The 72,089-nt window shown below is 32.5% G+C and overlaps 1 protein-coding gene across 1 annotated transcript in view; it reads left to right on the plus strand.

The window, feature by feature from the left end:
- The first annotated feature begins 70,888 nt into the window (after window positions 1–70,888).
- LOC149554977 (vacuolar lysine transporter YPQ1-like) overlaps window positions 70,889–72,089 on the plus strand; it is a 3,747-nt gene continuing 2,546 nt past the window's right edge. Inside the window, exons 1-2 of the mRNA XM_089829119.1 lie at window positions 70,889–71,106; window positions 71,301–71,343. Coding sequence (XP_089685245.1) covers window positions 70,889–71,106; window positions 71,301–71,343 — 261 coding nt within the window. The remainder of the gene's footprint in view (window positions 71,107–71,300; window positions 71,344–72,089) is intronic.

Below are 72,089 nucleotides of genomic sequence, written 5' to 3' on the forward strand. Positions count from 1 at the left end.
GTAACAAATGTGTCTTCATATTTTCTTTCTAGATATCATAGTTTGTTCCATCAAACTTTAGACTATCTTTCCTAAACATGTTCACCATGGATCTCCCAAATCTATTAAACTTTTTCTTAAAGGACTTGATGATCTGATACCAATTGTTAGAAATAATAGTCCACCAATAAAACTTGAGATGGGGGGGGTGTGTTCAGTCAATCAATTATGCAAAAATTAAAATACTTATCTTCATTAAAAAAAACTTAACCATTAAACCAAACTAAACAAAAACCATAATAAAGTGCACATAGACAATTACACTAGATATGTTGACTAGGGAAACCCTTGATCAAAGGGAAAACCCTAGTGGGAATGATGCCCACAAGATGATGTAGTAATATAAATATTCCTTATTAAAGGATGGACCCTATTAGGAGGCTATTGAAAAATTTGGTACAATGAGTCCCTATTAGGAGACTTTGAATCCTTATTAGGAGATTTCAAACCTATTAAGAGTTGTCACATAATGTATGCAAGAAGAGCCCACTACCCAAACATGCAATTTTAATTACAAGAAGAGCTTACTACTCAAACAAGTAATCTAATAGTATCTTCTTCTTTCCTCTATACTTTCATGTGTCCTATGAACTAGAACAATCACTATTAGACCTTGTAGACCAAGTTTTGAATCTTCGATCCAAATAATAAACCTTGGATCAATCAGAAAAAGCTCAATAGTGAAGTTTCCTTCACTTACACACTGCTCTACTCAACTTCACATTTTGCACTCTCATATACTTTGCAAACATTCACAATTTGCATTTTTAATAACATGATAAAGGAAAATGTCATTCCTTTATATTGAATCCATAAAAACATTTCTTGAGTCAATTGTTAGTCCTTCTCAAATAATTATTATAGGAACACATTAAGAACACATTATACCTAGTGATAACCTTAATCTTCCACCTTGGAACTTGAATAAATTTTCATACATACAATATTATGATGAGCGATCTTAGCCACACCATCCTCAACATTTCTTCTTCATGTACTCAACCTTAATCCTCAAGATATCAACTCTTCTAAGAGATTTAACAAGTTTACTAGAACATACCTCTGTAAACTCTATCTCAGAATAAACATCACCAAAATTTACATAACTTCTACTAGACTTATCCTTTCTACTTCTGACATTAATTACATATACTAGATACTCCAAAGTATCTCATGTAACCTTAGATGGTTATCATGCTTAATTAGTTGTCCATACCAACTTGATCTTTTCATTTTTCTTCTGTCAGATACCATAGAAGACATCAAACGTGCTATGTTCACATCAATGAAAAACTTAGTCATGAATGTAACATATCATCATCAAATCAATCTTCCAACAATCTCTCCAATCTTCCAATAGTGGTAACTATTGAGAAAAGAGGAGAGAAGATATCTGAACCTAGAGAAAGGATAAGAGTTAAGATGTCAAATCCTACCTCTAACATGAATTTGACAAAAAATAATTCTCCTAAGAAGATAATTGGAAGAAAAGACATTGGTGTGATGACAAGAAATAGAGTAAATGATGAGATATGTTTAGTATCTCAAAATGAGCCTAAGAGCATAGATGAATCATGTAAAGATATGATTGGATTCAAGAAATGAAGGAATAATTAGATTAGATTGTGAATAATGATACATGGGACTTAGTTCTAATACCTAAAGACAAAAATGTGTTAGGAACCAAATCAATATTCAAAAACAAGATGAATGAGAAAGGATAAGTTGAAAGAAACAAGGCTAGACTTGTCTTCAAGGGATATTCATAGCAATAAAGAATAGAATATGAGGAACCATATGTACATGTAGCTAGAATGGAAGAAGTAAGGATGTTCCTAGCTTATGCAGATAATATGAAGTTCAAGGTTTATTAGATGGATGTTAAATCAGCCTTTCTGAATAGAAAATTTGAGCAAGAGGTATATATTGAGAAGTCTGAAGGTTTTCCCCTATCAAAAGACAAAGATATGATATGCAGATTAAAGAAGGATCTATACAGTTTGGAGAAAGCATCAAGAACCTGGTATGCAAGGTTAGACAACTATTTGGCAAAGCTTGGATTTTCTAAAGGTATGGTAGATAGTAACTTGTATTTGAAATAAAATGAGAATGATTTTCTGATAATTCTAATATTTTTTTATGACATCATTTTTTGAGGTAATGGTGAAGCAAGTGATAAGTTTGTTGAAGAGTTAAAGAATGAGTTTGAAATGAGCATGAAAGGAGAAAGGATTTTTTTCCTAGAATTATAGATTGTGTGGAATAGTAAGATATTTTTATTTCACAAGCTAAGCACTTGAATGATTTTTTGAGAAGATTTGGTTTGGAGAGTTGTAAAACTATTGGTGCACCTATGAAAACTTGTGATAAGTTATCTAGTAAAGATGAGATGCCTACAATAGAGTAGAAGAAGTACAAATCCATGATTGCAGATTTGTAGTATCTGATTGACACTAGACAAGATATAGAAAATGTAGTTGGGATTTTAGCTAGATTTCAATCTGATCCTAAGGAGTATCATTTAGTAGTAGTGAATAGAACATTCTTATGTTTTAAAAGGACATCTAACTATGGAATTTGATATGATAGATCAAGTGATCTGACTCTATGTGCATGTACTGATGTGGATTGGGCAGCAAGTATGAATGACAAAAGATCACTAGTGGTGGAGCATTATTTGCTGGAGGAAGAATTGTTATAGGCTAGATTTTTTGTTACACTAAAAGATCAACTTGTTACTACTTGATACAACCACTAGAATTAAACAAAAAAGGAGGTGGTTAAGCAATGTCATGAATCTTGAAGGGGAACATTTATGGTTAGTCCAAAGATCCCTCCCCCTTAGCATTACTCAAGGAGATTGGAATGTGTGACCATGCTTTGATACCACTTGTTAAAAGGTAGAGTTGTCATTCCACCCAAAGATCAAGCTATTAATGTCCAAGATAACCACTAGACTTATACAACATAGGATGTGGTTAAGCCATGTCATGAATATTGAAGGGGAACATTGGTAGTTAGTCCTAAAAGATTGATTTCATGGTTAAGAAAGAAACAAGATTGTATTTCATAGAGTACTACTAAGGTAGAGTATGTTGTAGCTAAAAATAACTGTAATAAAGTAATGTGGATGAAGCAGATGTAGAAGGATTTTAGAATTAATTTTTAAGAACCTATTATCATTTACTATGATAACAAAACTCTAGTGAGTATGTCTAAGAATCTTGTATTACATTGTAAGACTAAGCATATATCTATTGAGCATCATGTGCCAAGAGAGAAAGCAATAGAAAAGGATATCAAACTAGAGTATATGAGTACTAACAATCAGATTGTAGATATCTTTTCAAATCCTTTTCCTAAAGATACATTTGAATAATTGAGAGGTATGCTTGGGGTTATGCCCCTTCTTACTTCTAAGTTGATGATTTAGAGAGTGTAGTAGTCTAGTGGTATGGAGAACTATTGTTAGTCTTGGTGAAATGCTAATATTTCCCATATGGGGGAGTATCTCTAATGATCTTACTCAATAAGGACTCTTGATATTTGGTATTGAAAAATGTCATTGGACACTAGAGCTAGTTAAAGACTTGGTGTAGCATATTAGCAATTATTATTTAACAATTTGTATGTTGTAACATTGAGATTGAGAATTCTGACATTGATGTTAATGGGGAAGAGTATGCATGAAAAAAATCTTCTAGGTTATGGGGAGAAGAACTCCTAAGAAATGAGGGAGAGATATCTCTTTAGAGAGATTTAGAAAGATGCATGAAAAGAAGTAGCAACATGCACTTGATGTATTGTGAATTGTTTAGTGTGAAGTAAATAATTGATGTTTAAAAAGAAGAAGTATGCACTATTGTGCACCTATTGTCCTAAAAATCTAAAGGATTTTAGACTTGCTTGATGGAGAGGATTTGGAAAGACCAAAATATGTATAACAATAGAGCATTACTTGGCATTCTTTCAACTTAGATGTTTTTTGTCTATGTTGTCATCAATTCGAAAGGGGGAGATTATTAGCATGAATGTTGATGATACTACATTTGTGGAGTATCCTAAGCATTGCAGAGTATTCAAATTTTGTAGTCATGCCTATGTTTGTCATTGATGTCAACATAACATTGTTTCTATAAAGAATAGCCAAGTAGCATGCATAGATCTTGATGGTACAGACCATGGTTTGATTTTATAGCAGTGCTCAGTAAAGGACATGTTCTACACAATATCTTGATGGTGTAGTCAAGTGTATAGAGTCTAAGTTGAAGACGTATGGAAGTTGTACCTGATTTATAGAGAGTAGTTTAGAAACAAAGTATTGGGAAAGTAGTTCCTAATATTTTTTTTCTATCTTACATATGAGATGCAATTATAACATGCATAGTCAAGCAATGATAGAGGATAGATAGTTTCTGACATCAATGATTGTGTAAGCTCTAGTATCACATGTATGAAGTTTTATATAGACTGTGAGCTGATAGTACTATTGTAGTTGTAATTGATTAATTATCTTATTATAATTAATAGGGAAAAACTCAAAGCCAAATCAAGGAATTATTTTGAAGATATGGTATAAAGGAAAGATATTTGCCTTGATTTCAAAAGGTATTCATTGTTGTAAGAAGTGTGAAGTGCATAAATGAGCATAGTGCTTATTGAATGCATATAAGCAAGCAAAGAATTATTTGATGCGAGATTCATGATCTAGTTACAAGATCAAAAGGAGAAGAAGTCTAATTAAGAGGATAGAGAAAGAGGAAGGAACAATATAGTATAATTTTATTATTCTTGAAAGTGTAATCCATAGATCATTTGGGTAGTGGGTTCATTTGTCTTGCCGATGAAACTATTTGGGCAATGGGTCCACCTATCTTCCACAACTCCTAACATGATTGGAATCTCCTAACAAGGTCCATCCTATAAAAAGGAATATTTATATTAGTACATCATGTTGTGGGTAACATCCCCACCAACTTTTTCCCTTTGATCAAGGGTCTTCCTAGTTAACATATCTATTGTTATTGTGTATGAGTATCTTGTTGTGGTCTAAATTTATATTAATCATATGGTTAAGTTTGTTTAAAAATTATAATTTTAATAATAGTTGGCTAACTAATTCACCAATCCCCCCAATTATATTAGTGGAGTATGTATTCTAACAGATCTAGGCTACCAATCCATACAAATCTGTACAATCACAAGAAACATCAAAATTAATGGTAAAACTATATATTATTTTCTCTCCAATATCTCAAATCATCATATTCCTTCATATATGATCAGAGAGATGTCAATTATGGTTGTAGAGGCCTTCCCTAATGGTCATAGTAGACCAAGGCCAATTACAATCATATTTTGAAAAGTTCCATCAATATTACAACTTTTAAATTATGAAAAATTGACTATAACTTCTATATAAATTTTCAACCAATTACCTCTTAAGAATTTTTGGTCATGTAGGAAAAGTTTGAAATGACATTTTATGACACTAACACCTTTATTCTAAGGAAATAGACAATAATTTTAAGGAATCTTATGTTGACTCAAGAAAATCCATGAATTATAATGCATCATTGCATTCCTTAGCCTTACAATTTTGACTTCTGAAACCAAATAGCCTATTTATATAATAATTCCTAAAATCTTATGACCTTATAGAGGATTTTCTCATGTTTTTTATTGGATACTCTACACCATACTACCCTGATCACAAGAAAATCAAGTCTGTTGAGTTAGGATGCTTATAACCTAATATCCTAGTTTTAAAATATCCTTCTCAGTCATCCATGTTGTATCTGTTCTTGATTGATCCTTCCACTTGACCAAGTAGTCATAATAAGTGGCTCTCCTAGTCTTCTTATTTACCCTCTTGGTGAGGATGCATTAAATATTTTTGTACTAATTTTTCATTAGTCTGACCTACAAATTTATTCACTTTTTCCATATCACCTTTGTAAGGAAAGATGTTAGCTACATTGAGGATTGGTGATAGACCAATGTCGAAAGGCATGTCTATCTTGTTAGTATTATTCCCACACTTGTGTATTATTCTAAAAGGTCCAATCTTCTTCAACATGAGTTTACTATATTTTCCTTTTGGAAGTCTTTCCTTCTTGAGGTGAACCATAACCGTATCTCCAACTTGGAATTGGATTTATCTCTTCTTCTTATCTTCTTTTTCTTTATATCTTTTTGAGGTATGCTTTAGCCTATATTGTACCTACTAATGGATATCCCTCATTACCTCAAAGAGGTTATCTTCTTGTGCATTTATTCTCTCCATGTCCTTCACATCTTTAAGTTGAAGAAAACCTCATGGGTGTCTCTAATGAACTATTTGAAATGGGGTCATCCATGTACTCCTGTTAATGGAATCATTATAAGAGAATGCTTTTTGTGCCAATACATTATCCCAACTTGTGTCATGCTATTTTTTTGCACATCCTAGGAGGTTTCTAAGAGACCTATTTATTACCTCAATTTTCCTACCAAACTAAGGATGGTAGGCTATTATCAAGCACAAATTTGTGCCAAGTTGCCTCCACAATGTCCTCTAGAATTATCTAAGAAGTTTTGGATCCCTTTCTAATATGATGGACAGTGGCAACCCATGCAACCTAAAAACTTCTTTAAAGAATAACCCTACATTGTATGATGCATCATATATTGTCTTACAAGGAATAAAGTGATCCATTTTTGAAAATCTATCTACAACCATATAAATGCTATCAGAACTAGATTTGGTCCTAGCTAGAAAGCCTAATACAAAATCCATGCTTATTGAATCCCAAGGTTTATTAGGAATAGGAAGTGGAGTATACAACCTTGCATTTGAAGTATGGCCTTTTTATTTTTGACAAATCAAATACACTTCCAAATACTTCCTTACATCTGTCTACAACCAAGGCCAAAAGAAATTTCTTCTTATTTTCTCCAATGTATTGTCTACTCAAAAATGTTCTACCATGCTCCAAAAATTCTTCTCTTTTATGATGTTTTCCCTTACTAATCCCTTGGGAATGCACAATATACTCGCTTTGAAGAGTAATCCTTCCTAAAATAAATATTCATCCAATTCACTATGATATATGTGTGATTTCTCAACATACACCTTATAAGCTTCTCCAAAGTTTCATCCTCTTGATACATATTATTGATGGAATAAGCACCATCATTCTTTAAAATTATCTCTTGTATGGCATCAAAAACCTTCTTTGAAGTCCCCTTCTTGTGCTTGATGATGAAGGTATATGATTGGAGAAATTAAACCCACTTGATGTGTCTTATGTTCAAATTCTCCTACTTGTTCAAGAAACTCAAAGCATGATTATCAATAAAAATAATAAATTCTTTAGGCAATAGGTAATGCATCCACTTTATTAGGGATTGTACCATGGAATATATCTCAAGATCATAAGTAGAGTAATTTTTATTAACTTCATTAAGATTTTCACTGAAAAAGGCAATAAGTCTTCCTTCCTAACTTAGGACTTTACTAATATCCCTCTTTCTTGCACCACATTCAACTGTGAAAACCTTGTAAAAATTAGGCAACACCAATATTGGTTTTTGTGAAACCCTAGTCTTGAGGTATTCAAATGCTCTATCTACTTCATTAGTCCACATAAGATTACATTTTATCCCCCCTTTTATAGTTTCAATAATAGGGACACAAACATCAATAATTGATTTAGTAAATTGCATATAGAAACTACACATACCATCAAAAATATTTACCTCCGAGATAGTACTAGGTGTGGTCCAATTGAGTATCACAAAACCCAAAAACACCAATTCACTCTACAAAAAAATACATTTCTCCAAATTTATCTTGAAGTTCTCGTCATGCAACTTCTTCAAACCTTGATCCTAAAGAAACAAGTGCTCTTTCTTGCTCCTACTAAAAATTAGTGTATCATCTAAATATTTTTTTAAATAAATTGGTAATGAAAGGCTTCAAGACCTTATTAGTCAATCTCATGAATATGCTAGGGGCATTGGAAAGCCCAAAGGGATCACTAGCCATTGATAAAGTCCCTCAGTGGTTTTAAATGTTGCTTTCCACTCATCCCCCTCTCTTATCCTTATTTGGTGATATCCACTCTTTAAGTCCACCTTTGAGTAGTATTTGGCTCCTCCCAAATAATCTATCAAGTCTTCTATTATAGGGATGGGGAATCTATACCTAAGAGTAATTCTATTGATGGACCTAGAGTCAGGGAAAATCCTCCATGTGCCTTCCTTCTTGGGTGCCAACACTATAGGAACTACACAAGGACTAATACTTTTCCTTATGAAGCATTTCCTCAAAAACTTCTATATTTTCCTTGCTATCTCCTCATTCTTCTTTGGAGTTATCTTGTATGTTGCTTTATTGGGTATTATGGCTCCTGGTATAAGGTATATGTTGTGGTTGATCTCCCTATGTGGTGGAAAAGTCTATAGCCTATTACCTACAACCAATCCCTCATATTGATCCAAAATCTCTTTTACTTCCTTAGGTCCAACATTCCTCCCTTTTTCATTGTCTATGCTCTTAGTTACTCTCTCCTTCCTTGGTCTAGTCCTTCCCTTTAATGATCTCCATAAACTCCTTCACTCCTACAAACATGACAATACCCTTGACTATCTTATCACCTATTTCTTCAAGTAGAGGGTTCATGGTGTACTCAAATCCTCCCTTGATTATGTGATACACATTGGTCTCCCCCTCATGCCAGTATTTCCCATGATATTCCCAAGGTCTTCCTAGTAAGATATGACATGCACACATTTCTCAAAATATCATAGAGCACCTTGTATTTGTACTCTCCTATATTGAATTCCATCCAAACATATTAATTCACCAAGATTTTTCTATCCCTTGTCAACCATGAGGCTCTATAGGGGGTAAGGATGAGGTATCCTATCTAGCTTCAACATAGAAACCATTTCTATGGAAGCAATATTTTTAGTTGAACTAGAATCAAGTATAAGTATACATACATTTCCATTTAATTTACATTTCATTTTAAACATTTTCTTCCTATAGGGTGTCTCCTTTGTTGTAGTTGTCTTCAACAAGGTCCTTTGCATCATTAAATGCTCCACATTCACTAGATCTTATTTTGTGGTCATTGTAGTATGCTAAGAAGTCTCACTACAATACAAATCTACTTGAGTCAATTGGTCCCTCATTTCTCATCCTTTTTTGTTTGAACCAAGCATTTTAGGACACCTAAAAGACTAATCACCAATCCAATATCTTCAAAAAAACTTACTAGTGAATACACTTAGTCATCTTCCTCCAAATCTTCCTCAATTTCTTGAATGTCTCCCTCTGAAGGCTCCTCTCTGACTATATATTCCCATTTGCTCTAATTAATTATTCTCATATGTTTCCTTGTAGGAATTTCCTTTTCCATTGAAACTCCCTCTCCCTTTGAAGTTATTTCCTCTACCTCTTGATTTTTGTTTTCCTCTCCTTTGTTTTTATTCTACCCTAAGTGTCTTTTAATAGTACTTATGTATAGTATCTCTTCCAAAAAAACTAATCTCACAGTGAAAGGAAGGATGAAATAATAGGGCCAAGGACACACCCAACTATCCAAACACACTTGTAGAGTAATACAATGGAAGAGAACACAAAAAGAGAACAAAAATAAGGAGAGAGAGAACACAATTCTTTTATAGATTCATCAAATCGTCAACATACATGCCTAGCTATAAAGCCTTATGAGTTATGACCAACAATAGAATTCAATCTTGATCTTTGATGATGGACTTAACAATATAATTGTTCTAGACTATTCCTAACTCCCATTCTCCTCTAAAAATTGATTTGATACCTCCTTAAATACTTGTGCAGCCATAGGTTAGCTTATCATGGAAATTGAAAACTACTTTAAATGAATGCATGACCACAAGTTGGCTCACATCAAATATTTACTACTAATACAAAAATTAAATATGTTCAAGGTCACTAATATGAGAAAATAGGTTTCTTCAATATTCAAAATTGAAGAAACCCAAAATTAGTGACTCTTTAGTTCATCTCTTCCCCAACAAAAAGAAAATAGGTTTCTTCAATATTCCATACCCACTTCTCCAAAAGATGATTTTGACTTCCCTCTTTTATGGATGGTTTCTAGGGTCTCCCAAGTGTCCTCATAAACAACTCCAATCTACCTCAAGGTTTCCTAAAAACTTGGATAAGACTTGAGGTTTGATGTAAGTTTTGACTTTAGGACCCAAGTCCCTCAAATTGTTGATTTGGTAGAAATTCACCCTAAGCCTCTCACTGACCCTTTCTACTACTTGGAGTGGTGCCCTTGGAACTCAAATAGGGTTTTTAGTTAGTTGTTTTAATACCTAACTCCACATAAGACCTCAAACCCAATTTGGTCTAGTAGGGCAATTAGGTCACCCTAATTGGGTTTTCCTAGTAAATTTCCACAATCTCCAAAAATACTAGCCCAAAAAATCACCTTTTAAGATACCCTTTTCAACCTTACTTCTTGTTCCAAGAGATCATGATCTGAGTCTGCTTGAGCATTGCTTAACCCTTACCTTGTACATAAACCTAATAAGGCTTGGTTTCATAGAACCAAAATAACCCCTTCAATATGTTCTCTCGTACTACTTCACACCATCCTCTAGCTTTCAGGTCATACTGAGATTGAATTCTCATTAAAATGCTTGGTGTTACATTTCCTAGTGTCAGATACATTGAGCTATTTGACATAGGGCTAAATAGAAAAACTAGAAAACCATAAAACCTAATCACCCACATTTTGAATCTACTAGTACACAATCCAAAATTTCTTTCCCAAAATGACCATTGGATTCCATTGGGAGAAATGCAAGTTAGGCCCCCATCTTTGTTACACACTCTAGAAATGAGGGTTTCTACAAAAACATAAACAAAACTGATATAACTTTTGTTAGGAGTATCAAATTAACTTGAAATCAATATCAATGGTTAACTACTTCATCTCTCTATCCAACCATGTAAGTTGATCTAGACTTCGAATCCATATGGATCCAAACAATCACAAGAAGCAACGAACTTGATGGTAAAACTCTATTTTATTTTCTCTCCAATGTCTCAAATCATCACAATCCTTCATCTCTAATCTAAGAGATAGAAAATATGCTTATATGGGCTTCTCAAAAAGGTTACAATAGACCAGGGTCATTTACAACCATATTTTTAAAAGTTGCATAAAATTTACAACTTTTCAATTATGCAAAATTGACAACCTTTACAAATTTTCAACTAATTGCCTCTTAAGATATTTTGATCAGTTAGGACGAGTTTGAAATGAATTTTTATGACCCTAACACTTTATTCTAACCAAATATACAATAAATGTTTGAAATATTATGATGATTTAGGGAAATCCATGATTTATAATGCATCATTGGATCCACTAGCCTTACAATTTTGAATTTTCAAACCAAATAGCCTATTTACCTAATACTTCCTATTCTCCTATGACTTTATGTGAAAGTTTATCATATTTTTTCTTGGGTTCTCTCCACCAATAATCATGAGCACAATTTTAACACAATTATTTATTTTTGAGACCCCATAAAGGGGAAAACCACTTGGGAACTAGGAACACAAAATATTTCACTCTCTTGCAGTGAGCTCTGCTAGGAACTAGCCTTTTTAAAGGTTACATATACATTGTTAATGTGACCTTGTTAGATGATTACTTACAATAGAGATTATCTAAAACTTCTTCATTCCTTGAAAATTCTAACGAATGAATTTCTCTAAAGGGCATAAAAAATATTGAACACAATGTCGCCATATAGTATTTAAAAAGACTAGTAGGTCCATTAACTTGAGAGATATCTACTACAATTATAAGAGGGTAATAGTGAAATGATTTTTTAGGTTATAGTACAACATAAATCTTTTTTAAATATTTTTTTTCTTCAATCTCTTTCATCTTTCAACTTTTGATCACTTTTGGCTAATTCACACATTCCACACATCAACTTGGCCCTTCACTTTCTTGATCTTCATAATGTAGTTCTCCTTGGTTATCCTTTACTTCTTCAACTTCTTTAGCAAAAATAACTTCATGATAAATATTGAATAAAGATATTCATCCCTTAAATAGAAAACTTTTTCCACTCCTCAATAATCTCTTAAGTTTTTCCTCTTAACCACAATAGTCTGATCTTCACCACTTGATTAAATGAATTGAATCTAGATTCTTGAGAAATATACTTCCAGCTTGGATTTTTTTTAAAAAAAATTCCACTACCAAATATCCTTCTTGTGATTTTTTTTAATTCCTCAAGCCATGGATCTCATATAAAACTTCATCCTTTTCTTGGAAACTTCTTGAACAATCTTTATTTTTGTTAAATGTCCTCCTTGGATTAAATATTTTCTAAACATGCTCTTCATATTCATGCTCTGATAGAATTACATCTTTCTTGGTCAACACCAAACTCATTCAATACTCAAATTGCTTGATTGACACTACACTATCTTTATTTTGTCATCAAGTTCTTTGTAGAAATTGTAATAGGTCAATTAATACTATGTCTCTTCATTCACAAATGAAACTATCTTTCTTAAACATGATTTGAACACTATGAAATCATGTAAAATAATCAAACCTATTGTATATTATTAGAATATTTATCAAACCAAGTTCCCATTGAATACCATACACTTATCAACATTCACATCATCATACTTTCTCCAAATCCTCTTCATCAATAAAATTATATGTAACTCTACTTAATAAGCATAATGTGTAACCAACTAAGGATTGGCATCAATGGCCACATTACAAATTATATAACTTTTTGCATACATTAATAACATGATCAGTTGCAGCTAACAATATCTCCCTTTGGCATTGATAGAAATATAGAAACGCATAATATATTATATTATATAGCATTATATTATGAAAACATCAAATGCCAATACATCTTTAGTTTTTCTTACTTCATTCAACTTCTGTGCTACAAGATCAACATTGGATTCTTTAGCTCTTGTTCAACAACATCATTAATATCTTTGATCAAATATGTAAAATCTCCTCCTTTGACTATACACAACTTCATTTTTTTATGTACTTTACCTGTTGAAGGATGCTTCCCTTAATACCATAACCACATAATAGAAAAAAAGAAATAATAGAAAATGCAAGAAAAAAAATGGACTTCCTATTTGCACCACAAATGTGGAATTAAAAAATTCACAAGTACAATATGCTAACCCACATCAGCACCTTCATTATAGTAATCTACAAGACAAGCTGAGAACTATCACCTAGAGTTTTCTTAGACAATGTTTGGGCCTGTCTTAAATAGGCAATTTTATGCCACCTGAGAAGGTTTTAGATAATGAAACTTAATACCTAGGGCTGATAAACCCTAACAATACATATAGAGTCAAGAAAATACATTTTTGAAAATTATTTTAGATATTTTGGGTAGCCCAACTTTGAAAGGCCATAACTCACAAACCATTTCTTTGATTGGCTATTATAACCACTTTTTGGAAATGCTAGCTCTTGATCTACAGGATTGGAATGGCACTATTGCCCTTCCCTTAAGTTTTCAAATCTTGTCTAGGCACTCTAAGTCTTCCAATGGTGAGTCTAATGACTTTTTTGGAAAATTTTCCACCAAAAATCCATAATAACTTCTCTAATACTTAAGCTAGAGCAATAAGATTTTAATGGTAGGCTTTAGAAAATGAGAACATTCCAAGATTGTATGGAAAACTTACTAAAAATAGCAAGTTCCCATAAATAGTAACCACCCTATCTACTAGTTCTTATTAAAATAGAAAAGACTGAAATAAAAATTAGTTTTGGGTGATGCAAGATTGTTCTTACACTCAGGATGCTCTTGCATCATTACCAATCATACCAATAACTTATTTTATGTTTCTTATTATTTTATATATCTCTTTTTAGTATTATCCTACTTTCATGTTTCTCTCCCATTCTGATCCTTATGCCCATACATAATTTATTCCATTATGAGTGTCTCCACTTTGAAAATAATGCCAAAGGTAACTACCACTTTCAAAAAGAAAATTATAAAAGCTTATAGTTATACCTTGTACCTTGCATACAATGTATTGATTTCATCTCCTTCATTACAATAACTTTCAAAACTTCAGGAGATGGTCCCTAAAGAGTAAACTCTTGCATCAACTCAACAAAGATATTCTAATAATTAATAAATTTATGCAACATGCATATTCTCCTAGTGAATCTTGGCAAAGGCAAGGACCCCTAAATTACCTCTAAGATATGTAGAATCATCCTTAAGAAATGTCTTAGTGAATACATCTAAAATTTTCTTCTTAGACTTCACATATTATAACCTTATTTGTTTCTCTTAAACTTTCTCTTTCAAGTAATGATAATTGATAGATATGTGCTCTCCTTTTATATGCATCACTGCATTCTTGGATACTTTAATAGAACTTGTGTTGTCACAATAGATAGTAATGAATTTAATTACTTCTTCTTAAATATCTTCTAAACATTTCTTAATCCATACAATATTTGAACAATTAATAGAAGAAGAAGAAGCATACTCAGATTTAGCAATAGACTATGATATATAACTTTATTTCTTGCTCAACCATGTAATCAAACTTTCTCCTAAAAGGAATGCTCCACTACTATTGTTTTTTATATTATCAACATTTCTTGTCCAATTAGCATTATTATAAACTCTAAGCTCAAAATTACCATATTTCTTGTCCCATAGTCCATAGTCTTTTACACCTTTCAAATATCTTAATATCCTCTTAACTACAGTCAGATGTGTTTCCTTAGGATTCGATTAGAATCTTCTAACTATACCAAATGCATGTGCAATATCAATTATATCTAGTACAACACATTGAAAATTTCCAATCATTGATCTTTATTGTGTCTCATTCACTTCTGGAGTGTTATCCTAGATAATTTGCATCTAGACACCATAGGGGTTCCAACTCGCTTTGACTCACCTATAGTAGAACTCTTCAATATATCTTTTATGTACTTATATTGGGCATATTTATAGCACAATGTGTAAATAAATTAAAAATACAATCTCACAAAACATAGATATCTTAAAAAATTCTCATTTCATCAAAAAATACTTTCTGCAACAAATCATTACCACCAAGTTTGATATCATTTATTTTCATCTTCACTTCTCAATTACAAGTTATTGTTATCACTTTTTCTAATAAATCCAAACTTGATCAGGTAAGAATGCAACCTTCAAACCATGTTCTTCCTTATTTTATTAATCCATACAATGATTTGTTTAGTTTTCATACTAGGTGCTTCTAATTTGGCTCCATATATGCTATAGGTTGTTCAATGTAGACTTCATCTTTGATTACTTCATTTAGAAATGCAAACTAAACATCCATTTGATAGACTTTCAATCTCTTCTAAGTTGTATAAGGTAAAAGAGTTCTTACTCCTCTTAGTCTAGCTATAGGTGCAAAGATCTCTCCATAATTATTTCCTTCGTCTTGTGCATAACCTTTACAAGAAAGGTTGTCCTTTCTGCTCACAACTTCTCCTATCTCATTCAATTTATTTCTTAATATCCACTTGATTTGGATCATATTTTTATCTTTGGGTCTCTATACTAGTGTTCAAGTATTGTTTACTAATTTCACTTGTTTGCTAATTTATTTTTCAACTCTACCCTTATACCACTTGAATATTGAAAAAGAATCATATTTCAACTTTAGAAATGTGAATCTTATATTCTAGGATAATCATCAACAAATAGTATGAAAGATCTATCTCTATAATGGCTCTCAAATTTCATAGGACCATAGAGATTATTATCTACCATTTCCAAATAATAATTAGATGAATGTGTCTTACTAGAAAAATTGGATTTAGTCCTCTTAGTGAGTTGACATTTCTTACACATAACATTATTAGGTTTATGTCGATTTATTAAGCCTCATGTTTTCTTCTTTCTACTCACTTTAACCATATTCTCAAAATTTATACAACATAGTCTCTTATGCCACAACCATACATATATTGAGTTATAGAAAATAGTCATGTACTGATACTAGGATCTATGTTAAGTAGGTTAACTCTTGTTTTCTCTCTAGTACTAATCAAGGTTTCATTACCATCATAGATCTATACCTTCTTGTTTTGAAATTTGAGTTTGTGACCTATATTATTTAGCTAAGCATTACTAATTTTTTAAAACATCATTCCTTGAACACAATAAGCATCATCACATATAATTTTTTCATTTAGCATCAATGATCCTCTACCTTTCAAAGGACATGGAAAATTAGTTCCAAATTTAATAGTTCAACGATCACATTCTTCTAGTTTATCAAACTTATTAATATCACTAGCCATGTGATACAACAATCCATAGTCAACAATACATTTATCACTATTACTAACATAAAAAATAAGATCTTTTCCTTTGACATACCTTTCCTTTTCATGATATTCTTTAACAATAACATATGCCACTTCCTCACCTTGATTCCCATCATCAAAATCTAACTTGATCTAGTCCTCCTAAGAAATATACAGTACAGTTTCTTTTCTTTGTGTATTCCTTTTAATCCTTTTTCTTTATGTTAGGATTAAACCATGGACATAAATAAAAATTACATGCAAATATAACCAATATCAAAAAATAATAGATCACATAGAAAAGAGCACAAGACACCAAGATTTAACATGGTTCACCCAATCCCTGGGCTACATCCACCAAACAACAAGTCTGATATTATTATTATCTAGTGATTACAACCTAATTACAATTTATAATCCCTTATAGCTCAATACCACTACAAGAACCAATTTTTGCATCACCACTATGAAACAATCCCTAACCATAAGCTCTTTTATACAAGTATTTTTACCCCTTTAGGGTTAAAATTAATAATTACATGTCATCCAACCAAAGAATTTATGAAGTATATATAGTACTTTCTAGATCAGTCACCACAATCTAACAATCTCCCACTTAGGGACTAATTAGGCTCCACACTAAACAACAATCGCCTACTTGGAGACTAATATTATAGCTATATTGTTACTCCATAGGCTCCCAATGGATCAAACCATCCTGGACTCTGTTGTTCTTTTATTCATGCTTAGTCTAGAAGACCAACTGAAGCTAAAGAGGAGTTTAGCTTCTCCCTTGTTACTATCTTTGTAAACATATCTATTGGATTGACATCTATATGTATCTTGTCCAACTTTAATTGTCCATCCTCCAAAACTAACTAAATGAAAGGGTACCACAATTGAATTTGTTTTGTATTTGAATTCATAGATGAATTTTTTGCAAGATGAATGGTACTCTGACTATTTGTAAACAAATAATTATCCTTCTAAGGGTGTCCCAATTCTTCCAAGAAGAAATGAAGCCATATCATCTCCTTAGCTGCCTTTGTAGTAGCAACATAGTGGAAAAATCATTAACCTTCTGTAACTTAGAAACCCATCTCATGGCTACTCCATAAATAGTAAAGAAATAACCTATAGTACTCCACCCAGTATAAATATCCCCTACCAAATCTAAGTCAACATAGCCCTATAAATCAATAGTTGAGCCCCCAAAGTGTAAACACTTATTGGATGTTCTTCTCAAATATCTAAGAATGAATTTGACTGCATTCCAAAGCTCAATTCCTAGATGACTCATATACCTGCTAATGACTCCCACTGCATGTGCAATATCTAATCTTTTACATACCATAGCTTACATCAAGCTTCCTATAGCTAAAGCATAGGGTACTTAGACATCTTATCCTCCTCATCTTATGTCTTGGGACACATTACCTTAGTCAACTTCAAATGACCAAGTAAAGGTGTGCTGACAACTTTAGCATTCTCCATAGAGAAATATTGCAACACCTTCTCAACATAATTAGTCTGAGATAGTATCGATTTTCTATTCTCTCTACAAATCTTCATACTAAGGATTTGATTTTCTGCCCCCAAATCCTTCATACCAAATGTGTGTGTTAACTGTTGTTTTAGCACCTTAATGTGATCCATGTTAGACCCAAGTACAAGCATATCATCAACATATAAACATAAAATAATGTATCTATGATCATCTAACCTCTTAAAATAAACACAATGATCTAAATGAAATCTATTGTATCCATGCTAATGTATAAAACTATCAAATTTTAGACACCATTGCCGAGGTGCTTGCTTCAAGCCATATAAACTTTTCTTCAATTTGTACACTAAGTTCTCCTTATCTTTGACCTCAAATCCCCATGGCTAAGCCATATATATTTCTTCACCCAAATCACCACAAAGGAAGGTTGTTTTATCATCAAGATGCTCTAAATAAAAATCTTCAATAGCCACAATACTTAAAATAGTAACGATAAAAGTTATCTTAACAATAGGAGAAAATATCTCATCAAATAAATACCCTTTTTCTATGCAAATCATTTTACAACTAATCTGGTTTTAAATCTTTTCTTACCTCCATCCTCTACTTTTAACCTAAAACCCACTTATTCTATAGAACTCTTTTACTTGCAGGCAACTTACATAAATCCCATGTCTTATTTTTTAGCAAAGAGTCCATTTTGTCTTTCATTAAAAAAACCCATTGAATCTTAGTATCCACCTGCATAGCTTCATCATAACATTTAGGCTCACCAACATTAGTAAGTAAAATAGAATAAAAAGAGGGAAAAAATATTTTTTGAGGTCTAATTTTCCTTGTTAACTGTCTAACATTCGCTAGTGTTTGTGGTATTTGTTGTTGCAGTTGTTGCACATCATGAGGAATGGCCAGAACATCATCTTTTGGAGTACCATCCAATACTACATAATCATCTTCTTTCTTCTCATGTTGCTGCAATAGATCTTTTTACAACACTTTCTCATTGAATATAACATCCCTACTTCTTACAATTTTATGATTTTCAAAATCCTAAAGCCTATAACTCATTAATTCCATATCCAAAAAATATGCATTTCTTTGACTTAGCTTCTAGCTTGGTTCTATTTTAGAATCTATGTGAACAATGCTTCACAACTAAAAGTTTTGAGAAAAGAATAACTCACCTTCTTACCAATCCATGCTTCCTCTAGAAGACCACAACCCAAAGGTGTAGAGGGACCTCTATTAACCAAATGTATAGAAGCATTGATAACCTCAACACACATGTGTGAGGGTAACCCAGCATGCAACCTCATGCCCCTTGCACGCTCCATTATAGTCCTATTCGTGCATTCAACCAATCCATTTTCCTATGGAGTACTTGGAACAAATTTTTTTCTGTGAATACCATTAATGGAGAAAAAACTTCAAATTCATGACTACAATAATCACCACTATTATCAGATTTGACACATTTTAATTTCTTACTAGTTTCATTTTCAACCAAGCATTTCCATTTCTTAAAAGTTTGAAATACATCAGATTTCTATCTAAGGAAATAAATACATACTTTTGTAGTTGCATCATCAATAAATGCAACATAATAATGAGAGCCACCAAGGGAAGATACCTGAGCCAGTCCCCATACATATGTATGCACAAGCTCTAATTTCCACTCTTTTTTTCATCCCTGTGTTCAGAAAACTCACTCTCTTTTTTTTTTCATACACACAAATTTCATAGAAATCCATATTAACACATTTTAGACCTGAAAAAACATTCTTTGAATGAAGTACTTTCATACTTTTCTCACTCATGTGCCCAATTTTGTTGTGCCATAGTGTTGTATTAGAATTTACATCAGCTATTTGTTCTCCCTACTCAACTGCAAAAACTATTCCTAAACATTAATTTTTCTCTGAAACAATTAAAGTAGAAGGAACAATATGACCTATATAAAGATATAAGGTACCTACTTTCACACATTTTTCTACTACAAGGGAACCTTTTGAAACCGTCCAATTTTTATCATTAAAAGTAACTAAACAACCCTCATCACCAAGTTGCCTTCCTAAAAATAAATTCCTACTTAGCCTTGGAACATGTCTTACCTCATGTAGTAGCCAAAGGGTCCCATTCTACAACTTAATCTTAAATTTTCCATTTTTGACAATTTAACAAGGTTCATTATCCCCCAAATAAACAAGTCCAAAATCCCCTTGGACATAATTTATGAAATAACCTCTATAAGGTGTAGCATGAAATGAAGGACTAGAATCTAAAACCCATGAATCATCGACACTATTTAAAGATAGAAGCAAAGCATCCTCTTCAAATTTGTTACTTACCACATTTGCCTCCTTGTCTCCATCTAGTTTATCTCCTTTTTATGCTTTGGTTTCCCACAATACCAATACTCATTCAGTCCTCTCAATTGAGACCTCCCCCCCCCTTTGACTTTCCTCTTGATTTTCCACGATTTCTAGAATTACTTCCTCTCTGATTCATTTTGCCTCTACATTGTGCATTAAAAGAATTTATTAATGTAGATCCACCTAAGTATTTCCTATGATTTTCCTCACTCAAAACAACACTGATCACATCATAATATTTTAGGTTACTAGATCCAGGAATAGAATTACCCATAGCCATTCTAGCTTTTAGGCAAGGAACACAAAATCAAGAGAGCCCTAATTTCTTCATCAAAATTGATACTCGTGGAAGATAAATAACTAGTAATAGTATTAAACTCATTTGAATGATCTGAAACAAATCTACCTTCAGCCATTTTCATATTAAATAAATGCTTTGTGAGAAATACCTTGTTTGAAGTAGAGGGCTTTTCATATAGTTTTGCTAGGGTTTACATCAATTATTTTGTCATCTTCACTTTTGTAATATTAAATGCAATTGATGGTGCTAGGCATAATTGAATACTTCCAAATGCCTTTCTATCTCAAAGATCTCATTCATCATTTGACATAGATCCTTGATTCTTTGTTTTACCTTCCAGCAGCTTCCATAAATCTTTCTGATAAAGACAGTCTTCCATTTACATCTTCCATAACTGAAAGTTTAGCCCATTAAACCTATCAACCCTCAACTTACCCTTGTCTGCCATTACTCCCACTCAACTATGAGACTTTCCTATAGAGGATAATTGAAAAAAACCCTCACTTTGATACCACTAGTTAGGATTAAACCATAGACAGAAATAACAATTACATGCAAAGATAACCAATATAATAAAATAATAGATCACATAGAAAAGGACACAAGACACAAAAATTTAATGTGGTTCACCCAATCCCTAGGCTACATCCACCAAATAGCAAGTTTCATATTATTATGATCTAGTGACTACAACCTAATTACAATCTATAATCCCTTACATGTCAATACTACATAAAGAACCAATTTTTGCATCACTACTATGAAACAATCCCTAACCCTAAGAAATTTTAATCTATGACCCCATTCTATGCATTCAAGCCAACCAAATGTGACCCTAGGGGTCCTAAGGCCCTTAGGGACAAATTTTTAATGAAATGTGTTAAAACGGATCATAGGTTGACCTATGACCCCTTTCAATGCATTTGAACCAACCAAATGGGTTCTTCGGGTTTGTAGGGCCCCTAGGGACATATTTTGTCATGAAATACATTGAAAGCAGTCATAGGTTAACCTATCACCCTTTTCGATGCATTTGAACCAAAAAAATAGGTCCCTAGGGGACCTAGGGCCCCAAGAAACATATTTTGTCATGAAATGCATCAAAATGAACCTATGACCCCTTTTGATGTCCTTGGGGACCTAAGGACATATGTTGTCATGAAATGCTTTGAAAGGTGTCATAGGTTAACTAGTGATCCTTTTCAATGCATTCAAACCAACCAAATGGGTCCCTAGGGGTGCTAGGGCCCCTACGGACATATGTTGTCATTAAAAGCATCAAAAGGGGTCCTAGATTAACCTATGACCCTGTTTCAATGCATTTCATGACACATGTTGTCATGAAATGCATCTAGGGCCCATAAGGACCCATTTTAGTTGGTTTGAAAGTGTCAAAAGGGGTCATAGGTTAACTTATGACCCCTTTTGATGCCCCTATGGGTCCTAGGGACTCAGGAGGACCCCTGGGGACACATGTTGTCATGAAATGCATCAAAAGGAGTTATAGTTTAACCTATGACCCCTTTTGACACATTCGAACCAATAAAATATGTAAAAAGGGATCATAGGGTAACCTATGGTAGCTTTCAACATATTCAAACTAACCAAATGGGTCCCCAGGGATCGTAGGGCACCTAAAGACATGTTGTCATGAAATGCATTGAAAGTGGTAATAGGTTAACCAATGACCCCTTTCTATGTATTGTAACCACCCAAATGTGTCCTAGGGGTCCTAAGGCCCCTAGGGGCATATGTTGTCTTGAAATGCATTGAAATGGGTCATAGGTTAACCTATGACCCCTTTTGATGTATTCAAACCAACCAAATGGGTCCCTATAGGTCCTAGGGCCCTTAGGGACATATGTTGCCATGAAATGCATTGAAAGGGGTCATAGGTTAACCTATGACCCCTTTTGACACATTTGAACCAACCAAATGGGTCCCTAGGGAGATATGTTATCATGAAATGCATTGAATAGGGTCATAGGTTAACCTAGGACCCCTTTCGGTGCATTCAAACCAAATAAATGGGTCCCTAGGGGTACTAGGGTGCCTAGGGACATATGTTGTCATGAAATGGATCGAAGGTGGTCACAGGTTAACCTTTAGCCCCTTTTGATGCATTAAAATAAACCAAATGTGTCCCTAGGGGTTGTAGGGTCCCTAGGGACATATGTTGTCACAAAATGCATTAAAAGGGGTCACAAGTTAGCCTATGACCCATTTTGATGCATTCAAAGCAACTAAATGGGTCCCTAGGGGTCCTAGAGCTCCTAGCAAAATATGTTTCCATGAAATGGATTGAAAGGGGTCATAGGTTAACCTATGACCCCTTTCAATGCATTAGAACCAACCAAATGGGTCCCTAGGGGTCCTAGGGCCCCTTAACACATATGTTGTCATGAAATGGATCGAAAGGCATAATAGGTTAACCTATGACCCCTTTCAATGCATTTGAACCAACCAAATAGGTCCTTAGGGTTCGTAGACATATGTTGTTAAGAAATATGTCGAAAGATGTCATAGGTTAACCTATGGCCCTTTTTGACACATTGGAACCAACCAAATAGGTCCCTAGGGGTCCTAGGCCCCCTACGGGCATATGTTGTTGTGAAATGCATCAAAACGGGTCATATGTTAACTTATGACCCCTTCCAACACATTTGAACCAACTGAATGGGTCCCTAGGGATCGTAGGGCCCCTAAGGACATATGTTGTCATAAAATACATCAAACCTATGACCCTTTTTTACTCATTTGAACCAATCAAATGGGTCCCTTGGGGGACATATTTTGTCATAAAATGAGTTGGAAGGGGTCATAGGTTTCGACACATTCAAACCAAAATAATGGGTTCCTAGGGATCCCCTAGGGACATATGTTGTCATGAAATGGGTTGAAAGGGATCATACGTTAACCTATGTCACTTTTCAATGCATTTGAAGTAACCAAATAGGTCCCTAGGGGTCCTATGCCCCCTAGGGATACATGTTATCATGAAATGCATTGAAAGGGGTTTTTGGTTAACCTATGACCACTTTCAATGCATTCAAACCAACCAAATGGTTCCCTAGGGGTCCTAGGGCCCCTAGGGACATATGTTGTCATGAAAGGGTAAAAAAGGGTCATATGTTAACCTATAATCCCTTTTGAAACATTCAAATGAACCAAATAGTTCTCTAGGGGTCATAGGGCTCCTAGGAACATATGTTGTCATGAAATGTGTTGAAATGGGTCATAGGTTAACCTATGACCCCTTTGACACATTCAAAAAAACTGAATTGGTAACTAAGTGTCCTAGGGCCCCTAGGGACATATGTTGTCATGAAATGCATCGAAAGAGGTTAGAGGTTAACTTATGACATATTACAATGCATTAGAACCAACTAAATAGGTCCCTAGTGGTCTTAGGGCCCCTAGGGGCATATGTTGTCATAAAATGCATTGAAAAGGGTCAGAGGTTAACCTATGCCCCTTTCGATGCATTCTAACAAACTAAATGGGTCCCTAGGGGTCCTAGGGCTCCTAAGGACATATGATGACATGAAATGTGTCAAAATGGTTCATAGGCTGATGCATTGGAACCAACCAAATAAATCCCTAGGGGTCTTAGGGCCCTTAGGGACATATGTTGTCATGAAATGCATCAAAAGTGGTCATAGGTTAACCTATGACCCCTTTTGACGCATTCAAACCAACCAAATGGGTCCATACATACATACATACATACATACATACATATTATATTTATAGGTTATAAAAATAATAATATATCTTTCTATATTCTATTTAATAATAATAATAAAAATAAAAATAATATGATATAATAATCATATATAATCATCAAATTTGTTCACATTGCCCTCACTTTCCAAATTTTAACTTCTATCCAAAATTTGGGCATCCATTTTGGGTACCTGATTGTTGGAAATATACGAGTAATTGAGAGGGGAGGGGTGAATCAGTTACTACTAAAATAAATCCTAGATCACTTAGATGTTAGTACAAAATAGAAACATATAATTGAATACTGTTGAAGCTCGATAAATACATAGAGTCTTGTAACTCAGTAATAACTAGGTTAGCTTAGTAAATGATTAACATATAAACCTTTAGATGTTATATGTGATTACCATTACTTTAACTTAGTTCCAAGCATATAAAATAAAATAGCATGAACACATTTGACACCAAGATTTAACTCAGAAACCCAATTTGGGAAAAACCACCAATAGCAACTAGTTACTAATTTTCACTCTTCTAAAGTGAGATCTATTAGGAGCCAAATCTATTAAAAGTTATAAAATACACTGTTAGGTGTGATGGGTTGTTAAATGATTTAATCACCTTGGTAGGAGTGGCCTTGTTAAAGGCCTTGAGAACAATTCAATAAAATTTCCACCTTGTTAGAGGATTTGAAAATAGCTATTAAGCCAACTTTATTAGGAGATTTACATCACTACTACAATGGTTAGAGAGTATCAATGAGATGACTTGATTTGAATGCAACTAAATTTCTAATTTTAGATCTCTATTCTAGCTTGTACTTTATCATTCCTAATTGAATATGGCTTTGTTGCTCCACAAGGATATTCTACTTATCCTTCAAATTCACTTCCCTTGCTCATCATTAAATCTTCAATCACAACATCATAACTTGCACAATTTGAATTCACAACTTGACCTTATACTTATATCTTCCACTATGTCAAGTTAGCTCAAATAAAACATAGAATAATCAAAATTAATCATCTTAGTTAGTTGGAATCAATAGATAAATCAATTAAGTTTAATACAACAAAATAAGAAAATCCTTCGTTAGCTTACCCAACTTGGTAGAAACTAACTTTGAAACAATTTCCTTTGTTAACCAATAGAAGATCAATTAATACTACAAGATTATGAAAACCCTTTGGCAACTGAGTGAGATCAATTAGCATTGGTTCCATCCAACTTTCCTTCATTACCTAAGTGAGCTCGATTAACACTCGCTTTTTGCAACTTTTCCTTCGACGCCTAAGTGAACTCAGTAGACACTGCCTTCTGCACTAGGAAAACACATGAATGCTTGGTAGAAACTTAGAACTATCTTCACTGCTTGAGTGAGCTCAACATATATTGACTAATAATGATATGACATTTGTGTAACATCAAAGACAACACACAATTAACTAGTTGTATCCAATAATCTCCCTATTTGGCATTGCTGGCAACACAACATGTCATAGCATACTGAAATTTTGGATTTTAGACTAAGAACTCCCTCTGTCAGTATGAGATCTTCCTTTCATTAGATTCTATCTACAATAGTTGCTACCAAGTTCATTTAGAACATTCTCCCTCTTTCAACATACTTCTTCTTTGGAAGACTTCTCCCTTTTTGGCTTCTAACTTTATTTTGGTTCAAAAAATTTCACAGAGATATGATAGTAAACTTCTCCCTCTTTGAAAACACATGCCAAAGACAATAATTCTGTAAATACCAATGTACCTTAAGTATTGATCCATCTGCAATACATCCTTGCCAATTTTGTACCAACTTATTGATCTTCAATAGGTTTTGGTTGATGCATTCAATAAACTTCATTTAGTAAATTTCAGATAGGGGAATGATCCCTAGCTTACCTCTTAGATACATAAATGCATCCTTAGGTATTACCTTGGTGAATATGTCTGCAATTTGTTCCTTTGTATTCACATATTCAAATCTGACTTCTTTATCTTACACTAACTCTCTTAAGAAGTGATATTTTATACCAATATGCTTTGTTTTGGAGTGCATTACTAGATTCTTTGATATATTGATTGCACTGATGTAATCACAATATATAATAACTTGATCTTTGATCTCTACCTTCATTCCTTCCAAGAGTTGTTTGAACCAAACAATGTTAGAATAATTGACTACTTATGCTACATATTTTGCCTCTGCTATGGATTGAGATGTACAATTTTGCTTCTTGCTTGTCCAAGATACTAGTCTTTTACTAAGAAAGAATGTTCCACCACTAGTGCTTTTTCTGTCATCGAGACTTCCTACCCAATTAACATCAGTAAATACTTTCAAGTCCAAATTGCCTCCAAGTTTGTACCATACACCATAGTCTTTAGTACATTTTAGATATCTCATGATTCTCTTGATTTCCATCATGTGATTTTCCTTGGGGTTTGCTAAGAATCTTGCCACTATTCCAACTACTAGAGCAATATTAGGCCTTGTGTATACTAAAAACTACAATTTTCCAATCAATGATCTGTATGTGGGCTTATCTACTTCTTTTGAATCATCATTTTTGGAAAGCTTATGTCTAGTAGACATAGGTGTTCCAATAGGTTTTGAATCTTCCATTCCAAATTTCTTTAGTATCTCCTTGATATACTTAGATTGAGTGATGTAGATACCATTTTTGTTCTGCTATATTTGGAATCCAACAAAGAATTTTACTTCATCAAACATGGACTTCTCAAATTATTTACTCATTTCTTTTGAGAATTCTTTGCATAAATCATCATTTCCTATAAATAGAGTATCATCAACAAATATTTCTACCAACAAAATCTTCTTATCTAGTCCTTTCTTGATATACAAACTGTTGTTGTCGTTAGTCTTTTGAAAACGAATCTATACCAAGCAATTATGGAGTCTTTCATACCAAGCTCTGGGAGCTTTCTTGAGACCATATAATGTTTTGTGTCATTTAAAAACCATGTCTCCTTTGCTAGGATCTATGAAACCTTCTGGTTGTTCCATGTAGACTCCTCATCAAGAATTCCATTCAAGAATACCTATTCTATATCCATTTGATATACTTTGAATCTTCTACGTGCTGCATATGCTAGTAAAGTTATAACACATTCTAGTCTTACTATAGGAGAAAAGGTCTCACCATATACAATAACTTCTTCTTGAGAATAACCTTTGCACACTAGCCTTGCTTTTTTTCTTGATACTTTTCTATCTTCATTCAGTTTATATCTAAATATCCATTTTGTGCTAATTGCATTTTTATCCTTGGGTCTAGGAGCAAGAGTCCAAGTTTTGTTCTTTTCTATCTGTTCTATCTCTTCATTCATTGCTTCAATCCAACTTTCATTTTCTAGAGCAACTTTAACACTTCTAGGTTCAAATTCAAAAAGTAAACATGCACCTTTTAGTTCACTTCTTATCATTGTTCCATCTAATTTGTCTCCAATGATCTAATTAGATCCATGATGCCCTCTAATATATCTTGCTAACATAGGCTCCTTGCTCTTTAAATGAGTTCTACCATCTTTTTCTTGGATTTCATTTTCAAGCTTGGGTCCTTCTATTTGTGACTTGGGTCTATTAGGCTTGATTTGAACTAGCTTAGTAGCCTTTGATTATGACTTAAGTCCTTGTAGCTTAGGTTGTGCTTCTTGCAACTTGGTAACTATAAGAGTTTTTAGAGACTTGGGAGATGAAGCTTCTTTTTTTGTCAAATAGATTTGGTAACGTATCAGGTTCATAGTAAACAAATATTTTGTAGTCTTCAGGTTCCTTGTTACTTTCTTTTTCACTCTTTTCTACAAATTGATCAATTTAGACATGCACACTTTCTATGATTTTGTGAGTAGACAAATTCAAACATCTGTATGCTTTACTTCTATAGGAGTATCCTAGAAATATCCCTTCATCACCTTTTACATCAAATTTTCCATTTTTAGATTCTTTCAATATATAACATTTGCTACCAAATACTTTCAACTAACTTACATTAGGTTTGTAGCCATAGCATAGTTGATAAGGTGTCTTGTTTGAATCTTTTTTCAACTAAACTCTGTTCAAGGTATGAACTACAGTGATGATAGCTTCCTTCCAGTATTTTAGAGCAACATTCTTTTCAATCATTACTATTTTTGCACCATTCATGATAGATCCATTTATTCTTTCTACTATACCACTCTACTATGGTATACTAGGAGTTGATACTTGTCTTTTAATTCGTCTTTCAATGCAAAAATTAATGAATTCATGGGAGATGAATTCACCACTTTTGCCTAATCTTAAGCATTTCAACTTGTTTCTAGTTTCTTTTTCTACTCTTTCAAGATACCACTTGAATTTTTGAAAAGCTTCTAATTTTTCTTTTAGGTGCATTACTGTCATCATTCTAGAGTAGTCATCAACAAAAAGAACAAAAAATTCTCTCCACTATAACTCTCTATTCCAATTGGTCCACATAAATCTGTATGAACAATTTCCAAGATTTCTTCCAACTAATAGTATTTGCTTTTGAAGCTTGTCTTTCCCATTTTACCAATTTGGCAATTCTTGCATAAACCCATGTCAAGTTTCTTCAAACTAGGAATACCTCTTCTTCTTCTATATTTTCTTATCTTAACTAGATTATCAAAATTCACATGACATATCCTTTTGTGCCATAACCAACTTTCCTCTACTTGAGCAATAAAACATGAACAATCACTAAGATCAAGATAAAATAGATTACCTTTTGTTTGCTTGCCAGATCCAACTAAATTTCCTTTCCCATCCAGTAGTTTGGTCTATCCATTAATGAATTCTACCTTGAATCCAATGTTACTCAGATGTGCCACACTGAATAGATTATGCTTTAGTCCTTCAACCCAATAAGCATTGTCACATACAAGCTCTTTAGTCAACAAGATACATCCTTTTCCTTTTATGTTACAAGGGTCATTGTTTCCAAACCTTATACTACGTCCATCATAATATTCCATATGCTCAAATTTTCTTTTCTCACAAGTCATATGATGTGAGAAGCCACTGTCATTAATCCATATATCATTTGTTCTAACATGAGAGATAAGTGCCATCTTATCTCCTTCATCATCAAATTCATCTTTCACAGTAATATATACCATTTCATCTTCACTATTATTAGAATCTTTAGCAATAAAACAAGATTTCTTACCTTTTTCCTTGAAGCTCTTGTAGTTCTTGGAGTCCTTCTTGCCTTTATGCTTATTATTTTTCTTCTCATCCTTGATTTCCTTGTTTGGACACCTAGCCACAATGTGACCAATTTTTTCACAAGAAAAGCATATCAGAGGAACTTTACCTTTGTACTTTCCACTACCTTTGGAATACTTCCTTGCAAGTAGGGCATCAACAACTTCAAGATCACTATCTAAACTTTCTTCTGATAATCCATCTTCTCCACTTCCTCATTGAATAGATTTTGATATTTTACTCTTTTCTTTGAGTGAGAGTTTAGCTTTAAATGCACATTCAATATTCTTTGAAGTAGGAACATAGTTATCATAATTGTCTAATTCAAAAGTTATTAACCTTCCAACTAGAGCATCCAAGCCTATCTTATTATTTGGATCACATCTCATTTCTTGAATAGTAGATACTCTAATTGCACAAATAGGAATAAGATTTCTAAGCACTTTACTTACAAAAATTTCCTCCTTGATGTGTCATCCAGATGCTTTGATTTCACTTACACTGGCCTTGATCCTTTCCACATATTTTTCAATGTTGTCATCTTCTCTCATTCTCATTTCATCAAATTGTCCTCTAAGGCTTTCTACTTTAGCTCTTCTTACATCGTCATCTCCTCCATAGATATATTTTAGTTATTTCCACATTTCAAAAGTAATTTTACAATCTTTTACCTCATCAAATTCAACATTATTGAAAGTAGATGCAATATCTATCATCATGATATTATGATTCTTCTTTTTAGAAATATCTTCAATTAGTAATATTCTAATGGTATTCTTGTATTCTACTTCAAGATACGTGTAACTTGAATCACTAATGGTAGCCAAATGTAGCCTCATAAGTCCTTGCCATGCTGCAAAATTTCCTCTTTTTAGCTTGGGAATCTCTCTTTTGTAAGATCTCCTGATCTTTAGCTTAGATCCTTGAAACCTTCTCTGCAAGCACAAAAAGCTCTGATACCAATTGTTGGAAATATAAGAGGAGTAACTAAGAGGGGAGGGGTGAATTAGTTACTACCAAAATAAATCCCAGATCCCTTAGATGTTAGTAGAAAATGAAAACATATAATTGAATACTGTTGAAGCTCAGTAAACACACAGAATGTTGTAGCTCAGTAATAACTAGATTAGCTTGGTAAATGATTACCATATAAACCTTTAGATGTTATCTATGATTACCATTACTTTAACTTAGTTGCAAACATATAAAAGAAAATAGCATGAACACATTTTACTTAGCCTTATTTAACTTAGTTGCAAACACATAAAGTAAATAACATGAACACAATTGACACCAAGATTGAACGTGGAAACCCAATTTGAGAAAAACCACCAATAGCAACTATTTACTAATTTTCACTCTTCTGAAGTGAACCCTATTAGGAGCCAACCCTATTAAAGGTTACAAAAAACACTATTAGGTGTGATGGGTTGTTAAAGGATTTAATCACCCTATTAGGAGTGGCCTTGTTAGAGGTCTTGAGAACAATTCAATGGAATTGTCACATTGTTAGAGGATTTGGAAATAGCTATTAGGCCAACTCTATTAGGAGATTTAGATCACTACTACAATGGTTAGAGAGTAACAATGAGATGACTTGATTTTAATGCAACTAAATTATTGATTTTTGATCTCTGTTCTAACTTGTACTTGATCCTTTCTAATCAAATATGGCTTTGCTACTTCATAAGGATATTCTACTTATCCTTCAAATTATTTTCCTCTACTCATCATTAAATCTTCAATCACATCATCATAACTTTCACACTCACTTACACACTTTAAAATCACAACTTGACCTTATACTTATATCTTCCACTATGTCAAGTCAGCTCAAATACAACTTAGAATAATCAATATTCATCACCTTAGTTGATTGTAATCAATAGATAAATCAATTAAGCTTAATACAAAAAAAAAAAAAAATTCTTCGTTAGTTGACCCAGCTTGGTAGAAAATAACTTTAAAAAGATTTCGTTCATTAACTAATAGAAACGTGGTTAACATTGCAAGCTTACAAAAATCCTTTGGGAACTGAGTGATCTCAATTAGCACTAGTTCCATCCAACTTTCCTTCATTACCAAGGTGAGCTTGGTTAATAGTCACTTTTTGCAACTTTTTCTTCAATGCTTGAGTGAACTTAGTAGAGACTCCCTTCTATACTAGGCAAACATGGGAATGCTTAGTAGACACTGAGAACTATCTTCACTGCCTGAGTGATCTTGGAATATACTGACTAATAATGATATGACATTTGTGTAATATTAAAGACAACACACAATTAACCAATTGTATCCAACACCCAATATCATATAAAGTACCTAAAATACTAGCATGCTTTTTCCAACATATTCCCTATCACTATAGACCTGAGTATCACATTTTTTGCATGTCATTTTCATGGATTTGGAGAAAACTAATTTTTTGGGGCCCATACAATCAAAAAAGGTTCTATAATATATGATTAGATGTTCGATATTATTTTTGAATGGGGAGTAGTAGTCGTTGAAAGGCTAAATTCAAAAGCAAGGTATTGAATGAAGACATTGTAGCATATAGGGAAAGGGACAAGGTAAATCACCGAAGGAAGAGGAAAGGTATGTTAAATGTGAGTCAAGTTGACAATGTATTGATCAAAGGTGAAATCATAGAGTCAGATGATGAATATGTGTAGTTGGGGAATTAAAATTTACCGATTGATAATGATAATTCTAAGATTGAAAATTTAGATAATGAAAATTTGGAGAATGAAATGCTACTAGTTCATAATGTAAATTGCATGATTGACTATGTCAAAAATGACAATGCATAGGAATGTTACATATCTTCCAATTATAATTAACACGAAGATTCTAGAACACCAAAATAGATAATTGAAATTGATGAAACAATTATTACCAATTTGAAAGGGAAAAAAATAGAAAGAACCATTCAATTATGGGCTTCAAGACTATATAAGATTTTTTCAACAACAAGACAATGGTAGACCAATGTCAGCTTTTTATGCACTTATTAAAGATAGAAAAGATGACAGCTATGCTTTCCAAATTGAAGATTTGTATCAATAAAAAATTAGAAAGAAATGCCATTATTGTGAAGAATCTTTTTAGTGCTCTCAATAGGATTGAGGAAAATAGTAGGGAGAAGGATAAGATAACTTCTCGAAGGGTTGTTACAACCTCTTTGGTAAGTTGTCATTTGAGAAAGAGTAGATATATGAGACAAACTTGTATTTACTTGAACCTAAATTATACTAATTTGAGAAGAGCACTTAGTAGATGAGAAAGAATTGATGATGCTCTTCAAAATGATACATGGGATTTTGGTGGGAGACATCCATGTTTTGATAAGAAGCTATTCGATGATGTGAAGGAAGAAATCACACAATTTTGGCACTCTAGCTCAAGAGTATTACCCAATGCTAAAGACATGTTAAAGTTGAGAATTGGCATTAGAGACGGCATGCCACATCCTAAGCATTATTTTGATGCAAATCAAACTATGTTTTTCAAACAATTTAGAGAGATTCATCCAAGATTACATATATCACAAAGGGTTTTTGAATCTTTGAAGTCATTTTATTGTGTGCCACTTAAAATTCAAAATACATATTGAGTTGTCTATGCTCTGTCCATACTACTTTGCATAGTAAAGAAATGTTGGAGAATTGTGGTGCTAGTGGTATTCCAAAATCATCAAGAGACCTACTAGATCAATTTTTATGTCACAGAGTTGATGCTTGCTTCTTTTCTAGAAATGCTTACTTAAATGAAAAGTTTTTAGAATGTGGTGGCTTATCCAAGTTTGATACATGTTTCCATGAGGGGTACAAACAAGATCTTGGGAAGACAATAATAAAAAAAAATGGTATATGAAATGGTGAAATACACATTGAAGAGTGGGGGTGAGGGCTCTAGATGTGAATTAGTTGCAAAAGAAATCAATGTGGCTAGGTTTATTTTAGATTTCAAGACAAATATGGTTTTACTAGTATGCAAGACATAGTCATAGGTCTTACTGGTTGGATAAAAAATTTGGATTATGTAAGGAGACCTTTCCCATTGATACTATTATATCAGTTGTTGACTTTGCTAAGAACTAAATATTGTAGCCTCAAAATGAGACACAATCTTAGTACTACAACTCCATTTAGTTTGCTATTTTTTTTAACATAACATATAGACATGCCCCTGATAGTGCAGAAGATAATTAGAAGATTATCAAAGAGTACCATTTTTATATGAGTGATGATAGATCTCACTCTCATGAGTTTGTGCAAAAATTTTTCAAGAATTATTCTTATTTCTTATAGGAGCATGTAATTTCTATGGATAGACATATCATTTGGTTAGATAATTGCACAGGTCAATTCAAGAATGTTCACATGTTCTATTGGTCATGTAGGATGCATGTAGAGAGGGGGATGCCTCATATTTGGAGTTTTTTTTAGTCTGGCCATGGAAAAGAAGAACATTATAGAGAGAGGCATGCGTGAAAAGAGCTCTAGTTAAGGAGAAATTTAAGATTTTAGGAGCAGAGCTTCTTGATGCTCATAGCATTGTTGATTGGTGTAGTTCAACATTATCATAGGGGAGACTCTTGATTTAGTAGTATACAAGTTCTTTTGGTTGGTTGAGGAAGGGTCCATAGATGATAGATTAGATTGTGCTATATTTAGAGACTCATTAAAAATGCATTCAATCCAGAGCTCTGATTCTAGTACATGGACCATTTGGACATGACAACTAGCTTTCTTTTTTCCTAGTTGTTTTTAGTGTGATTGGGATCACTATGAGTTGAGTGAGTGGGTGGAGACATGGGATCCACATTATCTTACTCCATTGTCTATCATACCCTCTATCAGAAATGATGACATGGAAAGTGCGCTTGAGCATAACCATCTATTAGATCTTCTTCAACGAGGAAATGTTTTTATATTGGTTGCACCATAGGGGAATGACTAGAAATTAGATTATTGGTGAGAAAATTATGTAAGAGGTAAACAAAATCTTGCACAATAGATCATAGATGACAATGGATTCACATATATTATTGGTTCGGAGGTTTTTGTTGGAACATGGTTGCAGACACACATGCTTAGAAAGAATGGAATTCCTACATTCGAAGACTATCAGAAGCACACAAAAATTCTCATATATTTGCATCTTATTATAGCAAAAAATTTAAATTTTTTGAAGCATCAAGGAAGACCAAAAGTGAAATAACTTTTTACTATTACTAATGCTAATCATGAAGACCTATTGGATACCCTAAAATAGAGAAAGGACCCTACTAGAACACTTGACTAGGTATATTTACTTCTTGTGTTATTTTTCTTATAATGATTCGATGAATCAATGACTATCTTGTTTAATACAATAAGTTACTAATATATTTTATGATATTGGAATGTAGGTACATCATGAAGAGCAACCATGCATGAAGATAAAAAACTAAATAAAGAGTAGAATGAAGAAAAAACTATTCAATTTTTAACACTACAACTTTTGGTAGTTGTGTATTGATGTAATAATGATGAAACACTTGAGGTATTATAAATGTAAACTTGTTGATTTAATGTAAGAAACAAAGATGATTTTACTTAATGCAATTTATGTGGAGGGACCTAAAAAATTATGATTTTAATACATACTAACACCAAACTTGCACTGTGACCAATGCAAAAAACTTGAGAAATGTAAATAATAATATTTTTACTTAATATTAGCCCTAGTGACACCCTTGTTCAAGCGTTGGAGAGCCTCCATCATTTGCAGCCACTCTATACCAAAGAGTCTCCAATGTGCTCTAAGTGCGTGTCGAGGTTAATCTTTTGAGGGTCGTAACTTGGAGCTCATGATGGCTATTGATGAAATGTAAAATGCTATAAGATAGTCATACCAAGGCCTACAATAATATATCTAATTTTCAAGAGATCTAATTCAATGCCAAAAGTCCTAGTGTGCCTCAGTTCATAGGCCCATCACAATGTAACTTTGAAACTACTAAGCTTGGCATTGAATTGTCAGTGCCATTAGCTCCAAATGGGTAGGTGAACCCTAGTGACACTCTTCTAGCCATGGAGAGCATCCATCATCCATGGCCACCCCATAGTGAACTGTCTCCAAGGTGTTTTAAGTGTGTGTCAAGGTCAATCTTCTGAGGGTCATAACTTGGAGCTCATGAGGGTTTTCAATGAAATGTCAAATTCTATAGGATGGTCATGCCAAGGCCTAAAATAACCTATCTAATTTTGAAGAGATCACATTCCATTTGGATTCAACACAATAATCTTGCTCGATGCCAAAACTCACAGTGTGCCTCAATTCATGGGTGCATCACAGCGTTACTTTGAAACTACTAATTTTGACATTGAATTACCAGTGTCATTATCTTTAGATGGGTGGGTGAAGCCTAGTAACACCCTTTTTTTGGCCACTAAGAACCTCCATCATTCACAGCCACCCCATATCGAAGAGTCTCCAAGGTGCTCTAAGTACATGTCAAGGTTGATCTTTCGAGGATCGTAACTTGGAGCTCATGAGGGCTATTGATGAAATGGTAAATGATACATGATGGTCATGCTGAGGCCTTAAATAACCTATCTCATTTTCAAGAGATCACATTCCATTTGGATTCAGAATAGTGATGTTATTTGATGCCAAAAATCATAGTGTGCCTCAGTTTATAGGTGCATCACAATATAACTTTGAAACTACTAATCTTGGCATTGAATCATTAGTGCCATTAGATTCAGATGGTGGGGTGAACCCTAGTGACACACTTGTTCTAGTTGCATAGATCCTCCATTGTTCATGGCCACCCTGGTACAGGAGCACCTAAGTAGTCTAGTTTGTACCTAACACTTCTTTCTTGTCATTTTGGCTTGTAGTGATGCTAGCCACATCACTAGTAGTTTAATAAGACCTATTAGATTCATAGGTAAGGTTAACTTATTTGCTAAGTAGGTTTTTACTCCTAAGTTGTTATTATGCCAGTAAGTTTCTCAATAGGGGTTAGGTTGACCAAAGTGGTAAAAAAGTTGACCAAGGGTCAAAAACTATCTTGGAATGTCTAAATCAACCTAATAAGACCCCTTGCCAAGTTTGGTGAACTCATCTAATTAGGAATTTTAAGTTATAGCAAAAATTGCTCAGAATTGCAATTTTGCAACTTTTTCTTGCAAAGTTGAAAATGAGCATAAAGAGTTAGTTAGGGGTTTGAGCAAGACCAAAAAAGGTTGGAAACACCTATAGAAGGTGTGAAATGACCTTGATATGACTGTGATTTTAATGTGCTAACAATACCAACTAGTTGAAATTTGTTTTAGATATTGATTTTTAGTTATTGTAGAGTTGTTGGTTGATTCAAACTCATACATATTGATGTCATGATTTTGATGGAACCCTTGAATATTTATTGTGTTGCAAAAATGTCATGTGGGCTTGGTAATTTGAATGTGTAGTAAAGTCTCATAATAGCAAATTTTCTCATTTTTCTTTGCAAAGTTGATGTACTAGGGTAAATGAGGTGGATCTTAGTTGGATCCAAAGTGGAAGAAGCAAGGAGAAAATAGAAAAGTCTTGAATTTTACCTTTGGAAGTCCTAAGAAGGGATAAAAATTGTGAGAAATCCTTGTAATACATCACACCATATACTGAAGAGTCCTCAAGGTGCTCTAAGTGCATCTTGAGGTCAATCTTCCAAGGGTTGTAATTTGTAGCTCATCGGAGCTATCGATGAAACATCAAATGCTACAAGATAGCCTTACCAATGCCTATAATAACCTATCTCATTTTTGAGAGATCATATTCCATTGAGATTTGGCATAGTGATCTCACTTGATACCAAAACTCGCATTGTGCCTTAGTTTATAGGTGCATCACAATGTAACTTTGAAACCGTTGATTTTGGTATCAAATGATTAGTCCATTAGCTCTAAATGGGTGGGTGAATCATGGTGACACCCCATTTTTGGCTATGGAGAGCATCCATCATTCATAGTCACCCCATATTGAAGAGTCTCCAAGGTGCTTTAAGCATGTCTCGAGGTTGATCTTCCAAGGGTCATAAATAGAAGCTCATGGGGGCTATCGATGAAATGTCAAATACTATAGGACTATCATGCCAAGGCGTACAATAAGCTATCTCATTACCAAGGTGCTCTAAGTGCATTTAGGTGGGTGAACCATAGTGACATGTTAAGGGATTGTAGAGATTATTTCAAATTAAAAATTGAATTGAAATTTGATAATAAAGGTTTTTAAAATGTTGTTCACAAATTATTGCACTTGAATCGAATATAACAAACATGATCAAAATGAATGATATTCCATAAACATGAACAATACACATGGTCCACGATAAATTGAACAATACTATACTAAATTAATATGTATATCATTGTGCACATAAATGACAAAAATATATATCAAATATCATGTATCAATAGACAAATTACACAAATATATATCAAAATACATAGATCCATATACAAAATGTGGCTCATCATGCCATCAAAATGTGTATAATATCAGTGTTTCTATATAAAATGTGGCATATGTCATCTTAAAATGTCTCATGACACATCCTATGATAAATATACTATACTAGGCTATTGGTGGATGATCAAAATCTAGCCTCTTCACTGCACTAGGTGGATAAGATGCCTTGTACATAAACAAAAAAGAAAAACCCAAAGTTAGACTACTAAATTTATATGATTCTATGTATCTAAAATTGAATTACTCAAATGCATAATGATCTTATTTCTAATGAAGATTTAAAGTATTAAAATTTTATCATAAATACCTCTCTCGTCGACCTCCTACACTAGTTAGGAGTCCTCTCATATGTCTTCAGCAATGCTTGAACCTTGTTGGTTTTGGCCTGTGTATGTTCAAGTATGTTTTTTAGATGAATCTACAACTTAAAATATAACATTATAATTCATAGCATGCTAAATTTATAACATATAATCAAGAATTCAAAAAAAAACTTACCTATGTTGACTCCTCCTCTAGATATAATGGCTGCATCAGCAAAGATACAAAACTCTAGCATCCAACCTCCTGTGCACTAGGTATTTCCTATGAGATACAAAATACTACTTGTTAATATCATGGAAATCAGTTTTGAATTTATTTATGAAAATAAGGAAAATAAAAAATAAATGAAACTTATACATACAATGGGGCTCTTACTACAAATGGAAATGCTAGGGGGTCTACAACGTGGAATCTTCCTAGACTCATCACCAATAGCCATGCCATATACAATAAAGAATGTAATTAAATTTCATTACCACAAAATTTTTACAAGAATGCATTGATATTTAATCACTTTAAAAGCACCTAATTACCTTTCCCTTGTCAATGGGTCATGCCTCATCCTTCACACTCTGCCCCCCATTGACAGGTTATACTTGCAAGAGAAAAAAAAAATTAGAAATGATATATGCTCCAATATCAAATAGAAAAAGAAATAAAAACACAACATAATGTACCATAGATGTCTCAAGACCAAATGAAATAGCTGAGAGCATGACATTATCAACTTTTCTGAGCTCCTCCTTAGTCATCAACTAAACCTGAATGAAGATCACATACATGTATAAGTCATTATGGGTCAAAAACTAAAATTACTCTATTATAAATATTAACTTTAAATTACCCATCTCATAACAAAAAAATGTATACATGTACCAACATAGAAGGACTCCATGCCTCTACATGCCCCTCCTCTCTCATGTTAGGGTGTGTAACCTGTATATGTGCATCTGATGTATCCTCTTCAAATACAAACTGATACTCAAAAAGATCACCTTTGGGACCCAGACAAATATCTTGCACATTATGCAGGTATGGGGCACACAAACATGTGATGAGCTCACCGATGATGAACTTGTGCCAACATCATCAACATGGGGAGAAAACACTGACCTAGCCTAGGATATCAATAGGCTACTTAATCTATGAATGCATATAATAGTCTAAGAGCTAGCCTCTGCAATGATATTAGGATGTTGCACTCAAGGAGGGGGGGAGACATCAGTAGGGGGGGGAAAAGTTCTAGCTTTCTTCCACTAGGCAAAGGGTCTATCTTAAGGAGCTCCTCCTCCTACACCCATGTTGGTCTTCATGCTCCAATAGTTCACCTTGAGACCCAACACAAATTTGGCATACAATTTTTTAATGAAATAAAATGGCACCTCTAAATTTTTGTGTGGAGGGATGTCAAAAAAAATCCACTAACAATCCCAAAACTTCACATGTATAGCCTCATTTATGCACCATTTAATTGATAATTTGGGCTATGTGCATTCTACTTGTTTACCAACCTTTGGGTCTGTAAATAGGCTAACCATACCATTTTTAGTTATATTTAGGGTTGTAACCTCATCATAGTCCAACTTATCATCAAAAATGGCATGCATTTGGTCACACTAGTGAAGAGTAGCATTTTGTTCATTGGTAAGTGTTTCAATATTATCCATTATGGTGTTAACATGGATAACATGGGATCCAATATGGGTATAGTATTATATGTGGTTTACAAAACCCTCAATTTGGCAAGATTTTCAAATATCAAATCTTCAATTCAAGGAGGGTTTTGAGGGGGTAGGGGATTTTTTGGTGGATGGTTTTGAGGGGGCACTGGATAATTTGGTGGATGGTTATGGGGAACATTGTTTCTTGCCTTAGTATGATCATTTGTGTCGGCCATACCTATTAATTTGCAAAACATAATTTCTATTAAAAACAATCTAAATTTCAACAATTTCTAGTACAAAAAACCTAATTTTCAAAAAAATCAATTAAAAATAACTAATTTATAATAATATTCTTTCAAAAAAATTTTAAAAACAAAAAAAAGGTTACCCTTATCATATACCCATTCTGAAATCCGATACCCAAATAGAGATCAATTGTTAAACAAAAAAATGTAATGTGAAAATAGCTCTCGGGTTTTTCTTGTTTAAAATCAATGTTACAGGTTTTGGGTGTCTAATTTCATATCGAATACCCAAGATAATATTGGGTATTTGATATGAAATTAGATACTCGATAAGGCTTGGTCCTAACTTTTTAGCTTTGGTATCAAGATGGGTGGAAAAAATTCAGAGTGGATTTTGGAATGCTTTTAGACATTTTCAAACTCTATTTTTTCACATCACTAGGTTTAGCCACACCATGATCCTACACATACCCACATCTTAGAGTTAAGTTATATCAAGTGAATCTATCCACCATTTTATCCTTCTACTCTTTTCTTGAGACTTCTAGAAACTTCTCTTTAAATCCTTGGCTTTGATTATATAAAAACTCAATTCGTATATTAAATATACCAATTCATCAATCCTTATCATCCTTGAACTTTGACTAATCCAAAATTCAATTGTGTCAAGATTAAAATTGATTCTTTCACAAATTGTAACTTTTCATGACACTCATCCAACACTATATATCTTGGTCCCTACTATTTTCTCTCACTTGGATTTTACTAGATCTCTCGAGCATGACTGTGCTTTGGCTGCTATTATAATTCATTTCTTTAACTTGATTTGCAATAACTATCACTTAGATAATACTTGTTTGCTCAAGTAACTCTTAAGTTTTATTATTTTTTGTTTCAATTCATTTATTGACTGGTTGCATTCTTCTATGGTTTTCTTTTTTATAACTTGACACTTTCATACTTTATATGAGGATAGAACAATACATCATCTTATTAAAGATTAACTAATCAAGTTCCTATTTCAATTCCATCATAATTTCTTCTCATCATTCAACAAATACATCAGCTTGGTTAACTTAAGTTTTCAGTCTACATTGCAATGCTTAGTCAATATAGATTAAATTATTGATGCTTGACAATTGATAGAAAAACATATTTCATTGCCCAATACATTTCTTATATTTTTCCTAATGCATTTTGATTCATGTGTATATGGAACTTTAACTATTTACATGTTAGGAACTGATGAATGATATTTTACTAAGTATATAATCTCATGCATATCTTCCTTTTCTTAGTTAGATGAGGTGTGATCATTTGATCCATCGGATTTGGTGATCTCAACTTTTCTTTCTCCACTGCATCTAACTTCCACCCTCTCTTTTCAATTTTTCTTTACCTCAAATTTCCTTTCTCCTTTATTGTTGCCATCCTTTTGTGATGGTTCTCAAGTCATGCAATTATTAATAACATGTCAAAACTTTGCGATAACTAAAATAATTTATGCTTCCATTCACCCATTTCTTTTAGTAACCTTTGAAATGTGTCTTTACAAAATTCTCTATAATGTGTTGGAAATATGATGTAGGAAAGGTTACTGAGTGGGGGTGATGAATTAGGAACCAATAAAACTTTCTCTTATTTCACTAATTAATTCTTTATATAATATTCTGATCTAATTGCATGCATGAAAGAATGAAAGAAAATAAACATTCATAGCAAATTGACACAAGATATGGTGGCCCAAAAACCTTCCAAATATAAGGTAAAACTTGGGTGGAGATAATACCCACAAGCTTTAGTACTGTAGTATAAAGTTGGCCTATTAAGGCTTACAATTGATTACTTCTGATGATTTACCCTATTAGGAGCAATAAGGATTGTGAGGTCCACCTTGTCAAAGGACTTACAAAATATACAATGAAGTGTGCAATCAGTAAGAATATTTATGAAAGACTATTAATTCTACCTTGTTAAAGGATTTTGGCAAACACACCTATTAAGATGAACCAGTGGCTAATTTCTAATTTGAAACTCTAATTTTTTGGTTGAAATTCCTTGAATTGCAATGATCACCTTGTTGTGATAGAAAATAATTTGTTGTCCCTTATACTGCTTGTTACCTTCTTTAATTTGCACTTTTTCTCATCATATGCTTACATTTCTATATATTTCGATATGATATAATGCATTACATATATACCAATCCAAACCACAACTTATAGGAGTTAGATACAATGCAAGTTTCACCAAAATACACAAAGTCGGCTCAACTTTTGTAACTCAAGTTTTGAAGAAAATCTTGGTGATGTTCTGATACTTGACAATCATTGTCAATACTTGACATTGTCTAGCACTCGATTGACAAAGAGGCTTGGTTCATAGTGATCACTTCCAAGTAGCTTAAACTTGGTCATCATTTTATGACTCAATGAATAATGTGAAACTCAACATATAATAAATCACTCAGTTGACAGTCCATGGCTCAGTCAACACTAGATTCATATCACTAACACATCAATCTTGGTAGACACTACAGATCATGGTAAACATTGTGGAACTCAATTAACTCTAGAGTTTCAATCACTTGTACTAAAAAAATAAATAAACACTGATACACTTGGCATAAATTGTACGTAGGTTCTGAAGCTTGATAGCAACTATATATCTTGATAGTAGTTCATAACTAGTTGACTAAGTGTGAGTAACTAATAGAAAAATTGACCTTAGTGTCAATAATCTCACCCTCTGGCATTAGTTACAAAAATACTTATCATCCAAACACTAAATATATAAAATTACAAGTTGAAACATTCTTTGTCTCCATTTTATGTCTACAACTTGGTAACATACTCTATTTTTCAAATTTTTTCAAATTTCTTTTGTAAAGATGTTTTCTACTTATCTGTTTAATACAATGCTATTCTCCCATACATATACCCATATACTTGGAGTATTTCTCCCACATACATGTATAATTTACATATCTTTACATATACTTCTCCCTCTTTATACATATATACATCTTCCCCCTTTTTGACATAAATTCCAAATGTGTGTCTATATGTTAATACCAAAATGTGATAAGAATTTGAAGTGTACCTTCTGGATTAAGACCATTGACTTGTCCCAATTTTCTTGTAGCACCTTGCTTGGATGTCATGTAATTTGAACATTTTCTGATCATTCCATAATATGGTCAGCTATGGAGAAGTTATTGTCATGGATGAGTGTCTTAGCATATGCAATGTGTGTCTATAGTGCATCTATCTTTGGAAGAATCATGCCTTGGATTTCTACAAGTGTGGCCCTAATCCTGGCTTCTTCCTTTAGTAATTTTTCTTGCAAATTTTTCAGAAATCTAATCTTTGACTAATGAGAGGAGTTGTAGCTTGGGTCAAGTGATAACTAATGTGCACTTGCCTTTATATCTTCATCTATCTTTGATAGTTTATTTTTAATTTCTTGTTTGAAGATAGATGTGTTACACAAGTTAAAAAATAATGAAGTGACATTATTTATAGATGTCTCCAATGAAACAAAAATAATATACAATTCTACTTGGTTAATTACAATTTTTTGCATCACTTGTTCCAATACATTATTCTCAAATTTTCTTTCTGCTCTTTCTAGAAACTTATCTTGTCCATTCAAGTCTTCTGTGAATTTCTAGACAATTTCTACCAAATAATCAAAAATAGGTTTTGTATTATCAACCTCAATACTTATTGCATTTATAAATATGTCCTTTACATCTTCAAGCACTTGGGTGTTCTTTTCCTTCTCTTCTCTAAGCTTTTGTTTCTTAGCTCTCTTTTGCAATAATTCATCCATGATGTTCATTTGATTAGGATTTAGAGTAGAGATATCCCAATTCAGAATAACTATATCCTCATCTAGGTCAATATCTTCTTCTTTACCTTTACCCTTATTTGAAACTTCAGTACTTGGTTGAGACTAGTTCTCAACTTTCATTGTACTAACTATATCTAGAATAGAAACAATAGTAGAAACAAAGGGGCTAGCACCAAATGTAGATATAATATGAATACTAGAAGTAACTTGTTGTTGTATGATAAAAATTGATAATGAAGGAAATTTCTTCTTGGTAAATGAAGTGCTTTCCACTTAGTTGATGGAATACCTAGCTGAATAGGTCCAGAGATTGGTTGGGTGCATGGTATTGCAGTGGTAGAAACAAACAACTCGGTAGAATATTTATTGGAGCTAGATTTCACTAAGGCTTTTCTCAAAGAATATGGTTCAATGAAGCCATTGTTGCTGCTAGAATATTTTCTACATTAGTTTCCTCAATACTTTGAATCTCTAGAATACTTCCTCTAGTTTCTTCATGTTCTTCCTCCTCATCATCCAATTCATCATCTTTTACTTCCACATTCTCTTCCTCATCATCATCATCTTCCTGGTCATTAACATGAATAACAAAATTACTATGTTGATGTAGGTTGTAAATATTTTTCCATGTAATTGTAGCTTCCTTCAGTACATATTCCATGTCTTTTATCAATTTCATACATCTCTTGAATTAAAGAGTGATATTTTCTTCTTTTTTCTTCAAAGATTCTTCCATATCTTTTTCATTAAGACTCGACATGAGTCAAATGACATGTTATTCTTCACCACCTTGAGAGCCATATCAACTACTTCAAAACATATAGCATTGAGATGATTGGAGTTGTAGATTTTGTGAGAAATGATATGGATGCCAAATTTTAGTTCCATGTCAGTTACATTATTGATATTCATTCCTCTACCATCCCACTCGACAAGGGTTTTCTTTTCTATTTGCACCCAACCTAGGGTTCTGGTCACTTTTTCTTTGTCCAACATTGGAAGATCTGTAATCATGTGAATCATTTTATTTGTGATTAGAATAGGTTGGTCCAACCATTGGTTTCCATTGTGAACTCAACTTAGGATAAATCTTATCTACTTTGATTGAAAGTTCCTTGGCATATGTGAAATATATGTTAAGCCCTTAGCTTCTAAATGTTGATGGTAAGGTTTTAGAACACCATTCATACATAACTTGTTTAATGCTTCATTCATATCATGTGTGCCTAGCTCTAGAAAAGAACATTTATAATATGAATGGATATCATGCACGCGCAATACCTTGGGTGAAATTTGCAACTGTGCACCAGTAGGGTGTAGCCATTGAAAACAATTGGTTAATTGTGTTTTTTCCTTGATGTTACTCAAAATGTCATATCATTGCCAGTTAGTGTATGCCAAGCTGACTTGGGCAAAGAAGATAGTTTCCTATGCTTGTCAAGCATTCTAGAGTTTCTCAATTTTAGAAGATAGTGTCTACCAAGTTCACTTCAACGTCAAAGAAAAGTTCATAGAAGTTGAGTGTTAATCGAGCTCACTCAGTTAATGAAAGAAATTTTGGATGGAACCAGTGTTAACCAACCTCACTTAGTTACCAAAGGAACATTGTGAATATGTAGTGTTAACATAGGAAAATAATTTCTAAGTTAGTTTTACCAAGCAAGGTCAGCTAATGAAGGATTTTCTTATTTTGGTATATTAAGTTCAATTGATTTATTTAATTTGTTGGTTCTAGTGGATTGAGGAGATGAATATTAAGTATTCTAAGTTGTATCCAAGACAACTTGATAATGTATACAATATAAATATAAGGTCAAATTGAGGATTGAATATGTGGAAAATAATAGAAGATTTGAAGATGCTTAGAGCAAGCAAATTAGAAGATAAAATAGAATATCCTTGTTGAGTTGCAAAGATACATTCGATCAAGAAGGATCAAGTATACAAGGTAGAATTGAGATCTACAATCAAAAATTTAGTTGCATCAAAAATTAGGTCATCTCATTGTTACTTTCTAACCATTGTAGCAGTGATTTAAATCTCTAAACAAAATTGGCTTAACAACTATTTGTAAGTCCTCTAACAAGGTGGCATTTCTAGATTAAATTGTCTAAATACCTATAACAAGGTGACTCCTAATAGGGTGATCAAATCCTTTAATAGGGTCATGCCTAATAGTGTATTTTTTAACCTTTAACAAGGTTGGATCCTAATAAGGCTCACTTCAAAAGAGTGAAAATCAGTAACTAGTTACAACTGGTAGTTTTTCCCAAATTGGGTTTCCATGTTAAATCTTGGTTTCAATTGTGTTCATGTTATTTATTTTATGTGTTTTTAACTAAGTTAAATATGGCTAATGAAAGATAATATATTAAGACTTCCATGTTAATTAGTTGCCAAGTTATTTCAATGTTTGCCAAGTTATAACATTTTCTTGTGTAAATTGAGTGCATATGTGTTTGTCAAGTTACAACATAATACAATTTAATCAGAGTTCTAATTTGAAGTGAGATCTAAGGGATCTGGGAAATATTTTGTAGTAATTGATTCACCCCTCCCATTTTAGTTACTCATGTTATATTTCCAAAACTTAGTATTAGAGCTTCTTGCTGCTTGTAAAGAAGGTTTCAAGAACCTAAGCTAAAGATCAAGATGTCTTACAAAAGAGAGATTCCCAAGTTCAATAGAGACAACTTTGCAACATGGTATAAAATTATGAATTTGCATCTAGCAATCATCAGTGATTCAAGTTTGAAATACTTAAATGCTACTTATAAAGTTCGTACTTGTACAATGTATCTAGAAGAAATTCTTGAAAAGATAAAATCATAATATCATGATGATTGACATAGCATCAGCTCTTAACTATGATGAATATGATGAAGTCAAAGGATTTTCTATTGATCATGAAATGTAGACCAAACTTAAGGATATCTATGGAGGTGATTATAATGTTAAAAGAGCTAAGGTAGAAATATTGAGAGGTTAGTTTGGTTAGATGAAAATTAGAGAGGATGAAAACATTGCAAAATATGTTGAAAGAATCAAAGCTAGTGTGAGTGCAATCAAAGCCTCTATAGGAACAATTGAGGATGTAATAATGGTAAGAAAGGTACTCAAAACCCTTCTTCCTATCTATGTAATTAGAGTGTCTATTATCCAAGAGATGAAATGTGATCCAAATAATAATATAACTTTGGATGCTCTAGTTGGAAGATTGACTACATTTGAAATAGATAACCATGATAATTATACTCATCATTCTATCAATCTTGAGTTTGCATTTGAAGCCAAGGTATCACTTAAGAATGACGCTAAAACAAAAAAGAAAACAATCTAAAAGGGAAGAGGAAGATCATTCTGATAGTGATCTTGAAGCCATTGAATTATTACTTGCAAGAAGGTATCCCAAAGGCAAAATAAAATATAAAGGTAAAATTCCTTTAATATGTTTCTCTTGTGAAGAAGTTGGACACATTGCTACAAGATGTCCAAATAAAGAATACAAAGATGAAAACAAGCACAACAAGTACAAAGGAAAAAAGGATTTTAATAATTTCAAGGACTACGAGGACAAAGGTAAGAAATCTTGTTTAATAGCTAAAGATTTAGATGGTAGTGAACACGATCAAATGGTATATATTTTTGTAAAATATGAATTTGGTGATGAAGGCGATAAAATGGTATTTATCTCTCGTTTTAGCAAGAATGGATTGTTGATAGTAGTTTCTCACATCATATGACTAATGATAAAAAAAAGTTTGAATGCATGGAACATTATAATGGTGGTAGTCTAAGATTTGGAAACAATGAACCTTGATGGATAAAGGGAAAAGGTTGTATCTCACTAACTAATAAACTTAAATATGATAATTCTTATTGGGTTCAAGGACTAAAGAACAATCTACTGAGTGTGGCATAGTTGAGTAACATTGGATTCAAAGTAGAATTCATGAATGGGAAGGGCAAACTGCTGGATGGAAAAGGAAATCTGGTTGGGTCTAGCAAACAAACAAAAGGTAATTTATTCTACCTAGATCTCAGTGAAAGTTAATGTTTTATTTCTCAAGAAGAAAAAATAATTTTGTTGCATAAAAGGTTATGTCATGTAAACTTTGATAATATAATCAAGATAAGAAAGAAGAAAAGAGTAAGAGGGTATTCCTAGCTTGAGGAAACCCAATATGAGCCCATACAAAAATTGTCAAATTGGTAAGATGGGAAAGATAAGTTTCAAAAGAAAAGACTATCATTTAGAAGAAGTCATGGAGCTAGTTCATACATACTTATGTGGACCCATTGGAATAGAAAGTTACAGTAGACATAAGTACTTTATTCTTTTTTTTGATGATTATTCTAGAATGATGACTATAATGTATCTACAAGCAAAATCTAAAACATTTCAAAAATTTAAATGGTATCTAGCAATAGTAGAAAAAGAAAAAGGAAGAAGATAATATGATTAAGATCATACAAAGGTGGTGAATTCATTTCAAATGAGTTCAATGAATTTTGCATTCAAAAATGAATAAAGACACAAGTATCAACCATTGGTACACCACATCAAAATGGTATAGCTAAAAGAAGGAAGAGATCCATCATGGATTGTGCAAGAACCTTGATGATAGACATTAATGTTGAAATCAAATACTAGAAGGAAGTAATTAGTATTGCAGGGCATACCTTGAACAAATTATAGTTGAAGAAAGAATCAAATCAAACTCCTTATGAACTATGGTATGGCTGCAAACCTAATATAAGTTACTTGAAAGTATTTGGTAACAAATGTTATATCTTGAAGGAATCTAAGAAAGTTAAATTTGATGTTAAAGGTGACAAAGGCATATTCCTAGGATACTAAATTTGATATTAAAGGTGACAAAGGCATATTCCTAGGATACTCCTACAGAAGTAAAGCATACAAATGTTAGAATTTATCCACTCATAAAATCATAGAAAGTGCACATGTGAGAATTGATGAGTTTTCTAAAAAGAGTGAAGTAGAAAGTAGAAAATAACCTAAGGATTACAAAAGATTTATTTATTATGAATCTAATACATTGCCAAATCTATTTGGAAGTCAAGATGCCTCACCTACCAAGTCCCCAAAATCTCCAAAAGGTACCAAGTTGCAACCAATACAACCTGAGTCATAGTCTAAAGGACCTGAGTCACAGTCCAAACTTACTAAGTTATTTCTAGAGAAAATTGAGTGTCATGGACTCGAGTCAAAGATAGTGGGACCCAAGCTTGATATAGAAGATCATGAAGAGGTTTGTGGAACATGTTCTAAATCCAAAATACCTATGTAAGAAAGATATGTAAGAAGGCACAATGCACCTAATAAAATCATTGGAGACAAGTTAGATGGAACAATAAAAGGAAACAAATTAAAAAGTACATGCTTGCTTGCTAAATTCGAACCTAGATCAATGAAAGATGGTTTGAACAATAAAAGTTGGATTCAAGCTATGAATGAAGAAATTAAATAGATAGAAAGGAATAAGACTTGGACTCTTGTTTCTAGACCCAAGGATAAAAATGTTATTAGCACAAAATGGGGTTTTAGAAATAAGCTAAATGAAGATGGAGAAGTTTCCAAGAACAAATCAAGGTTAGTTTGTAAAGGTTATTCTCAAGAAGAAGGTATTTATTATGGTGAAAATTTTGCTTCTATTGAAATATTAGAAGGTGTCAAAACTTTACTAGAATATGTAGCACATAAAGAATTTAAAGTTTATCAATTAGATGTAAAATCTGCATTCTTGAAGAGGAAGTTTACATAGAACAACCTAAAGGTTTTGCAGATGCTAGCAAAAAGGATATGGTCTATAAATTATACACAAAATTGTATGGTCTCAAGAAGCTCCTAGAGCTTGGTATGAAAGACATCATAACTACTTGATGAAATTTCTTTTCAAAGAACAAATGATAATAGTAGCCTCAACATAACAGAAGGACAAAACAAGAAAATTGTATCGGCTAAAATATTTGTGGATGACACTTTATTTATAGGAAATGATGAATTATGAAAGGAATTTTGAAAAGATATGAGTAAAGAATTTGAGATTTCCATGTTTGGATAGTTATAATTCATTTTTGGATTATAGATCCAACAAAAGAAAGATGGTATATACATTACTCAATCCAAATATATCAAGGAGATACTAAAAAAGTTTGAAATGGAAGATTCAAGACTAGTTGGAACACCTATACCTACTAGACATAAGATTTCATAAAATATGATTCAAAGAAGGTAGATCAAACCACATATAAATCAATTATTGGAAGATTGTAATATCTAGTGCACACAAGGCATGATATTGCATTAGAAGTTGATATGGTGGCAAGATTCTCATTAAATCCCAAAGAAAATCATATGATGGAAATCAAGAGAATCATGAGGTATATGAAAGGTACATTGGGTCAAAAAGGTACAAAAAAGGAGACCAGTACCTTAGAAAACCAAGAAAAAAAATTTTATTTCTCAATCCATAGTAGCAGTTAATTCTTCAAATGTTGTTTGGTTCAAGCAACTATTGGTATGTATGAAGATAGAAATCAAGGATCTACTAATTATATTCTGTGATAACACTAGTGCAATTAATATATCAAGGAATCCTATGATACACACTAAAACCAAATAGATTACTATAAAATATCATTCTTTGAGAGAATTGGTACAAGATAAAGGGGTAAGATTAGAATATGTGAATACTAAAGAAACAAATTATAGACATATTCACTAAGTCATTACCTAAGGATACATTTTTGTATCTAAGAGGTAAGTTTGGGGTCATTCCTCTATCCAAGGCTCATTAAAATGAAGTTTAGTGATGCATCAACTAGAGCATGTTGAAGATCAATCAATTGATGTAGTATTGGAAAGGGCACATTGCATACGAATTAGTACATGAGGTACACTGATAATCACTAAATAGTGTTTTTAACATAAGATGTCAAAGAGAGAGAAGTTTGTTGTGATATCACATAGAAATTTTATAAAGAGGGTGAGTATATATTTCTAGAGATTTCAAAGATGGAGAACTTGGTCTAATATCAAAGAAGGAAAGTTTTCTATTAGAAGATGATGCTGGAGATATTGTTTTGCTAATAGAGGGAGAAACTAAAGGAAGAGGCAATTCACACTAATAGAGAGAGTTCTCATGGATGAGAATTAGAATAAAACTAAGGATATATTCCTTACTTTATTTTTTCTATTAAAATTTCATTTCATTATGACATGTGTTTCCATCAATTCCAAAAAGGAAGATTCTTGAAAACAATTCATTAATTGTGTATTGTCTTTGGTGTTACACAAAATGTCATATCATTTTTGGTCAATATATGTCGAACTCACTTGAGTAATGGAGATAGTTTATTGTGTCTACCGAGCATTCCAAAGTTTACCAAGTTCAAAAGACAATGTTTACTGAGTTGACTCGAGCATCAAAGAAAATATCATAGGAGTTGAGTGTTAACCAACCTCACTCGGTTAATGAAGAAAATGTTGGATGGAACCAGTGTTAACTGAGCTCACTTGGATGGAACTTTTTGAATATGCAGTGTTAACCAAATTCACTTGGTTAATATAGGAAAATCATTTTTGAGTTAATGTCTATCGAGAAAGGTCGACTAATAAAGGATTTTTTTTTTTTTCTAGATTAAGTTCAATTGATTTGTTTGTTGGTTCTAGCTAACTGAGGAGATGAATATTAAGTATTCTAAGTTGTATTCAAATTGACTTGACAATATGTAAGATATAAATATAAGGTCAAATTGAGGATTGAATATGTGGAAAATAATAGAAGATTTGAAGATTCTTAGAGGAAGTGAATTAAAAGGATAAGTATAATACCCTTGTTGAGCTGTAAAGATACATTTGATCAGGAAGGATCAAGTATACAAGCCTGAATTCAAAACTATAATCAACAATTCGGTTGCATCATAAATTAGGTTATCTCATTGATACTTTCTAACTATTGTAGAAGTGATCTAAATCTCTTAATAGAGTTGGCTTAATAGCTATTCGTAAATCCTCTAATAAGGTGGCATTTCTATATTGAATTTTCTAAAGACCTCTAACAAGACCACTCCTAATAGGGTGATCAAATCTTCTAATAAGGGCACACCTAATAGTGTGTTTTGTAATATTTAACATGGTTGGCTCTTAATAGGGCTTACTTAAAAGAGTGAAAATCAGTAACTAGTTATAATTGGTGGTTTTCCCCAAATTGGGTTTTCACATTCAATCTTGGTGTCAATTGTGTTCATGTTATTTCCTTTATGTGTTTGCAACTAAGTTAAATAAGGCTAATCATAGATGCTATCTTAAGATTTTTGTGGTGATTAGTTGTTGAGTTATTTTAGTATTTGTCTAGTTACAACATTTTCTAGTGTAAACCAAGTGGATATGTGTTTGCCAAGTTACATTAGAATGTATTTTAATCAAAGTTTTGATTTGTATTGACATCTAAGGGATCTAGGAAGTATTTTTTTAGAAACTAATTCACCCCTCCCCTCTCAGTTACTCCTCTTATATTTTTAACACTAACACTTGTGCAATTTCAAAACTCAATTTTAAGTTTGGTGTATTGTAATCGACTCCTCAAACTAGCATTTCTGATCTCCTTTTGGTTTTGCTACTAGAAGATGCAATGCTCGGTAGAATTTTTGGAAAAATTGAAATCTCTTCAACTAAAAACACTCAAATTTCTTTGAGATCACTCAACTCAACAATCTTTGAAAATTCATGGTGAAACAATGCATTCAATTTCTTCTTTTTAATGCATTCCCTCTTTACAATCATCATTAATGCTTGGTATATTTTGGTGGCAAGATGTCTTCCACTCACTTTGGCTTTAATTCTTGGTAGAAATTCATAGCTTGGTAGAATAATTATTGCTTGGTATGGTCCTTGACATCTTGTGTCAACATATAGTACTTTTAGTGTCTCCCAGCCTTGCTCGATAGGGTCTTGTGACCCAACCTAGCTCAATAAGGCCTATGATTTGCATGACCACTCAGTCATCTTTGTGCATCTTAAATGTTGATATGGATCTCTTCTTCTTGTTGGATAGAACTAATGAGGGATGTCTACATTAGAGTCGCAATTCCAGTTATTCGTATGGGAATTCAAATTAAAATGATTGAGTTACCCAAATCTTGAGTGACATCTGCTTCATGACTTAGATCTGCATTCTTAAGAGATTTTGGTATCTATTGCTACTCCATCTACTTTTTGATATTTTCTACTTTGGCTTTCTTTTCATCTTTAAATCTTCCCATGTTCATATAGTTCTTGGCAAGATGTTCAAGTTCTATTCAAATAAAACATCTTTTAGTGGTATCTCTTTTCCTCATATGATATTTTACACTGTTTTCTCCAATGTGCCCAAATTTGCCATAGTAGTGACTTATGCACCATGTATTGTAATCACATCCAAATATTGCTCTCACATCTATTCTACTAGATTTGGTATCTTGGTTTTTCATTCAAAATATTTTTGTCCTTCTTTCTTTCAATTGTGACATTTACCTTCAAACTTAGGTTTCTCCTTGTATTCACTTTCTCTATGACCATGCTTATTCCAGCTATAACACTTTCCATTGAATTTTTCTTTACTATTGCTACAATATTTGTTTGATTTATGACCTATCTTACCACAATGATTGCAAGTAGGACTTTGATTCTTTTAAGCTCCTTGCTTGGATGATTTACCTTCTTCTATTTACCCTATTCCAACTTTTCCTTTTTGTTTGTACAAACTTTGTTTATTCAACTGATTCATGCTTTCTTGAGAATTCAACATCCTTTCATTGCTTTTCTTTTTAGTTTTTGGATCATTCTATAGTTTTTCATTTTTTGAACTAAGATAGATGCTAAATTTCATTTTTCTTTTCTTCTATCTCTTCTTTGGCTTGGTATTTTCCTTCCATGACTTCACATATTCTTACTGACTAGATTTCATGTTCTCTTTTCAGCTTTCTGACTTCTTCTTGAAGATTGAAATTCCTTTCTAATAGGTCTGTGATTTCTTCATTAGCTTCACTTGAGTTTCTTTCTAGATAGATATATTCAATTCTTTCTTTATTGTATAGATTGTGATTCATTTGTACTACAAGATCTTTTCTTCTTTTCATTGGTTGAAAAAGTTTCTCCTTTACTTTCTTTAGTTTCCCAATGGCTAATTCAAGATCCAAATTTTCATTATCAATAACCTTATCTAGCTTGTATACCTCCATTGTCTGTGATCTTTGCTCAAGTTGCTAAACTTCTTCTATGAGAACCACAAAGTTCTGATACCAATTGTTGAAACTATATGGTAGGAAAGGTTACTAACAGGGGGGCAGGCTGAATCAGGAACCAATAAAACTTACTCTTATTTCACCAACTAATTTTCATATAATATTATTTTCTAATTGCATACATGAAATAATCAAAACAAATAAACATTCACAACAATTTGACACAAGATATGGTAACCTAGAATCCTTTCAAATAGAAAGTAAAACTTGGTCAGGATGATACCTACAAACTTTAGTACTATAGTATAAAGTTGGCCTATTAAGGGTTATAATTGATCAATTCTGATGATTTTCGATGCTAGGGGCAATAAGGACTATAAGGTCCACCTTGTCAAAGGATTTACAAAACATATAATGAAGTATGCACTCAGTAAAGAGATTTATCAAAGACTATTAAGTCTAATCCATTAAAGGATTTTGACTAATACACTTGTTCAGATGAACCAGTGGTTGATCTTTGATCTAAAATTATGATTTTCTTGTTGAGATTCTTTTAATTGTAATGATGACCATGTTGTGATAGATAATACTTTGTTGTCCCTTATACTACTTGTAGCCTTCCTTAATTCACACTTCTTCTCATCATATACTTAAATTTCTATATATTTGGATATGATATAATGCATTGCATATATACCAATCCAAATCACAACTTACTAGAGTCAGCTACAATACAAGTTTCACCAAAATAGACAAAGTTGGCCCAACTACTATAACTCAGATTCTGAAAACAAACTTCGTGATGTTCTAATACTTGGCAACTACTATCAACACTTGAAAACCTCTAGCACTTAGTTGACAAAGAGGTTCAGTTCATATTGATCACATACAAGTATCTTGAATTGGTTAGCATTGTGTGACTCACTCAATACTATGAAACTCGACATATACTAAATCACTTGGTTGAAACTCCATGGCTTGGTCAACACTAGATTCATATCACTAACACTTCTAGCTTAGTAGACACCAAAGATCATGGTTAACACTATGGAACTTTGTTAACACTATGGAACTTGGTTAATACTATGGAACTCAGTTAACACTAGATTTTCCATCACTTGTACTAAACAACTCAGTAAACACTACTACACTCAGCATAAATTGTGCATAAGTTCTGAAGCTTAGTAGCAACTTAGAAACTCAATATCAACTATATATCTTAGTAACAACATAACCAGTTCACTAAGTGTGATTCTCTAATAGATAAATTGACATTAATGTCAACATAAAGTTCCCATACTCTCCACAATAATTATAATTAAACTATGCATTATAATCCCAATTATATGAGGTACCTTGCTTAAGTGAGTGTCTTTTCTTTTTTGAAGTCTAGTTATATTTTGCCTTCAAGTTGCATTAATGAGTTGTATATCCACCTTTCTCATAGTTATAACAATGTCCTTCAAAGCTAGGTGTAGTGGGTACATCACTTTTTTTTTTTTTACATTCATGTTCTTCGTGTCCTTGCTTCTTACAATTGAAACAATTACTAGTAAGCTTAGGTTTATGATTGTGAATACAATTGTTGCTACTACGTATGTTTGCAGTGTGTTCAAGTTTACTACAATGATGACAAGTATGTCCTCATTTGGATTTCGCATTTCTTTGTTCTCCATTATTTGATGAAACTCTTTCCTCAATAGATGAAGAGGGATTATCATGTCCTAGACTAGAAGTATAACTAGATGACCTTGGTGATCTCATTAGTTCTTCAAAGTATCTGATAGCTTCACTTAGTTTTTTCAGTCTTTCCAATATTTATTTGTTATATATAAGCTCATTTCTTATTTGGTCACTTTGCGATCTTCGATTCCTGATCTCCATATACATTATGTTCAACTCCTAATTTGCAACTAGCAAGGAATTCATCATGTCCATTTGATTGTTTTGAGCTTCTACACCTCAAATGATCTTTCTTCTAGCCGAGTAGCCATTTTTCTTTTGTCTTCCTTAGCCATGTCTTTGTCTTCATCTACTTTCTTCTTTTGTTTAGCCACTTCACATAATCTTACTAATTGAATTTCCTTTTCTCTAATGAATTCTTTAACTAATTTGTTTAGATTGTTGTTCTTGTCCTATAGATCTACAATTGTTGCATTACTCTCATCATTATTCCCACTATTGAGAAATCCTTATGTACTAACTTCCTTGTATAGTGTATCATTTTTTAGAATAGCCATTTCTTTCCATTTCTTTAGGGATTTTCTCAACTCTTTTTTTTTCTCCTTCAAGTTGTTGTAATATAATTTTAATTTCAGTCATATCATTGTCAATGACTTTTCCCATCTTGTATTCCTCCATCTTCAAGATTTGATCCTCTAAAGCTCTTAGACTTTTTCAAGAGAACTGAGCTCTGATACCAATTGTTGGAAATCTTAATGGGAAACAAGATACTAGGAGGGCAGGGGGCAGGGTGAATTGAAATCTATAATACTTTTTTACTTATAAAACACCTCACAGCTAGTCCATCTCATATCTTAGATCTTATACCATATAAACATAAACATGTAATGCTGAAATGAATTCTATCTAAGCATAACATCGATGACAATCATCAACACATAACACAATGATTTTTGTTAGCCAAAAATACTCTGATATGAAGGTAAAATAAGGATGGGGATGAAACACACAAATCTTCACTGTTACAACAGAAAATTTAACCTATTAGGGTTACAACTTGATTATATCATATGAGCTATCCTATGAGGGGTCTACTCCATTAAAAGAATTTAAGACTACTAGGTCTTACCTTGTTAGAGATTTTTAACTTACAATAAAGTAAAGACTTTATTAGGAGATTTGAAATAGGTCTATTAGAACCATTCTATTAAGATATTTTTCCTAACTCAATTTGTAAAAATTGATTATGTACTAGCCCTTTGGTTTTCTCTCAAATACGATTACTGGTCTCATCTCTTCAAAATCTAAATATGACATCTCTATTACGTCCTTCACTACTCTAGTTTCATTTTCTAAACTCCTTTCAAACTTATCCTTCCTTCACTCTATAATTAGCTTTTTTGCTCCTTCACTTTAGCTTTATTCACATGCAAAGTACTCATTCTCTCTCACTCTACTATATGATCCTTGGGTAGGAACCCTTCTTAAATAGATATACCTAGAAATTTATAAATTAGGATCAATGATCCATATTCCATCTTTTTGTCGTTCTCCATTTTTATTTTTAGACTGGTCAATATTCTTTTCTAGAGATTAATTTCATCTAAAAAAACATGTAATTTTCTCCTTAATTATCTTTTTAATCCTTAAATTTCATGTAGAAGACGTATATAAAGATTTACACAAGTTTTTGTCTAATGAAAAACTTATATGTCAATAATATTTTACTCAACACTTGAATGTTCTAATGCTTGGTCATAACTAAAAATCATGTTGTCACTCAACTTCTACAAACTTTTTTCACTTGATAATAATTGACTTGATGATTGCTCAATCTCAACTAAATTACCTAGTTATGTGTGCTTGATGTCAACAGGGGTTCTCAACAGCCTTTGAATTGCTCAACATGTGATGCAGAAGCATCTTGCATTGGAAAATAAAGGGGGAAATAATTTAAATTTTTTTCTCAAAAGAAAAGAGGAAAAACTATTTAAAAGTAAATAAATTGTGGAGGAGAGAGAAAGTGATAAAAATTAGAAGAAAAATAATAAATAAACAAATAAAAGTGGAGAAAAGAGGGGAAAGTCATTTAATAGGTGGAATTATTAAATGTAACTTGTGGTTTGAGGGTTTATTTAATGTAACTTGCTAGGATGACTTATGGCTTATGCATGTAAGGATTTATTTTAATTTGTAATGGGCTAGGTGGACTTGTGGCTTACTTGGCTATAAGTAGGGGATGTTGTGGATTCTTTTGATCATTCATTTGTTGAAATTTGATTGAAAAGATTATTGTTAAGAGAGATTGTTGAAGAAGACTATGTGTTTCAATCATTATTTTGTCACTGATGTCAAACCTTCTATTTTTTGGTAAGACAACTACTTATAAGATTCAAGTACTATCACTTAGTTGATTGATGAAAAGGATTTGATCAATAAGAGGTAACAATAGCACCTAGATGAAAGGTTGAGTTATGATTATGTAATGAAGTACAAGGATCAATTAAGATAGTGATGACATGATGTATTGATGATCTACTTAAGGTTACAAAATGCAAGCTACACTTAGAAAGTTTAGAAGAACAAGTTATACAAAGTTTGTTTGCCAAGCTTGATCAAGTGGATAGAAGTTGATGAGGAAAGTTAGTGCAAGTTGAGAAAAAAGTTCGTTGGAGCTGAGTGAAGGAAAACTCTAGTGGATGTCAAGCTAGATAGTTGATGTTAAGTAAAATTTAAGTGATGTTGATCATTAGTAAACTTTAGTTAATGCTGAGTGATTTTATAGTTGATGCTAAGAAACACAGTATGTTCTGAGCATCAGATTGATAATGCCAAGTTGTTGCATTATGTTAAAGATCAAAAATTTTCCAAATCTAAGCTAACAAGTTTGTTTTCTTGGAACTTGTAAATTAGGAGGAATGTAAGGTTGATGAGCTGGTGGAACAAAATTTAATGTAAATCATTTTTAGGAAGATTTTAAAGGATTCTAGGAGATGTTTCTATAGAATACAAGACATGGGGTAGATACATAGTATCCTACCTAATCCATCAAAAACTCTAAATTGAATGATGGAAAATGAGTAGGAAAATATCCTAATTTCCTATTTATAGGAATGTTTGGTCATGAGGAAAAGCTCTCATGTGCGAGAACCTAAGGAGGAGAAGGATTTAAGGATTTTTCTTCATCAAGTGACCCAAGAGAAAAGTCTATAATGGCATGTTAAGCAAGAAGGCTTAAGGAGATGAATGCTTGAATGGTGAACAAGCTAACAGAGCTTCAAAGTATGAAGGCAAAGTAGAATTGAGGACTGAACAGAAATATGAAATCTGCAAGAAAATTTCTAAGTTTGATCAGATCAAAGCTCTACAATTACTCTCTAACAATTGTATCAGTCTAGGGTAAATCCTTTGGATTAAGGTTGACCTAATAGTCATTTGTAAATCCTTTGACTAGGTGGAATTCCAAGTGAATGGCCTAAAGTCCTCTGACAAGGCCCACTTCTAACAAAGTTATTGAAATCCCTTAATTGGGTCACATTTAATAGTGTGTATTGTAACCTTTAATAGGGTTGAACTTTAACAAGGCATCACTTCGAGAGAGTGAAAAGCAATAACATGTTACTAGTGGTTTTTTCCAAATTGTGTTTCCACATAAATTATTGTGTCAAGTGTGTTGATGAATCTATTGTGTTTCTTGCTTTACATTTTTTAAACTTTATTTAATAGTAACATACAAGTTTTAGTAATTAAATAATGGGTGCATGCATGGGTATGAATGTTTTATGGGTTCACTAAGTTGTGAAAAGTTTTATTTATACATTTGGACCTTGGATAACTAATTCACAACACCCCGCCCTCTCTTAGTTATTCTAAAGTATTCCAACATCATTTAGTGGAGTGAGTCATAATGAGTGTGGAATCCATCTTGGAGAAGAGCATGGCAGATGAAGTAGTTGAGTGAGTGAAGTTTTCTAGAGTGTGTAGATAGAGCACCGAATGTGGGGAAATTTACACTTGGATCTTCGATAAAATTTAAAGAGAGCTAGTAGTTGTGGCTTGAAAAATAAGGAGACTTCTTGGTGGGCCTGTGAGCACAAGTTGAGATCTTCATTGGAGGTTTCTACTAGAGTGTGGATCTAGACTAGCTAGTGTTTGAGTTGGATTGTGAGGGATCTTGCAAAATTACTATTGTAATTGCTTATGTATTTGGCCATAACTTGGAAGGACTTAAAACAAAGAATGTTGGATGTAAATATCCTTCCTTGCAGTGCATCAAGTGGTATCCAAATGAAGGTTGTTCCTAAGCATGTATATATATCATAAGAGTTGCAATAGTTTGCACCAAGACCTTAGAAGGCCATGTTGATGGATATATGGTTGTGAAGATGGAAGGTTGATCTTGTTTGGGAAGATCTTGGAAGATTGCTCCAAGAGGATTAGACCCTTGGATGATTATGATTCTTCATGATGTGGTAGAGAAGAGTTTTTTGGAGATGCTTTCTTAGTTGGAAGCTAGATTAACTGATCAAATTAGGGCAGGCATAATTGAGTTTCATAGAAATTTATGGAGTTGCAGTCTACCAATCCAAAAGTGATTTTTCTAGATGGTTAAGAGACTTTATGGAGAGAGGAGATTTCATGGCATGGTCGAGGTGGAAGAGGTTGGTTTTGTTGATTAGTTTATGGAGTCTGCTAAAAAATGTGTAGAGAAACTAGAGGTTATTACTGAGGATATTCCTAACCTTGTTCATGCTAGGGTGGAGATTGGTTTTCATGATTATTTCATTGAGTCTAACATGGAGACTATAGAGGACTCGATCATGGATGGACTGATTGTTGTTTTTGGTGACTTGTATGTTGCAGAGCATCTTGTTGTGCACAATGAGACAACTGGTGTTTTGATTTTGGAATGTGTTGATGGAATTCTACATATTTTTGTTGATGTGGAGATTTTTTTGGTGTGGATTCACTAGTTTTTTTTGTGGATGTGGATTTACTGATTATTCTTGGGAGTGAGCATTTTGATTGGATGATTGCAATTCTAGTACTTGATAGAGTGATGTAGAAGTGGAGTGGAAGCTTTTGGTGAAGGTGAAGATGGTTGAAAATATTCTTTTGGCATCAAAGTGTGGGACACACTTTTCTTATCTACCTAGGGAGTCTGATGCAGGAGCATCTTGCATCAGAAATGAATAAAGGGTCAAATAATTTTGCTTTTTTTGAAAAAAAAAAAAATGCAAAAGAGGAAAAATTTAATTTAAAAAGAAAAAAATTGTGGAGGAGAGAGAAAGTGATAACAAATAGAAGAAAATAAATAAATAAATAAATAGAATTGGACAAAAGAGGGAAAATGCATTTAACAGGTGGCATTATTAAATGTAACTTATGGCTTGGGGGTTTATTTGAAATTACCTGCTAGGTCAACTTATGGCTTATGCATGTAAGGGTTTCATTTTAATTTATAATGGGATAGGCTGACTTGTGGCCTAGTTGGGTATAAGTAGGGGATCTTGTTGAGTATTTTGATCATTTATTCAATGGAGTAAGTCATAATTAGTGTGGGATCTAGCTTGGTGAAGAGCATGGAAGATGAAGTAGTTGAGTGAGTGAAGTTTTTTAGAGTGTGTAGACAGAGTGTCAAACATGAGGAAATTTAGACTAGGATCTTGGATAAAGTTTGGGAAGAGCTAGCAGTTGGGGCTTGGAAATTAAGGAGATTGCTTGGTGGGCTTGTGAGGACAAATTGAGATCTTCCTTGGAGGTTTCTACAAGAGTGTGGATCTGGACTAGCTAGTGTTTGGGTTGGATCTTGAGGGATCATATAGAATTACTATTGCAATTACTTATGTATTTGGTCATAATCTAAAAGCGCTTACAACTGGGCATGTTTGATGTAAATTTTATGATTATATTATGAGATTTTCCATTATTTTGGGTCTAATTATCTATGTTATTATTTATTCTTCTAATGTGTGGTTATTTTTTGGTAACTAGGATATCTCCTTTGGGAATTCTCCTACCTTGCATTGCATCAACATGTGTTGACAAATAAACACATCCTATGTAGCTTGACCTTGTCTAGATGGTATGGTTGTAGTGATGACCATCCAATGCTACCTTGGAAATGAGTAAGTGTTAGACACTAATAGGCAACTTAGGCTTATACATCAAAAAATGTGCTTCAAATTATCCTTAGAAAGAAATGTGGATATTAAAGAGGTAAATAAATGAATTTATGCAATAAAGGATCTTAATGTATGGAGGGAGATATTGAATTTTGAAAATGGCAGATATTGCATAAATTCCTTTAATTGATTGAATGCTTGAATCCTTTATCTTGAATGGAGAACTTTCTTAAATGACCTAAATACTTGAAGAATTGAATGTGTATTCTTCATGTTAGGGATGGTTAGAGAATTGTAGTTGAATGATGATATGTGGATGAAAAAATGAAACAAACTATGTTCTTATGAAGGGTTCAAAATCAACATTTCCTTGTCAGTCGTCTGAGAAAGAAAAATAATTCCTTAGATCACCCAAGACACAAAAGCTAAGAAAAGGACTTAAAATAGGTCCCAAGTTAGGTATACACTACACCCTTTAGCTTAGTAGTCATGTAGTGCATCCCTTAATAGTGGTAGGGACGTATGTCATCCCTAATCTCAAGGCACAAAAAGGCTAGAGATTCCCCCAGGGTCCTAGTATAGTCATTGATTTTTAAAAAGTAGATACATATCTTGCAAAAACTATATTTTAGTGTACAAAAGAGAGTTTAAGTGATTGGAAAAAGTGCATAGAGCACCCAAGTGAATAGTTTTTACCTCAATCTTTGCACCATGAAATAGGAACACTGGTGAGGATCCACTAAATCATACCCCAATTCCATCTAGAAGGAATAAAGAGAATAAGAAGAAGGGGGATAATGAATAATAAGTGAAATTTATGATGATATCTCATTAAATGGATGCTAAACCATAATTAAATTGAAATGTATTTAATTCAAGACTATACATTGTGAAGTATAGATAAAGATCCATTAAAAGAAAATAAGTTATTAACTATTTAAATGTCAAAATTTTAGAATTTTATATAATGGAGATGAATGAAATAAAGTGGCATGGAAAAATTGCTTTAAAAGTTTTTGAAAGAGTTTTCTAATAATAAAAGATTTTCTAAAAATAGTAACAAGTATATTTTAATTATTGAAGACGCTAGAGGTAAGAATGACAATTGAATGAATCCAACGAATTTGAAATGTTAGTTGAGAGGAGAAAGAAAGATTGCACTAATAGGAGTGTTCACATGGACTATTCTTGTGGTCCAAAAAATCATTCTCCTTGAGACCATTCCATATGGTTGTCACCTTTTCTGTACATGTGTTTACATAAAAATTAGCAATTGAGACAAAAAGCTATAACTAGCATAATCAAATATAGGGGAATCTACATGAAGAATTAAATTTTATTAAAGTACAAGCACGTGTTTGTAAAATTTCATGTGATATAATTTATAATGTTATATGTTTAACTCAATCCAAAAGCATATTACTGGCAATATGAAATTTAATTTTTAGATAAAAGAGTGAGAGAAATTGTATATAAATATGTCGAGGGAGAAGATTCTTAAATCCATGAGAAATCTTCTTACAATTTATATTCAAATACTAGGAGAAGACAATATTATTGAAATACAAATGTCATATTTTTAGCTTCTTTTCATTTTTCCTAACACCAAGGATGCCATTGATAGTCCTCAAATAGAAGTCATGCTAACATTTTATTTTTTGAAATATTCTCAAGGGCCTATTTGAAAACATAAATAAGTTTCTAATGTTTTCCTTCAACTAGTTAAAATAACTTAGACTTGAACAAACACTACTAGATTACCCCCCCACCCCTGAACAGATACATTCATCATGGACTACATGGAACCAAGTCTTCAACTAGATTCCAAAGACATCAAGGTCAATATGAATATTATTTAGAAAGCATAGAAAAACTTTGAGTGCATGTAATATCATAAAACATATTGAAATGAACAACTTCATTTAGAATTATTTTGTCAAAACCTAGAATCAATAGAGAAAAGAACAATTAATTATGTTTGATGTATATAAAATTTAAATTAAGTTGGGTGGGATGAAACTTCAAATTATATTAGGGTCAATTAACAAATGTACAAAAACTTCTTGCTGGACTAAAATTTCACTAAGAGAAGAGATGTGAATTAGAGATAAAGAAAACCATTTTCTAAAGATAATTAAAATAATAACTAGATAAAATTCAATGGAGATAGAAACATCAATCAAGACATGAGTATTGAATTACAAAAAACATATGTCCTAAGTGGAAACCCTATAAGGAATAAAAATAATCCATTTACAAAATCTAAAATATATTTTAACAATACTTCAATAGTTGTACAACTATCTTGCTATCAATATTATTGCACTATTAGTATTATATGCCTTATTGACTTTAGAACTTTCTACAACTCTTTAATACATACATAATGAAAAAATCCAATCTTATTTGGTTACTACAACCCAATTCCATTTATCATTGAACAAAAATATGACTTTATGTTAAATAATCTATGATATACAATCAAATTCACTAGCCTCAATTGACTATTTCATATTCATATACTTTAATTGTACAAATAACATAAATATCTTTCATCAATGACAAGAAGCCTTCTCTTTCTAAATATTCAACTATGTCAACTACAAAACATTATTAAAAATAATAATAAGGGGATTGAAACTAATCATACAAACCAAAAACAACTATTACTAAAGCACTCATATGGAATTAAGGTATGTTCTAATTCCATGTTTCCCATACATGTTTCTAATTGAACATTGCAAACATAATACATCAATTATTGATAGTACTCATTATCTATCTTTTAACTTTATTAAAAAGAAATACTATGTCAATTTTGATAAAAGTAATAACCTAATAAATAATAAAAATTATATTTTTTCTTATACATAATTATGTATTTTAGTGGACTAATATTCTATCACTCATACTTCTCAAACACTAAATACTTGAAAATGTAGATTAAAGCATTCAATTTTATAAATGAATATTTTTAGTCTCCCAAACTCAAGTTATGATATTTGACACAAAAGGTTCACTTGAATGATCATAGACATGTTAGTCTCGGATGGGTTTTGACATCTAAGTGATAAAATATACTTAAGTCATTTACTTAGTTTATGTCGAACTAGTAATATATGCCAAGCATAGGTTGTCAGATAGTATATGCTGAGTAAGAGATATTCAATATGTGTTGAGTCACTCATGCACCAACCGGACATTAAGTGTTGATTCATTTAGATGTCAAGTGATCAGTGAATGCCAAGTCATTTAGAGGCTAAGTTATAATGTATTGATGTTATAGTTGATGTTCAACATTAGAAACTTCAAGCACTTACCGAGTAATATAGTTTTGACATAGTTGTTTGTAATGGCACAAAATACTATGTAAACCATTTTGGAGCTGACTTAAGGATTTATTTGTGATCCTAGATGATAAGGAAGAATCTTTATTAAAAATCCCTATGAAGTTCATTCTACCAATCAGAAAAATGGAAAGATTACATAGCAATATGGGTGAATCACAATCATTGATTCATACCTAACGCTAAGTCACCTAGGTCTTCTTAAGGATGAAAAAACCTGAACTTTTTATGAATTTAGAAGGAAAAATAAGAGAAGTTTGCATATACAAACAAAGCATTCATGGTGACTAAGTATTGTGAATTGAGATATCTTGCAAAATCAATTAGAGGAGAATAGAGGAAAGGGAGGACAAAAGAGATACTTATAATCAAAATGATCAAGGATACATGCAAAGAGGCAATCTGTTATCTAGCAACAGAGTGCTAATCGAAAGATCATTGCTGAGACATTCTAATAGGTGAATCAGTTAAATCTCTTAATAGAGTACTCTTAATAGTTTGTTGTAAATCCTTTAATTAGGTGCTTAATTCATTTTAAGTTAAAGTCATTTTACCAAACACACTTCTAACAAGGTGTTGAAATCCTTTAATAGGGTAGGGTCTAACAATCTTAATAGCCTTTAATGGGATAAACCTTTCATAGGGTAAATTATGTTTCATGATCAAACATTGTAACCTTTAGTGGATACACTTTATAATTGCAATAGTGGAGATTTTTAGGTGTCATACCCACCCTAGTTTTATCTTCTCATTGGGGGGTTTTTGGGTAACCAAATAACCGGTGTCATATATGTGTTGCACGTTATTTTCTTGTATGCAATGGATGAATATGTCCAGCTACCTATTTCAGTTTACATGTAAATTGTGAGATGGATGTGTGGTGAATGAATTTATGTTTAAAGTTTTCAAGGACTGATTCACCCCCCCTAGATTTTTGAGACTAAAGAAGCTTAGCAATATATAATGACCAATTTTATAAACGTAAGACTAAAGTATTTCATAGTGGAAGAAAAATAATTTACGTAATCCAAATATCTCAAATCCTTAATTAGGGTTAAAATTAGAGAATGATTACAACATATGTTGAGTTAGAATTGAACATTACTCTAAAGATGATATTATCAATATTCTGGCATTATCAATTTAAAAATGTTCGTAAAGAAAATGGTTTGAAAATACAAAAACTTGAAACAATTCAAGAGTACCATCAAAACACTTGGTTTTATAGTAAACTTTCCCGATACCTGGATTTCTTTTAACAAATATAAAAGGACCTTATGAAAATAGGAAAGTAATCACAAACCAAAAAAAAACTACTTTAAAAACATGATTACTCAAGAATTGAAATTATTCAATCATAGAAAGAAAACCAAGAAAAACATCAAATCATGTAAATTATGCATCTGTTATAAACCTTATCCTAAAAATCTTTCAAATTTCCTAAAATATATTTTTGTCACCATAAATTTAAGCTCACAATTTCTAGTGTCAATTTTTTAGGCAAAATAAACCATTTTGTTGGCACATCTTTTCAATACCTACATTGGTGGGCACCTACGAAACTAAAACAATGGTTTCCAAAACCATGGCCTAATAGGAAGATCCCTAGATTGAGAGAGCTAGGATTTCAAATTGAAATGTAATAATCTTTTATGTTATGGATTCCAAAGTGGCATTACTTTAACCTTTTCACATGATGCTTGTAAGGATGCTCATTAGTGGTTTACAAATGCATAAAAATTCACATAAAGTGTTAAGTGTTGTGTTGATTACAATACTTTGAAATATTCACCATAGGAAGGATATATAGGGGATGACCAAAAAGCCTACCTAGCATATCCAGCTTATATGTCATGGTCAAATCTTTAACGACTTTAAAATGATTAAGTGACATCACCCTATAATTGCCTTGATCCTAATATATACGCTTCAAACTAATGATGATTTCTTTAATACAAATTCTAATATATCTCTGTTTATAAATGTTCCCATAGCATTGAACAGACTTAAACGTAGATTGTCAATTTTATCAATCTAGATATGAGAAACAATTCTACTCAACTTGTCCAGTACTTATATGAATGTCATGATGCATTTTGATCATGGTGCAATAACAAAATTGAAAATTTCATGATGCATTTTGATGATAGTGCAATAAAAAATTGAAAATATCAATCTAATTGATTCTTAAATTAACTAAAATTAGAAATGATACTTTTCAAAGATGATAAAGTATACTAAAAACTTATCGCATTACAATATATATACAAACAATAATGTAATTCCACTGATATTCCAATAAGAAATCACATTAATCAAAATATAAAGATGTTTCAATCCATCATGACCTTAACTGATTATGATCATAATATTATCATACTGTTATTTTATTTGACAATAAAGATAGCTATAAAGATGGGAACAACACTTCTATTATTTTTCCATTCATGTAAATCTCTACTTATAATGTTTTGTTTACTTTAAAAATGGAACATACTGATTGTAATGCCATTATAATATTTGATATTATTACCATGTCATTTTCTATGTTAAAATAGCTTTCACTTTAAAGAACCTTCCAATAATTTCTGAACATATTACATTTGTTGGAATAGACCATGTCCACATCTTTTTGCTATTGCGAATGAAACTACACCACGTGTGTGCATGATTGAATATATCTCCAAGCATATGGCAAGGTTGTTAAGCGTTAATGTTGTTAGATTACGCCATCCACATGTACGCTCGAGACACTTTGTTTGTTGCTAGAAGTCCTCTATTTATAGAGGCTATCTAATTTGTATTATTATGCAACCAGGTTAATGAAATATTTTTGTTATCTTGGGCAGTGGTATTTTTCTTTGTGTAATCTTTTGTTGTAGATTGCTACAAGACTTCTTGAATGGAATGGAGTTATAGAAGAACATCAACCTTGATCAAACTGTTGCTTATGGTGCTATTGTCTAGACTGCAATTTTAAGTGGAGAAGGAAATGAGAAAGAACAAGATTTGTTGATGCTTGATGTTACCCCACTATCACTCACATTGAAAATAGCAAGAGGTGTTATGAGTGTTCTGATTCTTGAAATACAATTATCTCCTCCAAGAATGGAAATTCTTTGAATGGGACGGGTGTGTTAAAAACTTAATTGCATGAAGGTATTGAGCAACTCTACAATGAGATAAGTGGATCCATGACTATGTCATTGAGAGAAATTGGTTTGAATAATATTTTCGTTCATGAGAACTATTGGCTATAAGTTTTTTCTTAATAAATAAGAGTTATAGGCTAGGAGAAATGAGCTTTAATAAGTTAGCTAGGAGTTAATCATTAGACTTTAATTCTATTCCTTTACAAGGCATATAGGCTTGGTTTGGTTTATAAATAAATCATGTGTTCTTAGTGCGTAGAGTTTAGATTATGGTGGGATGATCAGTTCCAAAGAATATGCTAAAAGTTTTGTGGATCAAATTAATGATGCTTGTAGTAAGAGGTGCATTATCGGCTGTGCCTAACACCTTATAAATTTTTACATATTGATGAAACATGTATTAGAAAAATATTCCTAGAGAATTAACGAGCACAGTGGCTAGGTACCCATGTGACTCGGTAGATGGATTATTTATCATATGGACTTAATAATTATTGTGTCAAAAAAAAAAAAAACAGAGTTGGCTTCCCTATCAAAGGAGCAATGTTTCTACGAAGTTTGAAGGGTTTTTGGTAATCCAAAACCACTTCTTTGGGTGAAAAACCTAAAATTAAATTTTAGGGTTTGTGGTAAGCCAAAATCACTTGTTTGGGTGAATAACCTAAAGTCTTTGAAGGGAAAAATCACTTGTTTAGGTGAAAAAACAAAATTTTCTAAAGTGTTTGTGGTAAGCCAAAACCACTTGTTGGGGTGAGAAACCCAAAAATAAAATCAATCGCATTAGTTGGGTCAAATCCCAAATGGTTATGGGTCAACCGGTTAAAAACCCATATTGATAATGAGAAGGAGAATCAAAATTTTTATGTTGTAAAATAGGTACCTGACAAGGCTCAATGCATGTACCTATTCTATTTGAATTTCTTATTGTAATTTCTTCCACATAAAGAGTCTTTAGTGGTAGAAATTAAGGGAGGGTGTTGGAATAGACCAAGTCCAAGTCTTTCTCCTATTGTCACTTAAACTCCACCAGTGTGTGAATGATTGAATATGTCTCCAAACACATGGCAAGGTTGTTAAGTGTTAATGCTGTCACAGTATGCCATCCACATGTATGCTTGAGACTCTTTGTTTGCTACTGGAAATCCTATATTTATAGAGGCTATCAAATCTATATTATTAGACAGCCAAATTAATAAAATACTTTTGTTATCTGCTGTCACCACCATTTTCTTAATTCTATTTTAAATAATATTAAAGTGGACAAAAGCATTGTCTACATTCATTGAATCTAGCACATTCATAGAAGAACATAGCACATCCATAGAAGTTATGCTCCTTTAGTATGGCTGCTTCTCCAGCAATATAAATCCGTACCACAAACAAAAGATGCTACAATTTGGAGGCAATAAGGTGTCATGCAACGTCCCGACAATTTGATTTCTTGACTAGGTTCAACGTATCTTGATAATTAAGATAGTTTTAGTAAATTGGGTCAGAAATTTTTTGTCGGTATACAGTCGTGTACAATTCATCGCATCTGAAGCCACTTAAGAAACTAAACCTGAATGAAATTGTATACAAACAGACCGGATACAATGAATCTTATGTAAATAAGATGGTAGAAAAATCACTAATGAATGATAAAGCTTTGACTGAAGGGCCTTTAACGATTCAATAGAAGTAAAATTGTATTCTGTATTAAACATTCCACTACCCATGTAGAAGTCAATCAAGTGTGAGGTTATTTAATACAAATGATGTAATGGCGTCAGCCTGTAATCATTGCAGGCAATCGTTAAGCTATGCGTAACTCATATCGATTATAATGGCTAAAATGGACATATGTAAAAGAGATAAGTTTTGCTGAATCAAAACCGGCATCGAGTCCGAGCGTGCACAAGTGCCCCTGAAAACAACCATCACATCATTACTTCGCTAAAATAACAAAACAAATTAGGGCAAATGTGATGTTTCTGTCGTTTCTTACAAAGCTAGCAGTAACCCGCCACAGAAATAAGGGCAGATCTGATAGCTTGAAAGGAATCATATTGATTCCATTTGGCTCTTGCTAAAATCCCTTTTCTTCATCTATAAATACTGGCTTTCTTCAGGAACTAGCATTACCATGTTTTTGGTTTTATTTTCTGAGTCTTTGAAAAACTAAAGTAAAGGCCGAGGTCTGAATAATGGAATATCATTGTGCATCTGGAAGGCATTGTGTGGGATGGGTGAAGAAATATCTAAGGGATTGTGTGTGTGGAAGCAGAGATTACGTGTCTCTTGTTTTTGGCCTCATCAGTTTGTTCAGCTGGGGAGTTGCAGAAGTGCCTCAGATTATTACCAACTTTAATAATGGATGCACAGAAGGTGTTTCACTCGGCTTTCTCATGACATGGGTTGTGGGGTAAGAAATTAGTAGAACCCCCATAATCCAGCTTACAAGACTTTTCATTTCATATAAATTTCATCCTAGTAGTGGTTTGGGATAATTGGTTTTTTTTTCTGCTTCTCGTAGATACGGTTCTCTATATTTTGATATTTTTCCTTTTATACTTAGGATTGTGATAATAGTTTTAAAATTATATATATATGTTTCAGGGATTTATTCAATCTTATTGGGTGTTGGCTGGAGCCAGCAACTGTGAGTATTTCTTGTTTTGCGCTTAAAAAGATTATCTATAATATTGTTAAACTTTGGCTTTTAGAGGAATGATTAACATTTACTTTATTTTTTTCTTAAAAAAAACATATAAGTGAAGTTATAATCTTATAATCTTATAATCTTACGTGGTCTTTTTTGGCTGCTGTATAATACTTCAAAAATATTAGGTAATTTATAATGGACAATCAAATTTTGAGATTTTATCACTGTTTAACTGGAGAGGGTATGAACTTTAACAAGTGTCACATAATGGCATGTACTTGTACTAATAATTTTTATAATAATTAGATAATCAATAATTTTAATTTAGAAATATAAAATTGGATAGTTATAATAGGTATATAATAATTTTTTAAATATTTTAAACTGTAATACTATTTATTCATTGAATTAATTGAGATATCGGTTGAAGTGTAAAGTTCCTCTATACTAAGGGTGGGGTATATGGAGTTGCTGGGTGGGGTCCTATAGAGTTGTTGCAATAATTTTTTAGGAACATCTTAAATCCTGTTTTAAATTTTAGAAATAATAAATCCTAACTTTGTGGAGCTAATTGTAGCTCTATCATTATATTTCTGCTGTAAAATATAAAGACTCCTATTTTCTAAGAGAAAATTCTAAATGATTCCATAACAATTTGTTTTCTTTTTTATAATACCCCTTCTAAAAATTAAGCCGATTCCTAAGACCCCAGTCTAAAAGTTTATTTTTAAAATTTTCTTTTA

The sequence above is a fragment of the Cupressus sempervirens genome, chromosome 5, assembly GCF_028749045.1.
Source record: "Cupressus sempervirens isolate cs-2001-9-10 chromosome 5, ASM2874904v1, whole genome shotgun sequence".
In the NCBI taxonomy this organism is placed as follows: Eukaryota; Viridiplantae; Streptophyta; class Pinopsida; order Cupressales; family Cupressaceae; genus Cupressus; species Cupressus sempervirens.